Source organism: Scyliorhinus torazame, chromosome 8 (assembly GCF_047496885.1).
Source record: "Scyliorhinus torazame isolate Kashiwa2021f chromosome 8, sScyTor2.1, whole genome shotgun sequence".
In the NCBI taxonomy this organism is placed as follows: domain Eukaryota; kingdom Metazoa; phylum Chordata; class Chondrichthyes; order Carcharhiniformes; family Scyliorhinidae; genus Scyliorhinus; species Scyliorhinus torazame.
This window is the reverse complement of record NC_092714.1, coordinates 169,826,681-169,878,345: the sequence shown is the minus strand read 5'-3', so window position 1 is coordinate 169,878,345 and position 51,665 is coordinate 169,826,681. Positions and strand designations below refer to the sequence as shown.

Sequence of the window (51,665 nt, the reverse complement as noted above, 5' to 3'; positions counted from 1 at the left end):
AAGTGATTGACCATTTATTATCAAATTACAGAATGTTTTGTGTTTTACATTAATGAGTTGAGACTTCAAGAGCTGAGTTGAGACTTCCAAATTTATTTCACATAGATGCATAGGACAGAAGAGACTTGTATCCCATTAGTCAAATGCCTGCTTATAAGTCCAGGCATTCAGAACTGTCTTAACCCACTGCATAGTTGTGAACTGCACGATCCTATAGAAATAAAAGTATTGTCTCAATACCAACTATTTATACACGTGACAATTCTGCAGACTACAGGGTGTGCCATGTTCTCCAAAAGATTTTTTAAAATTATCGTTAAAGATCATCGCACTGGGAATTCCCTCATGGGTTCTCCTGATTGGTCAACATAAATTTGATGGCAATCAACTGAAAAGCTGAACACATCACATAAACAAGGTTTCAGTTGAAATGACGTCAGCCAGGAACCAACAAGAAAATTCAAACATTGGAGTGAACTCAAGAACATAATATAGCAAAGGGGTTAAAATAATAGGAAAAATTGGCGGCACGGTGGCACAGTGGTTAGCACTGTTGCCTCATAGCACCAGGGGCCCAGGTTCAATTCCGACCTTGGGTCACTGTCCGTGTGGAGTTTGCACATTCTCCCCGTGTCTGCGTGGGTCTCACCCCCTCAACCCAAAGATGTGCAGGGTAGGTGGATTGGGCACGCTAAAATTGCCCCTTAAGTGGAAAAAATAATTGAGTACTCCAAATTTATTTTTTTTAATAATGGGAAAAATACATACAGAATTGGACACAGAACATACATTGTCATGATTTAATTCCAGATAAGGTGTTCAGAGTAATGATATTTCTTTTTTTTAAAAAATATTTTTACTATGGTATTTGCAAGTTTTTATAATACGAACAATAACAGTGACATAAACATGGTACAATAAACATTTCCACCCCATCAACAATCTTCACACACCCCAACCATAAAAGAACAACCCGGGTGTGTGTGTCCCCTCCACCCTTTGGAATTCTGCTTCTGCTCACATTTAAATTTTCCCCGAGAAAGTCGACAAACGGCTGCCACCTCCGGGTGAATCCAACCATTGACCCTCTTAGGGTGAACTTTATTTTCTCGAGACTGAGAAACCCAGCCATGTCACTAACCCAGGTCTCTGCACTCGGGGGCTTCGAGTCCCTCCACGTTAATAAGACCCGTCTCCGGGCTACCAGGGAGGCAAAGGCCAAGACATCGGCCTCCTTCGCCGCCTGAACCCCCGACTCTTCCGACTCTCCAAAGATCGCCACCTCCGGATTCGGCAACACCCGTGTTTTGAGTACCGTGGACATTGTCTTAGTGAAACCCTGCCAAAACCCTCTAAGCTTTGGGCATGCCCAAAACATGTGGACATGATTTGCTGAGCTTCCCGCGCACCTCGCACACCTGTCCTCTACCCAAAAAAGCTTACTCATCCGGGCCACCGCCATGTGTGCCAGGTGGACTACCTTGAATTGTATCAGGCTACGCCTGGCACATGATGAGGGGGTATTAACCCTGCTTAGGGCATCTGCCCACAGACCCGCCTCTATCTCTCCTCCTAGCTCGTCTTCCCACTTGCCCTTAAGCTCCTCCACCGGAGTTTCCTCCGATTCCAAAAGTTCCTGGTAAATATCTGATATCTTCCCCTTTCCCACCCAGGTACTGGAGACTACTCTGTCTTGTATCCCCCATGGCGGCAGCTCTTCCAGTCTCTTCTCCTGCCCTCATGCCTGGATCGCGAACATCTCGCTTTTCCCCATGTTCAATTTATACCCCGAAAAATTACCAAATTCCCCGAGGATCCGCATGACTTCCCCCATCCCCTCCAAACGGGTGTGAAATATACAAGAGCAGGTCATCTGTGTAAAGCGCGACCCTGTGGTCCACCCCCCTCCACCCCCCAACCAGCCTTTTCCAGTTCCTAGACGCTCTTAACGCCATGGCCAATGGCTCTATCGCCAGAGCAAACAGTAGCGGGGCGAGGGGGCACCCTTGCCTCGTCCCTCGGTGTAGTTTAAAATACCCCGCCCTCAGCCGGTTCATACGCACACTCGCTACTGGTGCCTGATAGAGCAACCACACCCAGTCAATGAAGCCTTCACCAAACCCAAATCTTCCCAGCGCCTCCCACAGGTAATCCTACTCCACAAGATCAAAAGCCTTCTCCGCATCCATCGCTACCACCACCTCCACCTCCCCTCCTTCTGAGGGCATCAGAATAACATTTCAAAGCCTTCGAATATTGGCTGTGAGTTGCCTGCCCTTTACAAATCCTGCCTGGTGTTCCCCTGTCACCTCCAGGACACAATCCTCTATCCTTGTGGCCAGTATCTTAGCCAGAAGTTTGGCGTCTACATTCAGTAGAGAAATCGGCCTGTATGACCCGCATTGCTCTGGATCCTTCTACTTATATCATAGAATTTACAGTGCAGAAGGAGGCCATTCGGCCCATCGAGTCTGCACCGGCTCTTGGAAAGAGCACCCTACCCAAGGTCAACACCTCCACCCTATCCCCATAACCCAGTAACCCCACCCAACACTAAGGGCAATTTTGGACACTAAGGGCAATTTATCATGGCCAATCCACCTAACCTGCACATCTTTTGGACTGTGGGAGGAAACCGGAGCACCCGGAGGAAACCCACGCACACGGGGAGGATGTGCAGACTCCGCACAGACAGTGACCCAAGCCGGAATCGAACCTGGGACCCTGGAGCTGTGAAGCAATTGTGCTATCCACAAGGCTACCGCACTGCCCCTTTTTTTTAAAATACAAAACCTACTGCACACATAAACTTAGAGAACATTTAATTACAATGGCAGTGACCTAAGTGGGATTGTCTTTTTATAGCAGACAAGATGAAAGGGATATTCAATAGAGATGTTGGACAATAAGAACACAAGAAATTGGATAAGGACAAGGCTATTTAGCCCTTCCAGCCTGCTTTACAATTCAACAAGATCATTGATGGTCTTTTTCCCCCGGTTTATTCGTTTATGGAATAAAACCATTGAATCTCGAAAATGCACAAAGGGGTCGATCAAGTCGATCAAGACCAAACTATCTAATCTGCACATTTTTGGACTGGGAGGAAACCAGAACACCCGGAGGAAACCCACCCAGACATGGGGAGAAATTGCAAACTGCCACACTCACCAAGACCGGAATTGAATCTGGGTCCCTAGTGCTGTTGAGGCAGCAGTGCTAACAACTGTGCCACGACACTGTCCCCACAGTGATGTTTCTACTGTTTCAGGATCAATGAGATCGAGGCCTGCGACATTGTTGGGGGGGAGGACCCCCTTCTCTCTTGCTTCATTAAATGCCCTTACCAGCAGTGGGCTCAAAATCTCTGAAAACGTCTTATAGAATTCCACCCGATAACCATCCGACCCTGGGGCCTTGCCCAACTGCATGCCCTCCAGTCCCTCAATTATTTCCTCAATTTCAATTGGGGCTCGAAGCCCTTCCACCAGATCCTCCTCCACCCTCTGGAACCTCAACTGACCCAAAAACTGCCTCATCCCCTCCACCTTAGCCGGGGGTTCCGACTCATATGATTTGTCGTAAAAGTCCTTAAACACCACTGGGTCCAGAACCGTAATCCCACCTCTACTCTTTACTCTCCCTATCTCCCTGGCCGCCTCCCTTTTTCTGAGCTGGAGCGCTAACATTCTGCTTGCCTTTTCCCCATACTCATAAATCGCCCCCCTTGCCTTCCTCAGCTGTTCCACCGCTTTCCCTGTAGTCAACAGCCCAAACTCCGCCTGTAATCTCCACCGCTCCCTCAGTAGCCCCGTGTCCAGGGCCTCCAAGTATCTCCTGTCCACCTGGAGTATCTCCTCAACTAACCAATCCCTCTCAGCCTGTTCCGCCTTTTCTCTGGGGGCCCGTATTGAGATGAATTCCCCTCTGACCACTGCCTTCAGAGCTTCCCAAACTGTCACTGCAGAGACCTCCCCCGTGTCATTTGTTTCCAGGTAGTTTTGGATGGACTTGTTCACCCGCCCTCAGATAGCTTCGTCCGCTAGCAACCCCACATTGACTTCTGTAGAGGGTTCCATCTCTGCTACTCCACTACTGGGCCGATATCTGGGGTTTGAGTATCTGTGCGTGTCTCTCTCCAGCTGGCACTGAAACTTCAGAGGCCAGGGGATGCCGCACTGGGACACCTCCACGGGAGAGAGCACTGAATCAAGCCTGCCGTTTATCCCTAACCGGAAGCCTGAGGCTTATATCACACAGATATCCAGACCCCCACCAATGCCCAGGTGATTCTCTCTCTTGCCGGTGGTGCAACACCCACCCGGTTCCTACTTCGCTGGAGTAGCTTTCCCAAGAGAGAGACTAGGACACTGCTGTTTATTACCTAACCAGCAGCCTGTCCTGAGTGAACGGGTTCGAATCGTTCAAGATGACCCTAGATTCTCGACCCCGGAATTAAGGTGAGGAATATCTTAACAATTACTTGGTCAGAGATCGCTGGTGAGAGATTGAAGAATTGAAACAACTCCAATTATCAGCAAATCGAGGTTTATTGCAAAACCCAGGTCAAAATCATCAAACAGAAGAAATTATAATAAAATCTTAAACTCTAACACAAACTAAGTCTATTCAAGAAGTACTATAACGGACACAACGTAAAATCTTATTGTTACACAAGTTTAGCAATGGCACAAAACACAAATCAAGTCCCCCTTCCCCAAAGCCTCAACCACTATCAAAGTCAAGGGAGTTTTGCAAGCTGCTGCAGGGTACTTACGGTCACAGGCTGCGAGAAGTCAAGTCAAAGGTGGAGAGGTCAAGCCAAGAGACCCTCAATCGAAACACAGCCCCTTTTATATCCGTTTTACCTGGCTTTTTCCTGTGTTCGGCCAGCCCCTTTTGCATTGAATCCATAAGGTTTAAAGTTCCCGCTGGTCCTGCCCCCTTTGAGCCGGTCAGACCTGTCAAGATGGGAGTACCTCCCCTAGGTCCGCCTCCAGTCTGCTTTTTGAGATAATGAGGTTGAGCTCCCTTGTGAAGATTTTCAAAGTCTTCCATCTGCTTCGGAGATCGCTGCTATGTTGATGGGGTGTTGATTGGATTCTGCTCTGGTGGAGGCCAAGTCATTTACATCTGCATGGGGCTATGACCATCCCATTGTCCTGCTTGCAGGCAGGCCCCTTGTGTATTCCCGTGCCCCTTTGTCTGTGTTTTAATCTTATCTAGTTGTCTGGCTCCTTCTTCCTTGTAGCTCCTGGGGGGGGGTTGTAAATACCTATGCCCCTACTCGGCTCAGCGGACCAAGCCTGCTGGGAAATTTGGTTACGTTCCCTTGGCTGAAAAGTGTCCAGTTTACAGTCTCTGGCTTTTATTCTTGGGCAGTCCAAAAAGGGCCGAATTGCCCTCAAACCTTACACTTCCGGTTGCGGCTATGCGGAGCTAAGTCGCACATTCGGCGGCTCCCGCAAAAACTGACTTTTGGGCTCTTTTCAGGGCCCCCAATGGCACTTTTTCGATGTTTCCCGGTGTGGGAAGGAAATTACAACAATTCCCCGATAGTATATGGCTTTCACCAGGAGCGGGGCGACTAAAAAGGTGGTGGTGGACCCGAAGAAGGTGCGAGGGAAGAAGAACAAAATGGCGGCGGGCGGAGACCAGGCAGCGTGGATGCAGTGGGCGCAGGAGCAACAGGAGGGTATCCAGCGCTGCTTCAGAGAGATTAAAGCGGACCTGCTTGAGCCGATGAAAGCTTCTATTGATAAGCTGCTGGAGACACAGACGGCCCAGGGGGTGGCGATCCGCGAGGACCGACAAAAGATCCCCGACAACGAGGACGAGATCTTAGGCCTGGCGGTAAAGGTGGAGGCGCACGAGGCGCTCCACAAGAAATGGCAGGAACGGTTCGAGGAGATGGAGAATCGGTTAAGGCGGAAGAATCTGCGGATTCTGGGCCTCCCGGAGGGGCTGAAGGGGCCGGACGTGGGGGCCTATGTGGTCACCATGTTGAACTCGCTGATGGGAGCGGGGTCCTTCCAGGGGCCCCTGGAGAAGGAAGGGGCCCATAGAGTGTTGGCGAGAAGGCCCAAGGCTAACGAGCCTCCGCGGGCGGTGCTGGTGCGGTTCCATCGGTTCGCTGATCGGGAGTGTGTGCTCAGGTGGGCCAAGAAGGAGAGGAGCAGCAGGTGGGAGAACGCAGAGGTTCGAATATACCGGGACTGGAGTGCGGAGGTGGCGAAGAGGAGGGCCGGGTACAATCGAGCGAAGGCGGTGCTGCACAGGAAGGGGGTGAAGTTTGGCACGTTGCAGCCGGCGCGACTGTGGGTCACCTACAAGGACCGGCACCATTATTTTGAGTCTCCGGAGGAGGCGTGGGCCTTTGTTCAGGCCGAGAAGTTGGACACAGATTGAGGGTCGGGATGGGCGTTTGGGGATTGCGGTTGGAGGGGGGGTCCTTTGCTCTTGGTTTCTTTTTTTTTCTTTTGTGTTTTTCTCTTTCTGGTCGGTTAGGGTGGTTAGGGCCGGTTGGGCACTGTTTTGGTTGGGTTGGTCGGGGGGGCTCTTGGAGGGTGGTAAGCAAAGGGAACAGGGGTGGATGGACGGTGGTGAGATGGGGCCCCGTGGGGGAGGGGGAGGCCCGAGTCGGGAGTGAGGGGACGGGGCCTGTAAAAGGAGCTGCGGCAGAGGTGGCGGGGCCGGGTAGGTGGAAAGCGCGGGCTTTTTCCCGCGCTGAAGACTGGGTTTGTCAGGTGGGTTAGGCTGTTGTATGAGGTCCCGATGGCAAGTGTGACCACAAACAGGAGGAGGTCCGAGTACTTTCGGTTGCACCGAGGGACGAGGCAGGGGTGTCCCCTGTCCCCCCCTACTCTTCGCACTGGCGATTGAACCCCTGTCTATGGCACTGAGGGAGTCGAGGAACTGGAGGGGGCTGGTGCGGGGTGGGGAGGAGCATAGGGTGTCACTCTATGCGGACGACTTGCTGCTGTATGTGGCGGACCCGGTGGGGGGAATGTCGGAGGTAATGTGGATCCTTAGGGAATTCGGGGATTTTTCGGGGTACAAGCTCAACATGGGGAAGAGCGAGCTGTTCGTGGTTCACCCAGGGGAAAAGGAGAGGGGGATTGGCGAGCTCCCACTAAAAAGGGCGGAGAGGAGTTTCAGATATTTGTGGGTCCAGGTGGCCAGGGGCTGGGGGGCCCTGCATAGGCTTAACTTTACAAGGCTGGTGGAGCAAATGGAGGAGGAGTTTAAGAGATGGGACGCGTTGCCACTGTCCCTGGCGGGTAGGGTGCAGTCAATCAAAATGTCGGTGCTCCCAAGGTTTTTGTTCCTGTTCCAGTGCCTCCCTGTGTTTATCCCGAAGGCCTTCTTTCGGCGGGTCAACAGGAGTATAATGGGGTTTGTGTGGGCGCGAGGGACTCCGAGGGTGAGAAGGGTGTTCCTGGAGTGGAGTAGAGATAGGGGGGGACTGGCGCTGCCCAGCCTCTGTGGGTACTACTGGGCCGCCAATGCGACGATGGTGCGCAAGTGGGTGATGGAGGGGGAGGGGGCTGCATGGAAGAGGCTGGAGACGGCGTCTTGTGTGGGTACGTGTCTGGGGGCGCTGGCAACGGCGCCGCTGCCGTTCCCTCCAAGGAGGTATACCACGAGCCCGGTGGTGGCGGCGGCCCTCAAAATCTGGGGGCAGTGGAGGCGGCACAGGGGGGGAAGTTGGGGCCTCGGTGTGGACCCCAATAAGGGAGAACCACCGGTTCGTCCCAGGGAGAACAGATGGAGGGTTTTCAGGGCAGGGATACGAAGTTTGGGGGAGCTGTTTCTGGATGGGAAGTTCGCGAGCCTGGGTGAGCTGGAGGAGAAGTATGGGCTCCCCCCGGGGAACACCTTTCTGGTACTTACAGGTAAGGGTGTTTGCCAGGCGGCAGGTGGTGGAATTCCTGCGGCTGCTGTCACACACAGTACAGGACAGGGTGCTCTCGGGGGGGGTGGGGGGGGAGTGGGGACGATCTCGGAAACTTACCAGGTGATGCAGGAGGAGGAGGAAGCCTCGGTGGTGGAGGTGAAAGGTAAGTGGGAGGAGGAGTTGGGAGAGGAGATTGAGGAAGGGACGTGGGCAGATGTCCTAGGGAGGGTGAACTCTTCCTCATCGAGCGCGAGGCTCAGCCTCATACAGTTTAAGGTGCTGCACAGGGCACACATGACCGGGACAAGGATGAGCCGGTTTTTTGGGGGTGAGGACAGGTGTGTTAGGTGCTCAGGGAGCCCAGCAAATCACATCCATATGTTCTGGGCATGCCCAGCACTGGAGGAATTTTGGAAGGGCGTAGCGAGGACGGTGTCGAGGGTGGTAGGATCCAGGGTCAAACCGGGCTGGGGGCTCGTAATATTTGGGGTCGCAGAGGAGCCGGGAGTGCAGGAGGTGAAAGAGGCTGGTATTCTGGTCTTTGCTTCCCTGGTAGACCGGCGAAGGATTCTTCTTCAGTGGAAGGATGCGAGGCCCCCAAGCGTGGAATCCTGGATCAGCGTTATGACGGGGTTTATTAAGTTGGAGAGGGTGAAATTCGCCTTGAGAGGGTCGGTACAAGGGTTCTTTACACGGTGGCAACCGTCCTTAGACTTCCTGGCAGAACGGTAGACATTGGTCAATGGCAGCAGCAACGTGGGGGGGGGGGGGTTTACTTTATTTTCGTTTTTGTTATTTACACTGGAGGGTCTGAGGGGGTGTATATACCTGTTGTGTTAAGTCGGGGTGTTAATGTTTATTTATTATTTATGTACAGAGGGGAGGGGGGTATGGAGGGTTGCTTTTCTAGACTGTGTTTTGTACTTAACCCTGTTGGGTTCCTTTTTCATTTTGTTATTGATATTTTATGAAAACCTTAATAAATAAATAAATGTTAACATTTTTTTATAAAATGTGTCGACCTCTATGAGGTCGCCTCTCAACCTCCGTCGTTCCAGTGAGAACAAAACGAGTTTATTCAACCTCTCCGCATAGCTAATGCCCTCCATACCAGGCAACATCCTGGCAAATCTCTTCTGTACCCTAAGCCTCCACATCCTTCTGGTAGTGTGGCGACCAGAATTGAACACTATACTTCAAGTGTGGCCTAACTAAGGTTCTATACAGCTACAACATGACTTGCCAATTTTTATACTCAATGCCCTGGCCAATGAAGGCAAGCATACCGTATGCCTTCTTGACTACCTTCTCCACCTGTGTTGCCCCTTTCAGTGTCCTGTGCACCTAGATCTCTCTGACTGTCAATACTCTTGAGGGTTCTACCATTCACTGTATATTCCTTACCTGTATTAGACCTTCCAAAATACATTACCTCACATTTGTCCGGATTAAACTCCATCTGCCATCTCTCCACCCAAGTCTCCAAACGATCTAAATCCTGCTGTATCCTCTGACAGTCCTCATCGCTATCCGCAATTCCACCAACCTTTGTGTCGTCTGCAAACTTACTAATCAGACCATTTACATTTTCCTCCAAATCATTTATATATACTATGAACAGCAAAGGTCCCAGCGCTGATCCCTGCGGAACACCACTAGTCACAACCCTCCAATCAGAAAAGCACCTTCCATTGCTACTCTCTGCCTTCTATGACCTAGCCAGTTCTGTATCCATCTTGCCAGCTCACCTCTGATCCCGTGTGACTTCACCTTTTGTACCAGTCTGCCATGAGGGACCTTGTCAAAGGCCTTACTGAAATCCATATAGACAACATCCACTGTCCTCCTGCATCAATCATCTTAGTGACCTCCTCAAAAACCTCTTATCAAGTTAGTAAGACACGACCTCCCCTTCACAAAACCGTGCTGCCTCTCGCTAATGCGTCCACTTGCTTCCAAATGGGAGTACATCCTGTCTGAAAGAAGATCGTAGATACATTGGATGACAGCAACCTGTCGAATAGTCAAGAATAAAACGCCACACAGAGTATTGGCCGACTCCGTTGAGAGAGCACAGATCGACTGCACGACTCCACACGGAGAGCGATGAAAGACTCCACACAGAGAGCGACGCAAGACTCCACAGAGAGCTCGTTGACAGCCTCCAGAATCGAAGCAATTAAAGACTCCAGAAAGACAACCATGCATGAAGAAGATTATGAAGGTCTATACACCGTATTTGAGCAACTAGAAGCAGACTATGAAAGTCTACCCAGCTCATTTGAACAACAAAAAGACGACTATGAAAGTCTATCTACCTTATTTGATGAACAACAAGAAGACGATGAATGTCCAACCACTGTATGTACGAATAGTGACACAGTGATCACAAGCAGCATACACAATGTGCAAGATCACAGCGAGACTGACAGATCTCAGCTCATCTGTACAGAAGCACTCAACAATCAAAGTAAAACTACTCGAGTCCAGTGAGATCACATCAATTAAAACCTCTGGACAACCTACAAGAAACTGAAATCTTGACAACGTTGACTCCAAAAGAGGAGCACCAAGAGATCAAAGGTGAAGCAGATCAACCAGAAATGACTCCAGAAATGACTCCCGTACCAGCCTCCCCGAACAGGCGCCGGAATGTGGCGACTAGGGGCTTTTCACAGTAACTTCATTGAAGCCTACTCGTGACAATAAGCGATTTTCATTTCATTTCAAGAGGAGCACCAAGGAATCAAAGAGGAATCAAAGCAACCAGAAACGACTGATGTCAGCAAGATCACACATACCTCAAGTTGAAACGCTCAATGAACCATCAGGTACCACAAAGGACACTGATACCAATAACTTTGAGAATGACTCAAATTATCCACAAGGAACAGTCATTGAGCACAACAAGAACATCACCAAAAACTACATCACGAACCACAACAAAAACAACAACAACAAGCACAACAAAGACAACAACAGAAACAACAAGCTCGACAATAACAACAAGAACAACAACGAAAACAACAAAGGCAGAAACGACAGAAACAACAAAAACAACAATGAAACAACAACCTGAACAACAGGGTACAACTTTGCACATGAAGGACAATGTACCGGCACAGTCCAAAACAATGGCAAGAGTACAAACATAACATGGCATAACAACGAATCTCACAAATTCATAATTGCTCCACAATAAACAAGAAACCAGTTTTTAAGGTAGATGACATACAGAATCAATACCGCAAGCACAGGGAAAAGTCCAGGTCAGAAAACAAAGCTGACATACAGAATCAACACCGTAAGCACAGGAAAAAGTCCAGGTCAGACAACAAAGATGACATACACAATCGATGCCGCAAGCACAGGAAAAAGTCCAGGTCAGACAACAATAGTGATTTGACCATTCGAACACCTCATGGTGACTTTGTTGGTTACTTAAACACAAGAACACCGACCACGTTCACAAAGACACTGAAATATCAATATTACCACTTCAACAACAGAAGAAGAAACTCAACCAACTAAATTTATAAAGATTGGACTCATAAATATTAATTGGGTTTATATAATTATCAATATCATCACAACTTGTCCAGATATACATATCATCATTTATCTATCTGTATTTTACCATTTTCTTTAACACCGTACAGAAAATATGTAAAAAGAAAAAAAGGAGGGATGTAGTGATCTGCATATCTGCATGTACACAAGGGTTAATGTAAATACACTACAACTATATAATCACTAGAGGGAGCACTAGAGATGTATAAATAGACAGACGAAAGCCAGGATCAGCCCTTTTCACAGGAACAGCAGCTAGTGACAAGACACAGACAGACAGCTCAGCACGGGTGTACTTAATCAATCATGTTCATGTAAGGTCTAGTTTAAGCCCTGGTGAGAGAACAAACTTACTCAATAAAACATTTACTTCAACTGGAAGACTACGAGCATTATTCGGGCATAAGAAATAATATAGTGCACTCGAGATATTTCAGCTCCTTTTTACAGTCACTGTATTGCTTTCAGTGTGTAGTAACTTCTAGCTGCTGTTTTCAACACACATACACACAGGCTAACTGGCAGAGAGACAGAGAGAGAGAGAGAGAGTGTCCCAGACGAATGCTACAAGAATCTCAGAAGAAATCTGCTCTTCGCAGGCCTGCAGCCAAGCATTTAACCCCCAGGTGTGTATTCCATCTGGTATGTACCTGTCTGTACCATTAGGGCCATCAGGGACACCAAAAAACAATACCAGATCAAACTAGAGTCCCAGGCCAATGACACAAACCAAAGACGTCTATGGCAGGGCTTCCATGAGATCACAGGCTATAAAGCAAGACAAGGCGGAATCTCTGGGGCTCAAGCATCTCTCCCCAATGAACTGAACAAGTTCTGTGCCCGCTTTGAACAGTCAGCCAATACATCAGTGTCACCCGCTCCAACAGGCCTGGACACACTCATACCCACTATTACAGCCTCGGAGGTAAGAGCTGCCTTCTTGAAAGTAAACCTGCGGAAAGCGACGGGCCCCGATGGAGTCCCTTGGTGAGCATTCAGAGCCTGCGCTGGCCAGCTGGCAAGTGTATTCGCAGATATCTTCAACACCTCACTTCTCCGGAGGTCCCCACTTGCTTCAAGAAGACCACCATAATACCAGTACCAAAGAAGACCAAGTTAGCGCGCCTCAACGACTACCAACCAGTGGCACTGATGTATGTTATCATGAAATGCTTTGAGCGGCTAGTCATGAGATGGATCAACACCAGCCTCCCAGCTGGTCTCAATCCATTGCAGTTCGCCTATCGCGGCAACCGAGCCACAGTAGATGCCATCTCTCTGGCCCTACAATCAACACTCGAATATCTCGACAACAAGGACACCTACGTCAGACTGCTTTTCATAGACTACAGCTCCGCCTTCAACACCATTATCCCAACAAGACTAATAACCAAACTCTGCAACCATGGATTTGATCCCTCCCATCCTTGACTTCCTCACCAACAGACTGCAATCTGTCAGGATAGGTAACAGCATTTCCTCCACAATAGTCCTCAACACTGGGGCCCCACAAGGATGTGTGCTCAGCCCTCCACTGTACTCCCTAAACACACACGATTGTGTGGCAAGATTCAACTCCAATTCAATCTATAATTTTGCAGATGATATGACTGGTGGGTGGTATCACAAACAAGGATGAATCAGACTACAGAAGGGAGATAGATCACTTGCTTGCATGGTGTACTGAAAACAACCTCTCACTAAATGTTGGAAAAGACCAAGAAACTGATCATCAACTTCAGGAAGCGTAGTACGACCCCCCCCCCCCCCCCCCGTCTACATCAATGGCTCCGAGGTGGAGATGGTTGATAGCTTTATGTTCCTGGGGGTCACCATCACCAACAGTCTGTCCTGGTCCACTCACGTTGATGCAACAGTCAAGAAAGCTCAACAACGTCTCTAATTCCTATGGAAGCTAAATAAATTTGGCATGTCTGCATTGACTCTCACAAACGTCTACAGAGCGCATTCTATCCGGCTGCATTACAGCTTGGTATGTCAACAAGAATTTAAAAAATCATGCTCCAGTTGAACAGGGCTTTGGTGAGACCACACCTGCAATACTGTGCACAGTTTTAGTCTCCAAATTCAAGGAAGGATGGACAAAATTCTCAATTTGGGAGACTATTAAGTGTTGACATAGGACTGAATTGCGTGTGGTCCATGTTCCAATTGGAGGCACTATTTGAGGAACAATTCATTACATGCTATTCGGGTAGCAGTCTGCCCACGTGAATCTAGATCTATTCTCATTCCGATCCGGTTCCGAAGCTCCGGTCCCCTGCTTGGGTTGGAAACAAGGGGCGTCATTCTCCGCCGGCGGGAGTCTCCATTTTGCCGGCGCCCGGGGGTTTCCCGACGGCGTGGGGCTGCCCCACAATGGGAAACCCCATTGACCGGCCGGTGTTACGGAGACTCCCACCAGCCGGTCGGGGCAGAAATGTGGCGGGGCGGGTAGGAGAATTTCGCCCCAGGTTCGTGTTCCGTGCCTGTGGGAGAATGGGAATGGGCCATTGAGATGCATTTGCATCCTATTAACAGATTGGGCACCATAGAATTTACAGTGCAGAAGGAGGCTATTCGGCCCATCGAGTCTGCACCGGCCCTTGGAAAGAGCACCCTACTTACGCCCACACCTCCACCATATCCGCATAACCCATCCTACCTTTTTGGATACTAAGGGGCAATTTAGCATGGCCAATCCACCTAACCTGCACCTCTTTGGACTGTTGTAGGAATCCGGAGCACCCGGAGGAATCCCACGCAGAGATGGGGAGAAAATGCAAACACACAATCACCCAAGGCCGGAATTGAACCTGGGTCCCTGGAACTGTGAGCCAGCAGTGCTAACCACTGTGCCACCGTGCCACCAAAATTCCCAAGTCTGCATGGTTCTTCAGTCCTCTGGGCTAGGAATGACGTGAACGAAAATTGGTGCAGGTCTTTATGAGCGTGTACCTGACAGGGTGGACCTCGCAGTGGGCCAAGGAGGTAACTCTTTAAGGGCGCTGCCCCCAAGGCCCATCAGAGAGCCACTCTCCCTCCCCCCCACAATGCAAGACTTGCCTAGCCCACCCCCACCAGACCCCACCACCACCCCCGAGACCCCCTAGTTAAAGGGACCCTCAGAGACCACCTAATTAAAGAGACCCCACCAGAGCCCCCCTGAGACTCCCTAATTAAAGAGACCCCCAAATTAGGTTTCTGTTGCTAATATGAGATAGTAAGGTAAGAACGTTAGCACAGTAGTTAGCACTGATGCTTCACAGCTCCAGGGACCGGGTTCAATTCCTGCTTGGGTCACTGTCTGTGCAGAATCTGCACATTCTTCCTGTGTCTGCGTGGGTTTCCTCCAGGTGCTCCGGTTTCCTCCCACAGAGTCCCGAAAGATGTGCTTGTTAGTTGAATTGGACATTCTGAATTCTCCCTCAGCATAAGCGAACAAGCACCAGAATCTGGCGGCTCGGGGCTTTTCACAGTAACTTCATTGCAGTGTTAATGTAAGCCTACTTGTGACAATAAAGATTATTATTACACATGACAATAAATCTAATCTGATCATTGTGACACCCCACTAGTTACACACTGCCACCCAAAATTGGTCAATTTACTCCCACAATTCCTCAATCTAAAGTAATATATTATTCCAAATCCTATGAACCCTAATCTTATGGAACAGCCCCTATTGAATATCTTTTGCAAATCCAAATGTACTACATTCTTAGATTTCTTCCTTATTTGCTCCTGCTACATATGCAATCAAAAAAATGTTTTGTCAAATATAATTTCTCTTTTGTAAAAACATCTGAAATTAAAAACAGAAAATGCTGGAAATATTCGGCAGGTCAAGCAGCACCTCAGGGGAGAAGAGCACAGTCAATGCCTCGGTTGAAGACTCCTCCACCCCAGGGCCACTCAGCTCATGAACTCGTTGTAGACTTGGCCAAAAGAGATGACCGAAAGGAGGACAGTGACTGCCCTGGGAGCCGATAAAAACCGGACTCAATAGCAATCATAACCAGGGTGTGGAAATGATGGTGTTGGACTGGGGTGGGCACAGTAAGAAGTCATACAACACCAGGTTAAAGTCCCACAGGTTTGTTTTGAATCACTAGCTTTCGGAGCGCTGCTCCTATCTCCCTGAGTAACCAGCACATTGTGGTCGTCAGGGCAGGGAGAAGGCGGGGTCATGTGGGGAAGGGGCGGGGTGAGGGAAGGGGGCGGGGCCATGTGGGGGAAGGGGGCGGGATCAGGACATGGGTGGGGACGGGGCCAGGCCAGGGAAGAGGGCGGGGTCAGGCCGAGGAAGGGGGCGGGGTCAGGCCGAGGAAAGGGGCGGGGTCAGGCCGGCGTCAGGCTGAGGGAGGTGGCGGGTCTTGTACTCTCAGATTCTTCCATCCAGTGACGCCGGGGGATCGGTGCGGTGTCCGGGGAGAGGCCGGGTGTCGGCGCGGGGCCCGGGGAGAGGCCGGGTGTCGGCGCGGGGCCCGGGGAGAGGCCGGGTGTCGGCGCGGGGCCCGGGGAGAGGCCGGGTGTCGGCGCGGGGCCCGGGGATAGGCCGGGGATCGGCGCAGAGGCCGCGGATCGGCTCAGGGCCCAGGGAGAGGCCGGGGATCGGCTCAGGGCCCAGGGAGAGGCCGGGGATCGGCTCAGGGCCCAGGGAGAGGCCGGGGATCGGCGCGGGGCCCAGGCCGCTCCACGATGAACCACCAGGAACAAGATGATCCATATCTGGTGGAGGAGCCGAGTGACCCGGAGGATGTGATTTCCAGGTGAGGGGCCGGGTGGGTTTGGGAGTTGGAGGTTTTATGATATGAAATGAAGTCAGGATCTTGCAGTCTGTGTGAGTGGGAGCAGCACCTTGGTACAAGGGGCCACTCAAGTGGGAAAAATCAGCAGCGAGTAGGGCCCTGTTCAGACTGACTGCTCCGCAGCTAAGTGACGGAATTCAAAGTTAAATAGTGTGGATGCTGGAAATATGAAATGAAAACAAAAGATGCTGTAAACATTCAGCAAGTCAGGCAGCACATGTGGCGAGAAACAGGGTTTCACGGAGCAATGACCTTTCATCAGAACTGAAGAAAGATCGACATGTCTTAAGTGGGTCGGGGTGCAGACTCGATGGGCCGAATGGCCTCCTTCTGCACTGTATGTTCTCTGCAACAGAATCAGAGCCAATTTTACACCTTCAGTTCTGATGAAAGATCATTGACCTGAAACGTTCGCTGTGTTTCTCTTAAATAGCTTAATATTTCCAGCATTTTGTATGAAGACTGTTGCATGTCCAGTGCCAGGGGAAAGGACATCTTCTCAGGCCTGGAAAGGAACTTTAAGTGGGAGGAGCAGCCCAAATCCAGTTGTCTGGGTCCACGTGGATACCAATAACATGGCCAGGACAAAATATGTTCTGCATTTTTATTTCCGAGGGTTTAGGTATCACTGGCTAGACAAGCATTTGTTACCCATCGCTAATGGCCTTTGTGATGGTGATTGGCTTTCTTGAACTGTTGCACTCCACATGGTTTCAGTACATCTACAGTGCTGTTAGGCAATATTTTGATCCTGTGAAGAAATGCCAATGTAATTCCAAGTCCAGATGATGTGTGGTTTAGAAGGGACTTTACAAGGAAGGTGGTGTTCCCATGCGTCTGCTGATTTGTCCTTCGAAGTGGTAGAGATCCTCAGATTTGGATGGTGCTGTCGAAGGAGCCTTGGTGAATTGCTGCAGTGTGTCTTATAGATGGTACACACTTTTGCCACTGCATCAGAGGGAGTGAATGGAAAAAGGAGAGTGGATGGATGGGGTGCCAATCCAACAGGCTGCTTTGTCCTGGATGGTGTTGAGTTTCTTGAGTGTTGTTGGATCTGCACTCATCCAGGCAAGTGGAGAGTATTCCCTTACAGTCCTTTCAGATGGTGGACCAGCTTTGGGGTGTCAGGAAGTGAGTTACCACAGAATTCCCAGCTTCTAACCTCTTGTAGCCACAGTATTTACATTGCTGAGGGAGTATGAACAGAGGAATAAAATCAAAAAGCAGAACTGCAAATGTAATAAGTTTTGGATTATGGCCTAAGCCACAAACAAATTGGTGAAGGTTAAATAAGATCAGAGTTGTGTGACTCAAAACTTAGTTTGGGAAAAATAGGGTTTGCGTCATGGGGCACTGGCACCAGTACTGGGAAAGTTGAGAGCTGTACCACTGGGATGGCCTTCAGCTGAACCACCCTGGGACCGAGCGTCTTTACTATTACTAGTGGGGTTACTGGGTTATGGGGATAGGGTGGTGTGGGCTTGGGTAGGGTGCTCTTTCCAAGAGCCGGTGCAGACTCGATGGGCCGCATGGCCTCCTTCTGTACTGTAAATTCTATGATCTAGTGCTGGAGAGAGGGCTTTAAACTAAATCATTGGGAGGGTTCACATGAGGGGAGATTTGGAAGTTTTTTGAAAATATGTTTATTGAAAAGTTTCCATTATAAACAAATAATATAAAACAATTAACTCAACAGTATCAAAGAACACAGCAAACAATCAAAACACAAAATAACTTAACCCCCCAAAACAAAACTAAACCCCTTAACAACTGACAGTAATAAGCTCTTTAAAAAAGAAAATGAATGCTGCCATCTTGGGTAGAACCCTTCTACCCACCCCCGAATGGTGTACTTGACTTTCTTCAAATGTAAGAACAACATGAAGTTACCCAATCAAGCCGAGGCACTGAGCAGAGTAGGAGACCTCCACCCAAGCAAAATTCGAACCCGGGCTATTATTGAGGCAAAGACGAGGCAGTCTTCACCCCCATCTACAGTCTGATACCCTGAAAATGACCACCAGTGGACACAGCTCCAGATCGACATTAAGTATCTCTGACATGTTGTTGAAGGCCGTGTTGGGTAGCACAAGTGGATAGCACTGTGGCTTCACAGCGCCAGGGTCTGAACATATGAGTGTGGTTAGCCAGCTCCCAAGAACAGCGCACCTGCCCTCCCCTGTGCACCATCCTGAATTGGATCAGACTAAGCTGAGCACAAGAAATGTGGAGTTGACCCTGTGAAGGGTCTCACTCCATACTTCTTCATCCAGAATAGGACCCAATTCGCCCTCCCATTTGACCATTACCTCATTCACCGGAGCCAGCTCCGCTGATAGGATCTGGCCGTATATGCACAAAATAATCGCCCCACCAGACCCAGCCAAAGACAAAAGCCTCTTCAACAGGAAGGAGGGTGGTGCCAAGGGGGAAGAGGGAACAGCCTTTCCTGAAAAATCATGAATCTGAAAGTATCTGAGTGGACTGGAACCAGGGGGTTGAAATTTCTCCAATAACTCCTTAAAGGTGGCAAATCTTCCCTCCATGAATAAATCCCCAAAGCTCCCTTCCACGAATAAATCCCCAAACCTCTCTAAGCCTATCCCCTCCCTTGATCTAAATGTCGAGTCTAAACCCCCAAAAAGGTGATTATTGCAGATGAGGTTCAGCAAAGACATGGCACAAAGTTTAAAATGCTATCTGAACTGCTTCCAGATTCTCATGGTGGACACCACTGCAAGTTCTGAGGAAAATCTTTCCAGAGAAAAAGTGCAGTAATGCACAAAAGAAAGTCCCTTACAGGAACTCTCCTCCATTGGCCCCAGGGCAGGAAGAAAGGATGAGGAGGTGGGGATGAAATCAGTACAGAGTGCTGAACAATCTTGGCTCAGTAGCTCAAGTTGCAGAATCAGTTTGGATAGAGATAAAAATGAACAAATGACAGAAATCATTTGTGAGAGTGGTTTATAGATTCCCTAATAGGAGCTACACTGGAGAACAGAGTACAAGTCAGGAAATTTTGGATGCTTGTAAGTTTTTAATCTACACCGAGATTGAACAAATCAAATCGGCAAAGGTAGCCAGGAGGATGGTTCATAATATATTTGGGACAGTTTCTCGGAACAATGTGGTTTGGGACCAACAATGGAGCAGGCTATTTTAGACCTAGTAATGTGTAATGAGACAGGATAATTAATCGCCTTGTAGAAAAAGGATCCGCTGTGCAAGATTAATCGTAAGTTGATAGACTCACAATGTGTTCGAGGGTAAGAAATTTTGGTCTAAAACTAGTGACTTAAATTTGAATAAACGCAATTCCAATAGTACGCAGCTAGAGTAAGCTAAAGTGGAACGGGAAATAGGATAAAAGCAAAGACAATAGAAAAGCAGTGACACACATTTAAGGACATATTTCGTAACTCTCAACAAAGATAAGTACCATTGAGAAGGAAAGACTCAAAAGGAAAGATGAACCATGGACCATCCGTGGCGAAAGTAGTTCAGGATGGTATTCAATTTATTCGAAAGATGAACATCAAACATTAGTGGTATGCCAGAAGGTTGGGAGAATTTTAGAAATCATCAAAAGTTGGCCGAGAAAAATAATAGAGAGAGAAAGTTCGCACAAAATATCAAAGCAGACCGTACAAGCTTCCACAAGTATATAAAAAGGAAAAAAGTGCCAAGAATGAGTGTTGGCAGAGACTTTGTATCTGTCTTCACAATCAAAGACTCAAAAAGCATCCCAAGAATAGTTGAAAATAGAGACAAGGAGAGGAACTTAAAAGAGAACTGAAACTCGGAAAACTAATGGGATGAAAGACTGAACCCTACCCAGGCTCATCCGCCCTAGTGTAAACCCGTCGCCTAACCTGCACATCCCTAGACACCAAGGGGCAATTTAGCATGGTCAATCCACTTAACCTGCACATTTGTGGACTGGGGAAAACCCACGGAGACACAAGGAGAACGTACAAACTCCACCCAGTCACCCAAGACCAGAATCGAACCCGGGACCTTGGCGCTGTGAGGCAGCAGTGCTGACTGCTGTGCCAACCTGCTGGTTAACGGAATGTAGTGGGGAGAGAGCCGCTGCTGGCTATATGGGGGGGGGGGTTGGTTTTTCTGGTTTCTTTGTTTTCGATTTAGGTGGGGATAGTGAGCCTGGGCTGTGGGGCTTTCATTGTTCGGGAGGGGAGTTGCTGATGATGAAGGTTTCTTTATGGAGTCACTTGGTGGAGGGGGAATGGACTAACTTCGGGGGACCCGAGAGATGCGCAAGACAGGGGCCGAGAGGAGCTCAGTGAGTTTTGGATATGGCTGATGGAGGGGATGTGGATGTTGAGCCCCCTGACCAGACTGATCTCTTTGAATGTGTGGAGAATGAATGGGTCAATCAAGAAGACCGGGTGTTCGCCCATTTAAAGAGTTTAAAGACAGACGTCGTTTTTATGTAGGAGACTCACCTGAGGGCTAAAGACGAAACTAAATTGAGGAGAAGATGGGCGAGACCAGTGTTCCAATCAGGGTTGAATTCTAAGACGAGGGGGCTGGCGATGCTTATTAACAAGAAGGTGGTGGTTTTGACGAGAAACACAATGAGGGATCCGGAGGTGGTGGGTTGATGGTCTTGGTGAATGTTCATAGCCCCCAATTGAGATGGTGGTGATTTAGTGAAGAAGCTGCTGATGAAGATTCCAGACTTGTGTACGCATTAGTTGATTATGGGGGGGTGGGAGGGAGGACGATTCGAACACAGTGCTTGACCCTATGGTGGACCGGTCATGTTCCAAGTCCCTGAAGGTATCTGGGGTGGCAAAGGATCTGTTGGGGTTCATGGAACGGATGGGGATTGTGGTCCTGTGGCAGTTTGGGCATCCAAGGCCGAGGGAGTTCTTTTTTGAGCACATACAGCGGGTTAACTCCCATATCGATTTTTTTGTTATGGATGGATGTTGCTGGCGGGGTAGTGGGATCAGATATTTGGCGATTGTTGTGTCGGATTATGCGCCACACCTCGTGGATCTGTGTGTGGAGAAGGGGGGATCCCAGCGACCGCAGTGTAGGTTGGATGTAGGTTTGTTAGCGGATAAGGAGACGTGTGAAAAGATTGGGGCGGCTGATGGCACCTATGTCAAGCTTAACAAAAATAAGGAGGTCTCGCCTTTCGTGTTGTTGAATGCGGTAATCAGGGGGGAGCTGATATTAATTAAGGCACATAGGGTGAAGGTGGAAAGGCTGAGGCTGGTGGATGCCGTTCCAACAGTGGATAGGCAGTACTCGGCGTCCCCTGAAGAGGGGTTGTTGAAGGAGAGGAAGAAGCTCCATATGGAATTTGAACTTATGTCGACGGGGAAGGCGGTAGGGCAGTTGCACCAGATCAGGGGGGCATTTTAAGGGGTAGAAGGCCAGTAGGCTGCTCGCATACCAGCTGAGGCAGCAGGCGGCGGAGAGTATTGTACAGATAAAGGACTCTGGGGGCTGGATGGTCACTGAGCCAAGGAAGGTGTTTAGGGTGTTTTGAAGCCTTCTATCAGGGCCAGCAGTTTCTGTCAAATATTAGGAGATTGTTGAATATGGTGATGAAGGAAAGTGTGGTAATAACATCCATGGACGCGGAGAAGGCGTTTGATCAGGTTGAATGGAAGTATCTTTTCGAAGTACTCAGGTGATTTAGTCTTGGTCTGGGGTTTATTGGCTGGATTAGGTTGTTGTTCAGGGCCCTCACAGAAAGTGTGCATACAAACACTATTCGTTCGGGGTATTTTAGCTTGCGCTGTTGGAGTTGCTCAACATCGTGACCCAGCCAACTGAGCTAACCGACCTCCCGCTACCATTTCAAAGGATATTGGCAGTAAATACCTGGGACACCACCACCTGCAGGTTCCTCTCCAAGCCACTCACCGTCCTGACTTGGAAATATATCGCAGTTGCTTCATTGTCACTGTAGCAAAATCCTGGAACTCCCTCTCTAACAGCACAGTGGGTGTACCTACATCACTTGGACTGCAGCAATTCAAGAAGGCAGCTCACGACTACCTTCTGAAGGGCAATTAGGGATGGGCAATAAATGTTTAAATATTATCAAATTAGAGCAGTGGCTCCAGTAGCAATCCCTGTTCCCCAGGATATTTCCTCCTAGTCTGAAATACAACCATTCACCACTACTTTCTTAGGCAATTTTGTATCCATGCTGCCACTGCCTGTTTAACTGCTTGAACTTTAATTTTGCTAGCACATCAAAATAGAGTTATGGAGTTGGTTATTATGGGATATCAATAAATTAAGATTATTTTGGCAAATATATTTGGACTTGAGATTTAGTTCTGGCACCAGTCAATTTTGGCATGTCTTAACTTTCCTCATGGTCATTCTTTGACCAATTGCCAATTCTGAGACATTTCCAGATACGATCGAATATTTGTGTGGGGCCGTGGAGTGTAATTGATCCTCACAGATAGGACAGTAAACTTGGTGGTAAGCTCTGAATATATTTTTGCTTCTCCCAGCTCTGAAGATGAGTTGGACATTCTCCTTCATGGCACACCTGAACGCAAACGCAAACTGATCAAGGAGTACTTAACGGGAGAAAGCGAGTCCAGCGATGATGAATTTGAGAAGGAGATGGCAGCAGAACTGGATTCCACCATGAAGATTATTGAGAATAGTTGGGCTTTATCAGCTGAAGGTGTGTTGAAGGGTTTTCAATGCTTCTGTAAATTATACAACGGTAATACAAATACCTTTGCTCATTCCATTGTCTCTAGTTTTGCTCTCTGTTGTAAATTGCGATGGTTGTTTTCTTCAGTATTTAAGTAGGTTTCTGGGTGAGCAATGCACTTCCCAGTTCACGTTAATGGGACACAAATGCTGTGTCTCTCTGGTGTTCTGAATTCTCAACTCGGTTTTTCATGAATACACACACTGAAATAAAACTGCCCCAAACCTCACATTGAAATGAAATGAAATGAAAATCGCTTATTGTCACAAGTAGGCTTCAATGAAGTTACTGTGAAAAGCCCCTAGTCGCCACATTCCGGCGCCTGTTCGGGGAGGCTGTTACGGGAATTGAACCATGCTGCTGGCCTGCCTTGGTCTGTTTTCAAAGCCAGATTGCAAGTGAATTAACAATCTCATCCACAGAGACAGTTAATGTGGAACATTTTTTAAATAACTTAATCGGGCTGGTGCACAGTAGACAGTGTACATACAAACATGAGTATGGTGCAGGAATAGGCCCTTTGAGCCTGCTCCACCATTCAATAAGATCATGCTGGTCTGACTAACATCCTGGCTACTGCTGATAACCTTTCATCCTCTTCTTTATCAAGAATCTTATCAACCTTGAAAGCATTCAAAGCCTCTGCTGCCTTTTGAGGAAGGGAGTTTCAAAGACTTGCCACCTTCTTGGAGAAAAGATTTCCCCACATCTCTGTCTTACAGGTTGACCCCTTACATTGACCCCTAGTTCTAGATTCTCCCACAAAAGGAAAGATTCTCCCCACATCTACCCTGTCAAGACCCCTCAGAATCTTAAATGTTTGGATCAAATCATCTCTCACTCTTCTCAACTCCATTGGATACAAGCCTCGCCTGTCCAATTCTTTCTCTGAACATGGCCTGCTCATTCCTGGTATTAGTCTAGTAAACCTTCTCTGAACTCCTAATGCATTTCCATCCTTCCTTAAATAAGGAAACCAAGACTGTACACAATACTCAAGATGTGGCTTTACCAATTTCCTGTACATATCCTGCCTACTTTTGTATGCAATTCCCCTCACAATAAGCAATAACATTCTAATTACTTGCTGTATCTGTATACCAGCCTTTTGTGATTCATGCACTAGGACACCCAGATCCCTCTGCACCTTAGACCTCTCACCATTTAGATAATATGTTTCTCTGCCAAAATAGACTATTTCTAATTTCCCCACATTATACTCCATTTACAAGATATTTGCCCACTCATTTAATCTACCGATGTCTTCTTGAATCTACCTATGTCTTCTTGTAGCCTCCTTATAGCCTCTTCACAACTTACTTTCTTACCTATTTTTGTATCATCAACGAATTTAGCAACCATTCCTTTGGTCCCTTTATCCAAACCATTTATATAAATTGTAAACAGTTGAGGCCCAGCACTGATCTCTGTGGCACACCACCCATTACATCCTGCCAACCAGAAAAATACCCATTTATGCCTACTCTATTTCCTGTTGGCTTGCCAATCCCTATCCATGCCACTGCGTTATGCCCTATACCATAAGCTTTCATTTTCTGCAATAACGTTTAATGTGGCACTTTTTAATCAGATGCCTTCTGGAAATATAAGTACAGTCACCCACTGGTTCTCTTTTCCCGGCGGCATGGTAGCTCCTGGGTCCCAGGTTCAGTTCCCGGCTTGGGTCACTGTGTGTGGAGTCTGTACGTTCTCCCTGTGTCTCCGGTTTCCTCCCACAAGTCCCAAAAGACGTGCTGTTAGGACATTTGGACATTCTCACTACAATGAAGTTCCTGTGAAAAGCCCCTGGTCTGAATTCTCCCTCTGTGTACCTGAACAGGCGCCGGAATGTGGCGACCAGGGGCTTTTCACAGGAACTTCATTGTAGTGTTAATGTAAGCCTACTTGTGACAATAAAGATAAATTATTATTTTAACCACAGAGCATAGAAGCAGGAGTAGGTGATTCGGCCCTTCTACTTCATTTCAGCTCGCTCTGCGTTCATGCCATCATAATTACCTTTATTTTCATTTACAATATTAGTCTTGGAACCATGCTTCTCTCCCTCAAACTGTATGTAAAATTCAGTCATATGATGATCACTGCTAATTGGGCATCTTGACTTCCGGTGTCGGCCATGAGCTGAGTGGTCATACGAAAAGTGGCTCTCTCCTAGGAACCTCTGATTAGATATTCTAACCCTGCGAAATGGGCACCAAAAGTACAAAATGTTCCCCCGCTTAACCTCCCATCCACCACGTAATCTACCAGGATGTCGACAAATCCGAAATCAAGTCGCAAAAGCAGTAAGAGCAGGTGGCGGAAAACCTCAACCTCAGAACAGGGAGTCCCGCGTTGTGGCCCACAACTGAGCTGGCAGACCCAGCGGGGTTGCCAACGTAAGCAAATTTGGAGAAGCTGATGGAGATCATCACAATGGAGCTCCAGAAACACAGAGGGGCGGTGAAAGAGCACCATGTGGTAATGGTGCGGTCAGCAATCGAGGCTGTGTTGGGCCCCCATAAAAGAGGCAACGGAAAGCAGATCTGAGACTGGGGGCCCAAGAGGCAATGATGTGGGAAGTAGAAAAGGCAGCCACAGATTAGGGAGAGCAGATTGTCTCGCTCAAAGCCGAGGTGACGAGGTTGGTCATGACCCAGAAGGCGCTGAAAGGAAAGATAGGTGACCAAGCTGGCAGAACCTGCATGTCGCAGGCTACCGGAGGGCACAGAGGAGAGGTACCCGAAAGAGTTTGTGGCAGCAATGCCTGGAAAGCTAGTCGGGGAGGAGGGCTTCACAAAGCTCCCAGAGATTTTTTGATAAATACATTAATAGGATGGGAATAGAGGGATAAGGACCCAGGAAGTGTAGAAGATTGTAGTTTAGTCGGGCAGCATGGTCGGCACGGGCTTGGAGGGCCGAAGGGCCTGTTCCTGTGCTGTACTTTTCTTTGTTCTTTGTAGGTAGACCAAGCTCACAGGTCACTCCGACAGAGACCCAAGTCGGGGAGGGGGGCTACCACCACGGGCAATGATAGTGAGGCTCCACAGGTTCCAGGATAAAGAACGGATCCTGAGGCGGGAGAAGAACACGCATTCATGGGAAGGACACACCATCCTTTTGCACCAGGATATTGGGGCGGATCGGGCAGAATTTAAAGGGGCCAAACTGCACTGTTTAAGAGCAAGGTGCAGTTGTACCCGGCCAGACTATGCGCAGTAGCACTGGCTCCACACCTGCGGGAGATGTTCAATGACTCGCGGTCGAGGGGGGCTCCTGCTGCCCGCGCTGGTACAGGCCTCAATCTCACTGATCCCCAAAAAAGACAAAAGACCCGATAAAGTGTGCATCACACGTACCCATCTCACTCCTGAACACTGGCGCCAAAGCTCTGGCGAGGCGACTGGACAGCCACTTGGCAGAAATGATCGTGGAGGATCAGACCAGATTTGTTAAGGGCAGACAGCTGGAGATACCTCATGGAGGTGCTTGAACGGTTTGGGTTTGGGCCAGTGTTTACCTCGTGGGTGAAACGACTGAACGGTGCTGCCCTGGCGAGCGTACGGGTAAACACCACCAGCCCTGAATATTTCCGGCTGTACGGAGGCACAAGACAGCTGTCACCGCTGCTATTTGCACTGGCAATTGAACCACTGGCCATTCGCTCTTGGATCAGCAAAGGGATGGACAGGCATTCAGAGAGGAGGCAGGGAGCACAGTCTCACTCAATGTGGATGACCTGCTCCACGTGGCAACCTCCTGGCCAGCAAAGGCAAGATAACGAAACTCCTGAGGGAGTTCAGAACTTTCTTGGGATATAAATTGAAATGGGCAAGAGCAAAATCTTCCTGGTGAAGCTCCTGAGAGCGAGGAACAGAGCTGGGGGACGCTACCATTCAAACTGGCCCAAACCAAGTTCAGGTACCTGGAGATCCAGATAACCCATGACTGGACGTGGTTCTGTAAAGGGAACCTGCTCTGCCTGATGGAGGAGGTTGAGAGGAACTTACAGAGATCGGACTCGCTCCACTCTCCGTGGCGCGAAGAATGCAGACGGTAAAAATGAAAGTGCTGCCAAGCTTCCTCTTCCAATTCAGTTCACTCCCGATCTTCATACTCAAATCCTTCTTCATCAGAAAGACATAGAACATACAGTGCAGAAGGAGGCCATTCGGCCCATCGAGTCTGCACCGACCCACTTAAGCCCTCACTTTCACCCTATCCCCAATAACCCCTCCTAACCTTTTTGGACACTAAGGGCAATTTAGCATGGCCAATCCACCTAACCTGCACATCTTTGGACTGTGGGAGGAAACCGGAGCACCCGGAGGAAACCCACGCAGACACGGGGAGAACGTGCAGACTCCGCACAGACTGTAACCCAGCGGGGAATTGAACCTGGGACCCTGGCACTGTGAAGCCACAGAAAAACAATCTTGCAAAGAGGGTGGTACATGGGAGGCCTGGCCCTGCCGAACCTCCTATTCTACCACTGGACAACAAACACAGAGAGGGTGCGGGATTGGTTGGGAGAGCCGAAGGCGGAGTGGGTGCAGATGGAGGAGGTCCTCCGGGCACAGACCACCGCCTCACTCGCAGCTCCCCCAACCATGTGGGGGTAGCCACATTAAGGATCTAGAATCAGTTAAGACACCATTTCAAACTCAGAGGCATGTCTGTTGGGGCCTCCATCTGCAGGAACCATAAATTAATTCCGGCAAAAATAGACACCTCCTTCAAAATGTGGAGAGGACAGAGGGGGACTGATGATGAGGGACCTGTATGTGAACGGTAGAGTAGTGACCCTGGGGGAGCTAACAGAAGCCCCAGCACCCGAAAAGGAACGAGCTTCGGTACTTGCAGTTGTGAGACGTCCTCCTCCAGGATATCGCGACATTTCGCCTGATACTCGGACACACCCTACTGGACAGACGGTGAGCACCGGACTTACTAGGGGGAGATAAATGTGGCAGCATATATGGACAACTATTAGAAAAGGTAAGGGCTAGCACTGCTGCCTCACGGCACCGAGGTCCCAGGTTCGATCCCGGCCCTGGGTCACTGACTGTGTGGAGTTTGCACATTCTCCCTGTGTTTGCATGGGTTTTGCCCCCACAACCCAAAGATGTGCAGAGTAGGTGATTGGCCACACTAAATTGCCCCTTAATTGGAAAAAAATTAATTGGGTACTCTAAATTTATTAAAGAAAAGAAATGCATGGAAGCAAAATGGGTTCAGAAGATTAAGCCATCTATTTAAACGAACGGCAGTTAATGCAATGTAAATAGTATTTTGTTTTACTCATTATTTTGTTCCTTGATTGTTTTTCTTTTTGTTTTTCCATTGTTCTCTGTATTTGCTTGACAACACTAATGTAAACTTCAACCACTTGCATAGCCAAGAGATGTAAATTATTTATAACCTCAATTAGATGGGAAGACGTAACTGTATAATGGAACAATATGAAGCAAAGATTCACATATCATAAATGAAAAACTCAAATAAAAACATTTTTTTTAAACTTGGGACACCTTAACTCTGAGGTCATTTATTAATCCTGTCTCATTGCACAACATTCGGCTGAGCATATCCTAATCTCTTGTTGGCTCCAGAATGTGGTATTTTAAGAAACTTTCCCCAAAACATTCTTATGAAATCCTTATCCAAGCTACATTTGCACATCTGATGTTTCCAGTCTTATATGAAGATTAAAAACTCCCATGATTACCATCGTACCTTTCTGGTAGGCTCCCATTATCTCTTCCTTTAAACTCTGTTCTACTGTGTAGTTACAATTAGGGAACCTGTATACCACTCCCCATGTAACTTTTTGCCTTTATAATTTCTCATCTCAACCCATACTTGCTGCCACATCCTGGTTTCCTGACTTTAGATAATTCCCTTCAAATGCACTAATACCATAATTAATTAACAGAGCCACCCCTCCACCTTATCCTCACTTCCTGTCCTTTCTAAAAGTCACATACCCTTCAATATTCAGGATGCAATTCTATGTCATCCTGCAGCCATTTCTCTGTAATGACTGTCCAATTGTACTCATTTATTTCTATCTGTGTTGTCAGTTCATCTGTTTTGTTTTGAAAGCTACATAGCTTTAGTTTTGTGCCTTTATTATTTTTCCGCACACATGAGTGCGGCCTCAACCGGGACCTGGGATTCATGTCGCATTACATTCATCCCCCACCATCCGGCCTGCTAAATCCTACCAACTGCCCTGGCTTGACACAATTCACACCTCTTTAACCTGGGGTTACCCCATCTCTGGATCTGTAAAGATTTAATCACCTGCTAATGCTCGCATTCCAAGCATTGTTTGGCATCTTTGAATTTGTCTATATATGTGTTTCTGGAACATACCTCTTCATTCACCTGAGGAAGGAGCAGTGCTCCGAAAGCTAGTGACATGGAAACAAACCTGTTGGACTTTAACCTGGTGTTGTAAGACTTCTTACTGTGCTCACCCCAGTCCAACGCCGGCATCTCCACATCATTTATTATTTTTGTAATCTCTAGCCTTGACTTCTGCTTTACTCTTAGAATTTTTGAATTAGATAGTTTCTATCCCTTCCTGTCAGGTTTGTCGTTGCCCATATTAGCACCTTTCTCTCTTGCTTTGTCTCTACTCTTTGGTTTACCACTTTAATAGTCGTGGAGGGGTCTGGAAAGGAGAGTCAAAATAAGGTTTATTTCCAAAGGAAAGTATTTACAAGAAACAGTTCCAGCCTCTGTCAGGACTACTCTGCAGCTCGTCGCCTATCGGAGTCCGCTTTAATGGCTCTGTATCTAACCCAATGATGTACCTGCCTTGGGAGTGTTTGATAGGGACAGATAAGAGGGAGCTTTGCTCTGTATCTAGCACAGTGTCATACATGCACTGCAAGTGTTTGATGGAGATGGTGTAGAGGGATTATTCCTTTGTATTTAACTCTTATGCTGTACTTGTCCTGGGAGTGTTTGGTGGGGACGATGTAGAGGAAGCTTTACTTTGTATTTAATCCTCTGGTGTACTTGATACGGTGTATTTGATGTTGAAAGGAGTTTTATTCCTTACCAAACGTCCATGTCTTGATAAGTCTAATTGTCACACATGAGCAATTTTATCAAATGCATTGATTGCTCTGATCTTTCATCTTCATCTTGTCAGGTGCTTCCTCAAGTATTGAAAGCAGTCATACCCGAGCTGTTCCTGGGCCACAGTACTATGATGAAATCTACTTCGACTCAGACTCTGAGGCTGAAGATGAACAGAGTAAGTCTTCACTTATTCACCCCACTTACAAGTCTTCAGCAAAGAGAGTAAACTTGCAGGAAACATAAAAACTGACTAAAAGTTTCTATAGGTATGTGAAGAGAAAAAGATTGGTGAAGACAATTGTAGGTCCCTTACAGTCAGAAACAGGGGAATGTATAATAGGGGACAAAGACATGGATGAACAACAAATACATACTTTGGCTGTATATTCACAAACAAAATACCAGAAATGTTGGGAAATGCAGGATTTAGTGAGAGGGAGGAACTGAAGGTCGATATTAGTAGAGAAATGGTGTTGGGGAAATTGATGGGAATGAAAGCTGACAAATCGACAGGGCCTGATAATCTACATCCCAGAGTACTTAAGGAAGTGGCTGTAGAACCCTAAAATCTACAGTGCGGGAGGCCATTCGGCCTATCAAGTCTGCACCGCCCCTAGGAAAGAGCACCCTATTTAAACCCACTCTATCCCAGTAACCCCACTTCATCTTTTGGACACTAAGGGGCAATTTAGCATGGCCATGCCTCCTAACCTGCACATCTTTGGACTGTGGGAGGAAACCGGAGCACCCGGAGGAAACACATGCAGACAAGGGGAGAAAGTGCCGAGTCCACACAGACAGTCACCCGAGGCCAGAATTGAACCCAAGACCCTGGAGCTGTGAGGTAGCAGTGCTGGTATTCTGGGTGGCACGGTGGTGCAGTGGTTAGCACTGCTGCCTCATGGCACCGAGGACCCGATTCAATCCCGGCCCGGGATCACTGTTCATGTGGAGTCTGCACATTCCCCCTGTGTCTGTGCGGGTCTTACCCCCACAACCCAAAGATGTACAGAGTAGGGGTGAATTGGCCATGCTAAATTGCACCTTAATTGGAAAAAAAGAATTTGGTACCCCAAGTTTTTTAAAAGATCTTCCAGGATTCTATAGACTAGAACCGGTCCTGCAGATTGAAAGGTAGCTAATGTAACTAAGTCTATTATTTAAAAATGAGGTAGAGAGAAAGCAGGGAATTATAGACCAGTAAACCTGACGTTGGTAGTGGGGAAGATTCTCGAATCGGTTATCAAAATGTTATCGCAGAGCACTTAGAAAACAGTGGCAGGATCAGACAGAGTCAGCATGGATTTATGAAAGGGAAATCATGCTTGACAAATCTACTGGGTATATTCAACGATGTAACAAGTAGAGTTGATGAGGGGGGGGGAGCCAGTCGATAGGGTATATTTGGACTTTCAGAAGGCTTTTGACAAAGTCCCACATAAGAGATTAGTGCGTAAAAGTAAAGCGCATGGAATTAGGGATAGGGTATTGAGATGGATCGAAAACTGATTGGCAGACAGGGAACAAAGGAAGAATTAACGGGTCTTTTTCAAATTGGCAGGCAGTGACTAGTGGGGTACCACAGGGGTCGTGCTAGCACTCCAGATATCCACAATATATATTAATGATTTAGAGGAGGGAACAAAATGTAATAACTCCAAATTTGCAGATGCAACCAAGTTGGGTGGGAGGGTGAGCTGTGAAGAGGAAGCAGAGATCCTTCAGTGTGACTTGAGTGAGTGGGCAAATGAATAGCAGGTGCAGTATAATTTGGGTAAATGCAAGGTTATCCACTTCAGTAGCAAAAATAAGGCGGCAGTCTATTACCTGAATGGCCATAAATTAGGAGAGGGGAATTTTGCAACAAGATTTCGGTATCCTCGTATACCAGTCGCTGAAGATAAGCATGTAGGTATGGCAGGCAGTAAAGAAGGCAAATTGCATGCTAGCCTTCACTGCGAGAGGATTCGAGTACAGGAGCAGAGATGTCTTGCCGCAATTCTACCGGGCCTCGATGAGGCCACACCTGGAATATTGTGTGCAGTTTTGGTCTCCTTGTCTGAGGAAGGATGTTCTTGCTCTAGAAGGAGTGCAACGGAGGTTTACCAGACTGATTCCTGGGATGGCTGGACTGTCATATGAAGGGAGATTGAATTGGTTAGGATTGTATTCGCTGGAGTTCAGAAGAATGAGGGGAATCTCATAGAAACCTATGAAATTCTTAACCAGACTAGACAGGGTAGATGCAGGAAGGATGTTCCCGATTGTGGGTGTGTCCAGAATCAGGGTTCTGGGGAATGTGGGATTAGGCTACTGAGTTGGATGACCAGCCATGATCATAATGAATGACTTAGTGAGCACTTGTGTAGAAGTATCTTCTAGAAATGACCTGCCCCATCGATCTCCATAGTGTGAGCATTTTATTTACTTGTTCTTGGGGTGTTCAATCGTTGGTTAGACGAGCATTTATTGACTACCCCTAATTGCCTTTGAGGAAGTGGTGGTGAGCTGTCTTCTAGAATCACTGCAGCCTTTGTGATGTAGGTGCACCCATAGTGCTGTCAGGGAGAGAGTTTCAGAATTTTTTTTAACAAACATTTTATTGAGGTATTTTTGGTATTACAGCAACAACAAATTAAACAACGTACATGAATCGATAAACATAGTGCAAAAGACGTCTCCTCCATTACAGGTCCCACCTTTATTAACCCCCTACTCTAAACTAAACTAACCCCCCCACCCCCCTTCTGCTGACGATTAATTTTCAGCAAAAAAGTCGACGAACGGTTGCCACCTCCGGGTGAACCCTAACAGTGACCCTCTCAAGGCGAACTATTTTCCCCAGACAGAGAAAGCTAGCCATGTCAGATAGCCAGGTCTCCGACTTTGGGGGCTTTGAGTCCCTCCATGCTAATAGTATCCGTCTCCGGGCTACAAGGGAAGCAAAGGCCAGAACGTATGCCTCTTTATCCTCCTGGATTCCCGGATATTCTGACACCCCGAAAATCGCCACCTCTGGACTCTGTGCCACCCTTGTTTTTGATGTGGAGATGCCGGCGTTGGACTGGGGTGAGCACAGTTCGATGTCACTAGCTTTCGGAGCGCTGCTCCTTCCTCAGGTGAATGAAGAGGTATGTTCCAGAAACATATATATAGACAAATTCAAAGATGCCAGACAATGCTTGGAATGATTAAATCTTTACAGATCCAGAGATGGGGTAACCCCAGGTTAAAGAGGTGTGAATTGTGGCAAGCCAGGACAGTTGGTAGGATTTCGCAGGCCAGATGGTGGGGGATGAATGTAATGCGACATGAATCCCAGGTCCCGGTTGAGGCCGCACTCATGTGTGCGGAACTTGGTTATAAGTTTCTGCTCGGCGATTCTGCATTGTCGCACGTCCTGAAGGCTGCCTTGGAGAACGCTTACCCGGAGATCAGAGGCTGAATGCCCTTGACTGCTGAAGTGTTCCCCGACTGGAAGGGAACATTCCTGCCTGGTGATTGTCGCGCGATATCCGTTCATTCGTTGTCGCAGCGTCTGCATGGTCTCACCAATGCACCATGCTTCGGGACATCCTTTCCTGCAGCGTATGAATTAGACAACGTTGGCCGAGTCGCACGAGTATGTACCGCGTACCTGGTGGGTGGTGTTCTCGCGTGTAATGGTGGTATCCATGTCGATGATCTGGCACGTCTTGTTTTTAACACCGTGGACATGACATCTGCAATCCCCTGCCAAAATCCCCAAAGCTTCGGACATGTGGACATGGTTCGCTGGTCCTCTCGCACACTTTGCACACTTGTCTTCCACCCCAAAGAACCTGCTCATCCGGGCTACTGCTATGTGAGCCTGATGAACGACCTTGAATTGTATCAGGCTGAGCCTGGCACATGTTGTGACTCTACTCAACGCGTCCGCCCAGAGACCATCCTCTATCTCTCCTCCTAACTCCTCTTCCCACTTGTGCTTCAGCTCCTCGGTCTGCATCTCCTCTGACCCCATAAGTTCCTTATAAATGTCAGAGATGCTCCCCTCTCCCACCCACCCTTTGGAAACTACCCTGTCCTGTATCCCCCTTGGTGGTAGGAGGGGGACGGTTGACACCTGTCTACATAGGAAGTCCCGCACTTGCAGGTACCTGAATTTGTTTCCCCTCTCCAACCCAAACTTCTCCTCCAGCGCCCTCATACTCGGAAAGTTCCCGTCTATAAACATATCCCCATCCTCTCAATCCCTTCTCTCTGCCATTTCCGGAACCCCCCATCCATACTTCCCGGGGCAAACCGGTGATTATTACAGATTGGGGACCAGACCGATGCTCCATCTGCTCCCACATGTCTCCTCCATTGCCCCCAGACTTTCAGGGCCGCCTCCACCACAGGGCTGATGGAGTACCGTGCAGGCGCGAACAGCAGAGGCGCAGTTACCAACGCCCCCAGACTGGTGCCCTTACATGAAGCCGCCTCCATACGCTCCCATGCCGACCCTCCCCCCACCACCCACTTCCTGATCATGGCTATATTCGCCGCCCAGTAATAGTTACTAAAATTTGGCAGCACCAACCTGCCCTCTCCCCAACTCCGCTCAAGCATTACCTTCCTTACTCGCGGGGTCTTGCCCACCCAAACAAAGCCAGTGATCACTTTGTTGACCCGTTTAAAAAAGGACCACGGAATAAAGATGGGGAGACACTGAAATACAAACAGGAATCACAGGAGGACCGTCATCTTCACCGTCTGCACCCTCCCAGCTAGTGACAACGGGAGCGCGTCCCACCTCCGAAAATCGTCCTTCATTGGGTCTACTAGTCGGGCCAGATTTAATTTATGCAGCCGGTCCCATTCCCGCGCCACTTGAATGCCTAGGTACCTAAAGCTTCCCCCCACTAATCTAAACGGTAGTTCCCCTAATTAACTCTCCGGTCCCCTCGCCTGGACCGCAAACATCTCAATTTTCCCCATATTTAGCTTATACCCCGAAAACCAGCCAAATTCCCCGAGAATCCTCATGATTTCTTCCATCCCCTCTATTGGGTCCAATACATACAGAAGCAGGTCGTCTGCATAAAGCAAAACTATGTGCTCCACCAGCCCCCCCCGCCCTTTGAGGTTCTCAGAGCAATTGCCAGCAGCTCTATAGCTAGCGCGAACCACAGTGGGAAGAGGGGGCATCCCTGTCTCGTCCCCCGGTGCAGTCTAAAGTAGTCCGATGTTGTCCTATTCGTCCATATGCTCACCACAGGAGCCTGATACAGCAGCAACCTGACCCAGTCAATAAAGCCCCGCCCAAATCCAAACCGTCCCAGTACCTCCCAGAGATATTCCCATTCCACCCGATCAAAAACCTTCTCTGCATCCATTGCGACCACTACCTCCACCTCCCTACCTTCCGGGGGCATCATGATCACGTTTAATAACCTTCTTAATATTGGCCACCAACTGCCTACCCTTAACAAACCCCGCCTGGTCCTCCACAATAACCTCTGGAAAACAATCCTCAATCCTCGAGGACAAAATTTTGGCCAGCAGTTTGGCATCCATATTCAACAGGGATATCAGCCTGTAGGATCCACACAGCTCCGGGTTCTTGTCCCGCTTCAGGATCAGCGAAATCATGGCCTGTGACATCGTCGGGGGCAGCACCCCTCTCTCCCTTGCCTCATTGAATGTCCTCATCAACAACGGTCCCAATATCCCAGAGAACCTTTTATAGAACTCCACTGGGTACCCGTCTGGCCCCGGGGCTTTACCCGACTGCATGGCCTTCAGACCCTCCCCCATCTCTTCCAACCCGATTGGGACCCCCAGCCCTTCTACCAGCTTCCCGTCCACCTTTGGGAAATTCATCCCCCCTAAGAAGTGCCTCATCCCCTTCGGCCCCGTTGGGGGTTCCGACTCATACAGCCTACTGTAAAAATCCCTAAATGCCTTATTCACCCCTGTTGAATCTCCAACCAGTTTCCCATCTCCGTCATTTACTTTCCCCATCTCCCTCACTGCCTCCCTCTTGCTAAGCTGCTGTGCAAGCATTCTGCTAGCCTTCTCTCCGTGCTCATAGATCACACCCCTCGCCTTTCTCAGCTGCTCCACCGCCCTCCCTGTGGTTAACAAGCCGAACTCCGCCTGCAGCCTCCGCCATTCCCTTCAAAGACCTGCCTCTGGGGTCACCGCATGCCTCCTAGCGATCTGTAGTATCTCCTTTACCAGTCGGTCCGTCTCTGCCCTGTCCACCTTCTCAATATGGGCCCCGATCGAGATCAGCCCCCTTACCACCGCCTTCAGTGCATCTGCTCCATGAACCCTTTTAGTTCTTTTGCCATTGCTTGCACCGTGCCAGTTTTTGAGCTTGACCCGTCCAATAACTGTATTGAAGTCCCCTCCCATGACCAACTTGTGCGAGTCCAGGTCTGGTATCTTCCCCAGCATCCTCTTTATAAACTCCACATCGTCCCAATTTGGCGCATACACATTTACTAATACCACCTGCACCCCCTCCAGTTTCCACTGACCATAATGTACCGACCCCCCCACATCGGCCCGTGCTCCGCGCCTCCACCAGCCCGCCCCCAGTCAGCCTCCGACCTCAACCTCCTCTCTGTCCCTTAGCACAAGTCCCTCCCTCGTCAGCAGAACATTCCCCCCCCCCCCCCAATAACAACACAATGTAACCCATAACCCATCCCCTATAATAAACCTAACGTATGCACACCCCCCACTACGCTTCCGTGAGCTAGCCTGCCCAGCTAGCTTGGTGGCCCCCATCCCTGGCGCCAAAAAGTCTCCCACCTATTGTTCCCTCTCCACCCCCTTTACCCCCCCCCCCCCCGCTCATACTTACATACTCCAATAACAAACAATCCCAACACAATTGCCCGACTGAAAAACAGGAAGAAAAAAAAACGCTAACAAAGGTCAAGTAAGAGATCCAAAACCTAAACAAGCCCACCTCCATCCCCCAGCAGTGCAAATGTAAACCTTAACTCACTCAGCTCTGCCACTGGTCCCAAATCAATACAGAAGGCATTACAGACAGCTTCCACAAAACGAAAAACGAGAATTTTTTTTTTTTTTTAAACCATGAACATTGCAGCAAAGTTCAAAAGTTCTCAGTCCACCACCAGTCCTTTCCTTTTCACGAAGTCCAGCGCATCCTCAAGCAACTCAAAATAAAAGTGCTGTTCCTCGTATGTGACCCAGAGACAGGCCTGATACAACAGCCCGAACTTCACCTTTTTCTTAAAAAGGATCGACCTGATCTGGTTGAAGCCTGCTCTTCTCCTGGCCACCTCCGCACTCAGATCCTGATAGATCCGCAGAATACTGTTCTCCCATTTACAGCTCCGTGTCTGCTTGGCCCATTGTAAAATACGCTCCTTATCCAAGTACCTGTGCAATCTTACCACCATTGGCCTCGGGGGCTCTGCCATTCTTGGCTTCCTCGCGAGTGCTCTGTGAGCTCTGTCCACCTCCAAGGGTCAGGAAAATGCCCCATCCCCCAGCAGCTTCTCAAACATGTCTGTTATGTATGCCCCAACGTCCGCTCCTGCCGGCCCCTCCGGGAGCCCCACGATTCTCAAGTTCTGCCGGTGGGACCTATTCTCTAGGTCCTCCACCTCCTCCAGGAGTTTCTTCTGCTGGTCTCTCAGCATCCCCACCTCCAACTCCACTGCAATTTGATGTTCCTTCTGCTCAGCCAGCGCCTTCTCTACCTTCTGGATCGCCCGATCTTGGGCATCCAATCTAAGCTCTAGCCGCTCAGTTGACTCCTTTATCGGGTCCAAGCAGTCCCGTTTCTGCTTAGCAAAGCCTTCCTGAATAACTTGCATCAGCTGCTCCGTTGACCGCTGGGTCGACAAGCCAGAGTTCCGGTCCTCCGCCATGCTTTCTCCCACTGCAGCTTCAGCCCAAGCCTTCTCGGTCTTTCTGTTTCTACCTTTACAAGCACTTCTAGTCCTCCTCTCCATGCACCGATGTGGGAATTCAGTACACAATTGCCTCTGTCATCAATTTTTCAATTCAAGTCCGGTAGCAAATTGGGGGGACAGGTCCAAAAGTCCAACCCGAGCGGGAGCCACAAAATGTGCGACTTACTCCTTCATAGCCGCCACCGGAAACGAGTTTTGGGATTTTGACCCAATGATGGGAAGAAATGGTGATACATTTCCGAGTCAGTACGGTGAGTGACTTGGCGGGGAACTTGTAGGTGGTGGTGTTCCCATGCATCTGCTGTCATTGTCCTTCGTGAGGTCACAGGTTTATAAGACCATAAGACATAGGAGCGGAAGTAAGGCCACTCGGCCCATCGAGTCCACTCCACCATTCAATCATGGCTGATTTCAACTCCATTTACCCGCTCTCTCTCCATAGCCCTTAATTTCTCGAGAAATCAAGAATTTATCAACTTCTGTCTTAAAGACACTCAACGTCCCGGCCTCCACCGCCCTCTGGCAATGAATTCCACAGACCCACCACTCTCTGACTGAAGAAATTTCTCCTCATCTCTGTTCTAAAGTGACTCCCTTTTATTCTAAGGCTGTGCCCCCGGGTCCTAGTCTCCCCTGCTAATGGAAACAACTTCCCTACATCCACCCTATCTAAGCCATTCATTATCTTGTAAGTTTCTATTAGATCTCCCCTCAACCTCCTAAACTCCAATGAGTATAATCCCAGGATCCTCAGACGTTCATCGTATGTTAGGCCTACCATTCCTGGGATCATCCGTGTGAATCTCCGCTGGACCCGCTCCAGTGCCAGTATGTCCTTCCTGAGGTGTGGAGCCCAAAATTGCTCACAGTATTCTAAATGGGGCTTAACTAATGCTTTATAAAGCTTCAGAAGTACATCCCTGCTTTTATATTCCAAGCCTCTTGAGATGAATGACAACATTGCATTTGCTTTCTTAATTACAGACTCATCCTGCAAGTTTACCTTTAGAGAATCCTGGACTAGGACTCCCAAGTCCCTTTGCACTTCAGCATTATGAATTTTGTCACCGTTTAGAAAATAGTCCACGCCTCTATTCTTTTTTCCAAAGTGCAAGACCTCACACTTGCCCACGTTGAATTACATCAGCCATTTCTTGGACCACTCTCCTAAACTGTCTAAATCTTTCTGCAGCCTCCCCACCTCTTCCTTACTACCTGCCCCTCCACCTATCTTTGTATCATCGGCAAACTTAGCCAGAATGCCCCCAGTCCCGTCATCTAGATCGTTAATATATAAAGAGAACAGCTGTGGCCCCAACACTGAACCCTGCGGGACACCACTCGTCACCGGTTGCCATTCCGAAAAAGAACCTTTTATCCCAACTCTCTGCCTTCTGCCTGACAGCCAATCGTCAATCCATGTTAGTACCTTGCCTCGAATACCATGGGCCCTTAATTTACTCAGCAGTCTCCCGTGAGGCAACTTATCAAAGGCCTTTTGGAAGGTGCCTCACGTAAAGTGCTGTCGAAGAAGCTTTGGTGCATTGCTACAATGCATCTCGTAAATGGTACACACAGCTGCTACTGTGCATCGGTAGTGGAGGGAATGGATGTTGAAAGTAGTGGACAGGGTGCTTTGCCCTGGATTCAACTCCCAAGCCTTTCCTCAAGCAGGAATTGTGTGCCTGAAGGGTTAGGTGAATCCAGCCAGAATAACCTACCTTCAGATTTTTTAGATAGTTTTGTAAGATTGTCAGTTTTAGTTGTCTGGCCTCAAAGTAAGTCTCTTTTCCTTGCAATTGCTGCTCCAGTAACATCTCACGGAAAATGTGCAACAGCGACCTCCTCAAAAATGCAAATTACAAATTTGGAGGGATCATAAAGTGTCCTGGAGCCACTACAGGCTGATAAACCACAAGCTCAGCCTTCAAAATGAAGCACTGATGGGCTGAATATTCCCCCTTGCCCAAGTGGCCTCTATAGGGTCGTAGCTTCTCACTTTCCATGTAGATAATACAGATTTGATAGTATAGTGGTGATTTACTCTGCTAATAATCCAAATCCACCACAGCAGTTTGAGAATTTGAAATCGAAATAATCTGAAAAGAAAAAGTGATTATGAACCTGTCGAACTGTTGTTTAAAAGAAAAACAGGTTCAGTGATGCCTTTGGGAGGGAAGCATGCCACCTTGCCCAACCTGGCCTACATCCGACACAAGTCCCCACTGCAATGGTGTAAACTCTAAACACCACCTGAAGTGGCCCAGTAAGCCACTAGGCTCTGTCGTATCAAACTGTTACAAAGATGATGCACCACAACATTCTTGAGGAGCTGAAGGTGGACAATAAGTCCATCAGCCTGGCCCGTGAGACCCACATCCTGTGAATAAATAAATACAAAAAATACACTTTCTACAGAGATTTCTACTGAAACTTCTGATCAACATAGTGTTATTTCTCTTATAAATTGCTTTGGAGCAATGGAAGCCCCCTAGCCTACCCTTGCCCTGAAATTAAAGAATGAATTTAATGACACTGGGACAACCCTACTAAATGTTGTCCTAATCCTTGCAGAAGAATGTGATTTAAAGAAGAAACGCAAGAAGAGGCAGAAGGTTCTGACAAATGATGAGCTGTTCTATGATCCGGATGAAGATGATCGTGATCAGGCCTGGGTTGACGGGCAGAGGAGAGGGTGAGTGAACGTTATGTATCTGCTTCAGACTGATGTAGGAAACTTTCTCCTGGGGAGGTGGCAGCTGATCTCTGTCAGCAAGACACTGGAGTTGGTTTTGATGCTTGCTGCTGATCTGATTTTCAGTACCTAAAGCCAAATATTGAGCTGTGAGGATTTATCAGACATCCCCTAGTTCTTAATTCAACTTTGGTGACAGTAGAACAATCCTCAGCATAAGCTTTTTGAGGAGATCTTTGGTGCCAGTTCAGAACGGTTTTGAAATACGTTTTGCACTATGTTTTAGAATTAAATGCTCCTATTCTGGATTTGGGTTGCCAGTTGGTTGCTTCTGTGGACGACTGATGGAAGGGGGCTCAGGAACTCTCTCCACTCTGCTTTCAAGTAGTTGTTTATTAAACAATGAAACACACAAGGAAATCAACTGGAAATACACTTAACTAACTCAATGGCTGCCGACAGAGTGCTGAGAACAATGGGGGATACTTGGGCAGTGACTAAAGTTGAAGATGAAAGCTAAAGAAACATGCAAGTAACTAGCACAGGGGTCCAAATCACAATGGCAAAGAAGACAAAACCTTGGGGAAATATCAGTTATGGTATACAGGAAATCATGATAATATGAAAATCAAGGAAATCCAGTAATTGGAGATTTGGAGTTGGGTAAATTTAGAGATACTGTCTACAACCATTACTTATATTTCTCATTGATTTTCTTGTATGTTTCATTGTTTAATAAACATTTATTTTGTTTAACACCATCACAAAGACGGCTGGGACATCCTTCTCTGGTTTTTACATCGTTCCTCTCATTATGCCAAATTGCAAATACAGTCAAGAAAGAATGTTTCGAGTTTTCCCTCCTGGGATTGGAATACTCTGGCTCTTAACAACAGTCTGCCCTTTTCTCCCAAATCATGTGGTATCACCAATGTATGGGGTAGGCTGCTCAATGACCGAGAATATCTGTAGTGGCACATGTTTTTGAAAGACCAGTATTCATGGAGGTGCTGGGTAACATGGAAAAGCAGAGGAATTTGGAGGTTCAAGACAGAATAAAAGCAGAATCACAAGAGGATCGTGCCATAAAGAAAACTAAAAAAATAAATTAAAACTTCCTAATAAGTAGAGAATATATAAGTTAGGATGTAATGGTGAATGTAATATAATACCTCAATAAGTCCTAACTCCCAACATTCTTCCTTTGCAGATATCGTGGGTTGAATAACCAGTCAAAGCAGTCCGAAACTGCACAAGCCCCAATCAGTGATGCTGTTCTGAACTGTCCCGCATGTATGACCACCTTGTGCCTGGATTGTCAGCGGTAAGAAGTGGCAATTTGCTCCTGTGCAGATGCCAGGCTGGGAACTAGTCACAATGCCCCAGGTTCAGTACCTGGTCAGCACTAAGTTTAGTATTTATGTTGGGGTACTCAAACTGGGCTAGAGAGGGAGGAAGTATCATGATCCTTGCTGTGGATTAGGATCCAGGAGTCCCTGCATGTTTGAGGATATCAGGTGATATTAGACTGAGATGACTATGATGTTCTTAACTATACCTTCCAACAGCCTCTGTCCTGGGTCACAAATGAGAAGCCAGAGCTGCAAACATAACATGTGAATCTGTTATCCGAACAAGAGTCAGCGCTTAAAGGAGGTTGGGCAGCGAAAGTGTGGATATCCTGTGAACGTTCAGTCAGCCATCATTCGAAGTGGCACAGTTGTTTGATTTATCTCGCTTGTGGTTAGCCCAAAGGCACCTAAACCAAAATCAAGTGGCATCCTTCATTTAAAAGAAACTCTTAAGGTAGAGTCATATAGACTTACAGCATGGAAAGAGACCCTTCGGCCCATCGCATCTGCACCGACTATCAGGCACCTATCAATTCTAATCCCATTTTCCAGCACTTGGTCCGTAGCCTTGTATGCAATGGGATTTCAAGCGCTCATCTAAATACATTTTTTTTTTAAGTTGTGAGGATTCCTGCCTCTATCACCCTTTCAGGCAGTGAGTTCCAGGTTCCAAACACCCTCTGGGTGAAAAAGCTTTTCCTCACATCTCCTCTAAACCTCCTGCCCATTACCTTAAACCTATGCCCCATGGTTATTGACCCCGCCACTAAGGGGATAGGTGCCTTCCTGTCCACCCGAATATGTCCCTCATAATTTTATACATGTCCCTCATAATTTTATCAAATTGTGTTGTTCTTGTAAGTAAAACACAGTGGCAGAGTTTAATTGTTTAAACTCTCTGGTATAGTTTTGTACTCACTTTCTTTTGAGCTTAGTCCGTGTGTGAAGTAAAGTATTGAGGAGGTAGAGAGGCACAGCAGTGTCTGACATTCTTGTGCAAAACGTAGTTTTGAAAGGTTTCTGTTGCTAATTGGATCCGGATAGTAAGGGAAGGGTATGTTAAATGTACCTGGTGCCTCACAAATAAAAGTCTACATTTGAAGAAAGAAAGACTTACATGACCTCTTGGGTCCCCTAAAGCAGGGTTTCCCAAACTAGGTTCTGCAGTTACATCCAGCGGTTCTTTGCTAGGCCAGGTTGATACATAAAATTTGAACAATACTGTGAAGCTGTTTAGTGGCCTATGAGTAACCAATGCACTGAGAAGCAAGCTTTTGATTGGACAAGCTGGAAACAGCGGGAAATTAATACCTCAAAGGTCCAGTCCCAGTTGAGAGCGGGGAAGAGAGCGGACGGCAGAGCTGAGAAGAGAACGAATGGCAGAGTGAGGTGGCCAGCAACCATGGGGCGAGTGAGGAAGTGGCCTTGGAGCGAGGGACAGAGAGATGTGTGAAAGAGAATGAGAGAGATGTGAATGAGAAAGAGAGGGACGTGAGTGTGTGTGTGGTGAATGAAAGAGAGGCGAGTATGTGTGAGAGAGGGGTGAGTGTGAGTTTTTTTAATTCATTCAAAGGATTTGGGCTCCACTGACTAGACCAGCATTTATTGTCCACTCCTTTTTTTAATAAGGGGAAATTTAGCGTGGCCAATCCACCTACCCTGCACATTTGGGTTGTGGGGGTGAGACCAACACAAACATGAGGAGAATGTGCAAACTCTACACGGACAGTGACGCGGGGCCGGGATCGAACCTGGGTCCCCAGCGGCGTGAGGCAACTGTGCTAACCACTGTGCCGCCGTGCCTCCCACGTTTATTGCCCGTCCCCAATTGCCTTTGAGAAGATGATGGTGGTGAACTGCCTTCTTGAACTGCTGCAGTCCATGTGGTGTAGATAGACCCACAGTGCTGTTAGGGAGGAAGTCCAGGGTTTTGACTGACAGTGAAGGAACAGCAACATATTTCCAAATTACGACGGTCTGTAGCTTGGAGCAGAACCTCCAAGTGGTGATGTTTCCCGGTTTCTGCACCTTTGTCCTTCTAGATGGTCGTGGGTTTGGAAAGGTGCTGTCAGAGGAACAGTGCAGTGCATCTTGTCAATGGTGCTCACTGCTGCCACTGAGTGTCTCATCCACAAATAATGTGTGTACCTGTGTTTGTGTGTGCCTGCGCCTCTGTGTGGTATGGGAATCTAGTTCTCCAGCAGCACTCCGATTGTTACATGAATTTGTGAGCAAAAATAGCAATATCACTTTTCACATTAGAAATGAAAAAAATAAGGTTGGACTCAACTATTTGTTGAATAAGAGAACTTTAAAATAAATGTATATATGTAAGAAATAGAAAATACTTTTATAAATTTGTTTTTATATATTTGTAACTATTTCACAAAAACAATCCATTCTTTGTATTTAACTCTTGAACATAATAAGAATGTTTATCCAGAGTTTCATCAGTACTCTTGGGAGGGAGAAAGGGTTCTGTGGCTGGAAAAGGTTGGGAAACCCTAAAGTGCTTCAAATTAAGAACATTTGAAGGAAAAACAGAAAATGCTTGAAATACTCAGCAGGTCTGACCGGCAGCATCTGTGGAGAGGGAAGTGGAGTTCATGGCCAGAATCCTGTTGGCAGTGTCCTGACAACGGAACTGGAAATGTCATGGTCAGTCCATGTACCAAACCTGTTGCCCTACCACCACCTAATCTCAGTACATCAGTGCCTCCTCCTGTGATCCAACAAGTTCCACATCAAAGAAAAGCAGCTTCACTGGAAGTCCATGAGGAAGACAACCTTGCCTGCTGCATGTCACATCTAACCAATTGTGAATCTGAAGGCACATGTTTCTTGTTTGCTGTAGAATTAATTGCAACAGTCCCATTTAATCTGATGAAATGTTTTTTTAATGAGCGTGACATATTAGTGTATTAAAAATAGTTCCTAGCGCTCATCATCAGTAAGCTCGATCCACCTTCAGTCCGCTACAGTCTAATTCCCGACTTTCATCCTGCCGTTGGAAAGCTGATTCTTTACAATTGACTGCACCCACTTGATGGTGGTGGTGGTGTGGGAAGAAATGGGATGGTCCATGATTGGGTGGGAGGTGTAAATGGAAAAAGCAGAATAATTACCAATAACTAAATAGCTGAGACACCAGCACTGATTCTCACAGCTTTCCAATAGTTCCGGCCTGTAAACTTGAAAGTGCCATGTTTATCCCTGTTTGCGTCCTGTTCTGTTATTAGTGTCTTACATTAGGCTTACATCACTGTAATGAAGTTACTGTGAAAAATCCTCTACCCATACTCATACATTACCCCCAGCCCCACTGTATTCTTGGCTTGTGTAATAACTTTCTGCACATCACTGTATTAAATGTCTTTAAAGTTGAGCAGTGGAGATAGACAAGCAGATTGGTGCAATATCTGATTGGCACTGCCCTTTTAAAACCTTTTCATGTTGCTATTTTTGTGCAACAGACAGGCTTCATCGGAAGTTCAGGCAGCCTCTACTGTATCAGTGACAGGAGATCCCAGATCTCTACCAGCTGCGAGGAGCTGAATGGCCTACTTTTATATTCCATGGCAAGATGGTATAAGTCTGATTGCTAGTATAATGTTTTGGGCTCTGCAAACTGGGTGGTGGTTGCACCAGGCCATTTAACACAGGCAGATATCAGACACGAGATAAATATTTTGCGCAGTAATGTTATATCCTTTGTATAATATTGTTCTCTCTTTTCAGGCATGAATTGTACAAAGAGCAGTACAGAGCTATGTTTGTGATGAATTGTATCATTAACAGAGGAGAAGTTCTCAAATACAAGGAGCCAGCAAACCGGAAGAGAAGGAACAGATACAAGAGAATGAAAGGGCCAACAGAATTGATTGCTTCACCACAAAATGGTGGGAAGGAAGAATTGTACCATCCAGTACGCTGTGCAGAGTGTTCAGTGGAAGTGGCTGTGTTTGACCAAGATGAAGTATATCATTTCTTTAATGTTCTTGCCAGCCACTGCTAACAAAAAAACTTGTCAAATTTAAGAGACACCCTAAGGTTTGCTTGTGACATTTTTCAAAATAACTTTCAAATTAACAATTGTCAGAATGGATGTGTCCAGGCTTTGGTCAAGTGGAGGAACAAACAAATAGATCAGTGTAGTGCCAACTGACCTGACACTAATCAGCAGTATTTGATAGCCTAACAGGCCAGTGGGTGACTGCCATATAGAGTAGATGGTTCCATCTATCACTCTTGGTCTGTGTTAAGGTGGTAAATTCACACGAGGACTGGACCAGCTCCTGTTTGTGCTAGCCTCTCAGTTACACCACTGCTGCTTGCTGCCCAGCCTGGCACGGAAAGAGCATTTATATTAAGGTACTCTTAACCTGAGCTTAACCTGATGTCAATCCAACCACTAAAGACCAAAAAGGAGGGAACAATTTAAAAGCATCATTGTTTGATCTAGAAATATTGACTGTGATCCTTGTACTCTTAAAAAGATGTTACTAAATAAATTGTTTTGCTGGTTAATGAATTCAATGCTGTTCATCTTCAGAAAAAATAGTCTAATCACTTTAATGGTTTGAGAAGGTAATGCGAAAAGTCTAGCAATGGAGCAGCCGGCCATAATTATTCCTTTCATAAGAACATCCCTGGATCTTCAGCTGTGCTTTAAACCCAGACATTTGTTGTCCTCTGAGGCCGACAAGTAGAGAATTGTGTTGCTTCAGTTACCAGAAAGTAAAGAACTAGGGTGATTGGAGGAGATTGTCATCCTGATGGACCCACCAACTCTTGCAAGTAGCTGGTTGGCTGAAAAAGCAGCCTAAACATGGGATACAGTTTCCAATAACTCTCCTCTCTCACCCCAAAGCCTCTGCCTAGGCCCCAGTAGAGGCTGTCTTACAGGCCGGATCTGGCCTACCAAGCCTGAGGATCAGTGAGCAGTGGGAGGTTGAGTAGCTTTTATTTCACTGTGAGCTCTCTGTCTTCGGTTGAGCTGTACATCCCCTAAAGGAGATATTACGGCACCAGACCATAGTTTAAATTAGGAAACCGGACAAGAAACCCCAACAAGTTTTTGATTTGTAAACTGTGAGGAAGGATACTTCACCTCCAAGGAGTGATTCCACTGACAACTGGAGATCTTTAATATTAAAACAAACTTCATTATTAACACAGAATTTACCCAATTAATATCCAAGAGAAAAACAGCTTTTCAATTAACCATTATAAAAATAAAGAAAGGTCTTTGAGCTTACTTTCCCATCTCCTAAACTTTCAATTTAGCAAAATCCACACACCCATGTTAAATGCCACGTATTAATAATACTTACAATTAGTAGCTTACAGATTTATACACAAAGTCCTTGGGAGAGGAGCTTTCAGAAGTCAGTCTGAGAAACACAACTTCTTTCCTCCAAATATAGAGCAGAACTCTAAAAATGAAACTTGGACACAGGGCAGGGCTGAAAACAAAACTCAAACTGACACAGTCCCTCCCATGAGTGACATCACAGCTTGCCTAGCTGTTAAACCCTTAATCAGGAAACTTCCGGTGACGGCGGGCGGGAGGCAGCTGCGCATTGGAGGGCTCCCGTTCGGGAACGGCATTGTCGGGGATTAACGCCCTGTCCTAGGGCCAGCGAAGGCAGTAAAAGTCGGGAGACAGCACAGAGGAGAAGAATGTTGAAGAACAGCAAAAAAAGCAGCTGAAAGTCCGTTGGGGAGTGGAAAGGTCACCGCGGGGTCAGCAAAGAAAATGGAGGCTGGAGCACCCGGGGAGGCCGCAGTGCTTACGGCTGAAGGAATAACTAAGGTGATGGCTGTGGAATTCGAAAAGCAGTTGGCGCAGATTGCGAAATGCATGGAGACGGTGAGGAAGGAGATGAGGGAGGTTTTGAGTGCGCTGGTGGAGGAGGCGGTTTCCCCGGTGATGACGGCGGTGGCGAGCGCAGTGGCGGAGGTGTGAGAGCAAGGGGAGGTGCTGAAGGAAGTGGAGGAAACGTTATTGCAGCACGGTGATCAACTTGCCTCGATGGGGAAGGAGATGCGGAAGGTGATGGACACTAACAAGGATCTGCGAGGAAAAATGGAAGACCTGGAAAACAGATCCAGGCGACAGAATTTGAGGATTGTGGGGCTGCCCGAAGGAGTTGAAGGACCGAAGCCGACTGAGTATTTTGCCGCGATGCTGGCAAAACTATTGGAGGGGGAGGATCCCTCCCGATATGAACTGGATCGGGCTCATCGGTCGTGGAGGCCTGTACCAAAGGCGAGTGAGCCGCCAAGGGCAGTGACTCTGTGCTTCCGTAGGTACAGTGTGAAGGAGAAGGTACTGAGCTGGGCCAAGCAGAAGTGGGTTGGAGCTGGTATACGTGTATACCAGGACTTTACGGTGGAGCTGGCAAGGAGGCGGGCTGCCTTCAACCGGGTGAAGAGGGCACTGTACATTAGCAAGGTGCAGTGCGGCATTGTATATCCAGCGAAGCTGAGGGTGACTTATAAGCTCAGGGACTTTTATTTTGGAACGGCGGAAGCAGCGGAGGAGCTTGCGAAGGCCGAAGGACTGTGGCAGATCTGACAAATTGAGGAATGGCCATGTGCCGATGTAACCTCATGACTGTATTTTTTTCTTCTTTTTTGTATCACTGCGTGCGGGTGTAGGGGCTAAAGGAGCCAATGTATATATTTGGACAAGGGAAGGGACGGGACTTTCACTCGAAATGAGGGCTCTTTGGGGTGTAGGTGGATATGCGGGGTTTGTGTGCTAAAAGGGGATCTTTGGGCTTTCCTAGGGCCGGGCAAGGGGGAAAGGGACCCGGGCGGGGGCCACCACGCTGGCCGGCTTAAACTGGCCAGTGAACGGGAGTGAGGTGGGGAGAGGGGCTGCGCCCATCGGAGCCTGGCAGAACAGGGTCCGAGTGGTCTAGTTGGGGGGAAGGAACCGTGGTTGGGAGGAGGAGTTTTACAAGAGGCAGTGCACGGGAGGAGCTGGAGACTTGGGGGGGGGGGGGTGGGGGGGTACAACTCTGGGGTATCATGTACGGTACTCTTTCAGAGGCTGGATGGCGTTGGTTGGGGGGGTGGGGAGCTGTGTAGATTAAGGGTGACTATGGGTAATCCCTGATTCCTTTTTGTCATTTGTTTATGTAAACATGTGGGCTGAGGTTTGGGGGTTGGTGGGCGGATGGGATCGTTGTTATTATGGGGATTGACATATCTTGCTGATTATTGTTTATTGTTGATGGGTGTAAATGTGGGAGAAAATGTGAAAAAGGAGACTAAAAAAAAACCCCTCAATCACGCCTTTAGCAGACATAAAGGGCACAATGTAACCACAGTATTGCACCTGTGTGGATCTGGACACGCCAGGTGAATAGCAAGAAAAGTCAAAATCAAGATTCGCACCGCGCATGAACCACTTTGCAATTCACCTGGCCCGCGCCCAATGGCATGTTCCAGATCTCGCCCAAAAATGACAAGATTACAATTAACCCGCATTTGCATTCATTTCAATCTCGCCACCCTCCCAGGAATGACCTGACTCCCCGATGAGAAATCACGCGGGCGTTGTTTAATATTCCTTTTCAGAAATGTGAAGCTGCCGCAATAGCTACCGAGGGGAAGTGAGGTAAGTAACCATTTCTATTTTCCAGCATGCAGCTCAAGGGCAGTGCTGTGGGTGGATGGAGACACCCCACGGGGGGTTGACTTGGTCAGGAGGCTGAAGCGTTATTGGTTGGGGGTCACCCCTGGGTGGGGAGGTGGGATGAGAGGCTTTGCGTATGTAATATTGTGCAGACTCATAACTGAAGCAACCACAGCTGCAGCCTGGCTGGCCTACCCAACAGTACCAGGACAGAGCCCTGTTGTGGCTTCTCTTCTGAAAGTCAATTTCACTCCCTTTGACTGACCAGCCTCTAATTTCACAGCTGAAGGCTATTTCAAATGAGGAATTAGCCTTGTGACAGCACTTCATTCATGCTCAACTCTCAAGTGCCTCATCAAGAACACATGTGCCATGTCTCAGGATGGTTAGTGCACAGCATGTCAAGCAAACTTTGATGCCTAAAAAATGTGGCTGAACTTGAGGAACGTCAGCACCACAGGGGCAGCTACCATCAATCAAACAGTAAAGAGCTGGACTTCAGTACTTTGGATCCTCTTGTGACCAAAAGGTAAGTGTGTGGCTCAGGAGGGAACCCGAGCACCTTCTCCTCAATGTTCCCAGCAGAGGTTTGGGGTCTAGGGGCTCCTGATGTGGCTGGGAGTGAGCAGTGAAAGGTTTGCCAGCACTATTGGCTCATTGGATGGCATTCTGAGAGAAGGTGGGACATGTCTGTGCAGAGTCTGCACGTTCTCCCCGTGTCTGCGTGGGCTTCCTCTGGGTGCTCCGGTTTCCTCCCACATTCAAAAGATCTGCAGGTTAGATAGATTGGCTAAGCTAAATTACCCTTAGTGTCCAAAAAAGGATAGGTAGGGTTACGGGAATAGGGTGGAGGTTTGGGGATAAGGTGGTGTGCGCTTTGGTGGGGTGCTCTTCCCAAGGGCCGGTGCAGACTCGATGGGCTGAATGGCCTCCTTCTGCACTGTAAATTCTGTAAGGGTGGGGGATTTGACGGTCCCGAATGGAAGTCTCAACTGATTGTCTATCTGCTCCAATTTTGTACAGATGCTAAAATGGTTGCTGGTGTCAATCCCGCAGCGGCTGCCCTTGGGTTGCTGGCAGCCGGGGCGACCAGATGCCAGAGAAGGCAGCAGCATGACATAGACTGGAGGTGGCACCCCATGTGCAGGGGGCCACCGCACACTGAAGACCTGGCCAGTCATCGGGTTGAGGAGGGAGCATGGTGCATTGGAGTCATTGGTCATTCAATGAACTGACGATCATCATGTGCCACAGAAAACCATCTCCAAAAAGAAACAGTGTAGCACCTGTACCAATTCCTCGTGGACTTGGCACCCTGTGGAAGAGGAGGACACCCGCTCCTGGTAACCATGATGGTCACTGCAGCCCTCAACTTTTATGCCACTGGTTCATTCCAGGGCTCGAGCAGGGACCTGTGTGGCATATCACAATCCACAGCCTGCAGGTGCATTCGGGAGGTGATGGATGCTCTATGCCCGGCATCCAAGATCACCTTTGAGCTGGATCAAGCCTACCAAGATACCCGAGCTGCAGGGTTTGCCACCATCGCTGGAATGCCCCAGGTCCACGGAGCCATCGATGGCACATATGTTGCCTTGCCAGCATTGGGATATATGGGAGTGCCCTATGTTAACAGGAAGGAGTTCCACTCCCTGAATGTTCAGATCATGTGCGACCGCCACCTCCATATCATGCACATATGTGCCCGTTACCCTGGGACCATGCATGCCAGCTAAATTCTGGGACACTCTGAGATCCCCAATGCCTTCAAGGATCAGCTAAGGATGATGGGTTGGCTCTTGGGAGACAAGGGATACCCGCTGACGTCATGTCTGATGACACCGGTGCAGAGGCCTGAGACCGAGGCGGAGACCTGATACAATGAGACTCACGTTGCCACCCGTGCTGTTGTTGAGCAGTGTTTTGGGCTGCTCAAGATGCTGTGCTGAGA

At 47.9% G+C, this 51,665-nt stretch overlaps 1 protein-coding gene across 1 annotated transcript; it reads left to right on the top strand.

The window, feature by feature from the left end:
• Positions 1 to 15,904: 15,904 nt before the first annotated feature.
• On the top strand, positions 15,905 to 46,236 carry eapp (e2f-associated phosphoprotein). The gene is made up of 6 exons (XM_072514509.1): positions 15,905 to 16,239; positions 22,788 to 22,966; positions 30,165 to 30,269; positions 40,594 to 40,714; positions 41,925 to 42,038; positions 45,805 to 46,236. Exons 1-6 carry the CDS (start codon positions 16,169 to 16,171, stop codon positions 46,079 to 46,081), a joined length of 867 nt encoding a protein of 288 aa, XP_072370610.1. The 5' UTR covers positions 15,905 to 16,168; the 3' UTR covers positions 46,082 to 46,236.
• The last annotated feature ends 5,429 nt before the right edge of the window (positions 46,237 to 51,665 follow it).

Excerpts from the sequence above, each read along its gene's own strand:
- eapp (XM_072514509.1), top strand. The coding sequence starts at position 16,169 with ATGAACCACCAGGAACAAGATGATCCATATCTGGTGGAGGAGCCGAGT. Across the intron at positions 30,270-40,593 it reads TGAGGCTGAAGATGAACAGA|AAGAATGTGATTTAAAGAAG; the intron begins GTAAGTCTTCAC and ends TAATCCTTGCAG. Across the intron at positions 40,715-41,924 it reads GTTGACGGGCAGAGGAGAGG|ATATCGTGGGTTGAATAACC; the intron begins GTGAGTGAACGT and ends CTTCCTTTGCAG.